At 44.7% G+C, this 72,089-nt stretch overlaps 1 protein-coding gene across 1 annotated transcript; it reads right to left on the minus strand.

The window, feature by feature from the left end:
- Positions 1-2,541: 2,541 nt before the first annotated feature.
- PPIG (peptidylprolyl isomerase G) lies at positions 2,542-54,590 on the minus strand. Its single transcript, XM_073633954.1, has 13 exons — positions 54,361-54,590; positions 50,588-50,656; positions 47,792-47,866; positions 43,528-43,635; positions 42,670-42,714; positions 21,560-21,647; positions 18,582-18,611; positions 18,358-18,503; positions 17,849-18,038; positions 16,111-16,269; positions 15,893-15,962; positions 7,112-7,248; positions 2,542-5,271 (listed from the first exon to the last, which is right to left on the minus strand). The coding sequence occupies exons 2-13, from the start codon at positions 50,646-50,648 to the stop codon at positions 3,750-3,752; spliced, it is 2,631 nt and encodes an 876-aa protein (XP_073490055.1). The 5' UTR covers positions 50,649-50,656; positions 54,361-54,590; the 3' UTR covers positions 2,542-3,749.
- Positions 54,591-72,089: the final 17,499 nt, after the last annotated feature.

Raw genomic sequence — 72,089 nt, forward strand, 5'->3', positions numbered from 1 at the left:
GCAATGAGGACGGGCCTTAATGCCCACACAGCGCACATACGTATCCATGGTGACTGATGTTTCTGTGCAGAGCTGGCCATACACTATACAATGTGATTGTACAATCTTCTTTAGATTTACCAGAACTATGTAATAGGAGGACACATGTAAACCGCCCATTCAACTGTATGAGATTAGGCAGGCCCATACAACACATTGTATCAACTATCTGCAGAAAATGGTACAACCAGTTTGTATAGTGTATGGTCACCTTAGGAGAGAAGCGAGGACCCGAATGCGCTGCGTGGGTTGAGAAGTGTTTGCAGCAACTAAATAAAGGTGATCAGACTCTTTATTATAAGGAAATCTGTAATCACTGTCACAAAACTCCCCCCCTCCGTTCTCTGCATTGTACCAGGATAATAGAGATCACAGGCCCTGTTATTGAGGAGATCCGAGATTTCACCGAATGCCAAAAATCAGCGGACATATTCAATCTCCACAGCAACATGGCCACCGAAGTCTCCGATCTCCTCAGTAGTACGGGCGGTTACATTTCTTCTCCCCCTCCCCCACACCTCATACGTGTTCCTGTATATGGTCTCCCAACATTTATGTACACGGCACCCCAACATAGGATTGCAGTACAACAATACAGTGAGGTCCGACGCCGCGTGGGGCAGAACGGTCCATGTACTATTACTTGGCAACACACTTCACTGCATTGCAACATATTACACCCCAAATATGTCTGCTGGAAGGTACATTGGGGGCCAAGAAAGCCCCCCCCCTTCATCACATCCACCAATGTATGGGGCATCGATGTGCATTAGAGCTGCACGATTCTGGCTAAAATGAGAATCGCAATTTTTTTGCTTAGAAGATAGATCACGATTCTCACAGCGTAACATTATCTTTCACATTAAACAAAATAATTGTAACTTTACTATTTCGTTTTTTTTTTTTTTTTGTTTTTTTTATTCATTCATTGAAGTGTATTTTTCCCAAAAAATTGCATTTGAAAGACCACTGTGCAAATACAGTGTGACATAAAATATTGCAACAATCGCCATTTAATTCCCTAGGTCCTCTGCTAAATTTTATATATATGTATGTGTATGTATATATGTACACACACACACACACAAATATGTTTGGGGGTTCCAAGTAATTTTCTAGCAAAAAAATCTGATTTTAACTGTAAGAAACAAGTGTCAGAAAAAGGTTTAGACTTTAAATGGTTAAACTTCCTGCATATTCACACAGAAGTTTTATCCCTTTGATCTAAGACAGAAGAGTTGCAATGTTGTTAAAAACTTGGCAGACTGCTAGAGGGAGCAGAGAACTCTCTATACTTGTTACATGAAAGATATGGGAAACACTGCAATACAGATAGTCACAATCGAGACCGCGATCTTTTAACAATTAATTGTGCAGCTCTAGTTCATACTATTAGCATCCAATTCCATTCACATGTCAGGAAACTGTGACCGGCTCTCGATGGAGCCGGTTCACACAGCTCCAGGATGGCTGCGGAGCGAATTGCACAGGGGTCCTGTGCGTCTTCTGGTCCGTTTCAGGTCTGAATTCAGCCAAAAATTCAGCCCTGAAATGGTGAACAGGAAACACACCAGACCCCTGCTGTGAGCCGCTCCGCACGGCAGTGTGAACCCAGCACAAAGCAACTGCACCTGCAGGAGGGCAACTGTACTTTGCAAAGTCTGCTTGCCTTTATTCAAATCAATCCTATGTGCGGTGACAGAAGGTTTTAGCTCAGTGAAAAACATGTCACCGCAGGGACAATCAGTAAACAATAGTTTACGGTGTCCCATGCGCACTGCAACGTAGCATAGCGCTGCAGAGATTTAATGCAGATATGATGCGCACCAGCCAAATAGCACTGCAGTGTCAGGCGGCGCAGTACACCACTGAAGTGTACATTTTTCACACTTCACATGAAGTTGGTTAAAAAAAAAGGGGGGGGGGGGGGGAGGAGGTGCATTGTGCTGAACGGTGCACCACACTGCCCCCTAGCAAACAGCAATGCAGAGCTCTGCGATTTGACTGAGGGCCAGTGTGTATTGGCCCTGAAGCATGATCCAATTCACTCCAGGACAGAAATACAATTCCTTCTTTACTCCCTAGTAGGCAAACTGAATTTCCATGGATCAAATACCCTTGGCGTTATTACCTCAAATAATTAGTATCCAGATAGATTTTATGTATTTAGAGGGCTGGAAAAATTGGTAATGTAGAATGGATGTCTTGAGAGGAAGATGAGAATGTTTGTGAATTCACATGAAGTTATAAAGGGCATTGCATTACTTGCAGTCATTTTCTGTACCTGCTGAAAATATTCTTGAAGTTAAAAAAAAAAAAAGGGTTTAGATCTGCTTTAAAAATATTGGATAGGACAGTTTGGATAGAACATTTAAAGCTACATTGCCATGAGATTTTAGCGATTTACAAAAATGGATGCGGGGGGGGGGGGTGGTTACACTCTTTTTTGAAATATATTTAAAATATCTAAAGCAAGAATAACAGACGAAGACAAGCGTCATGGCCATTTCAAAATCTGTACAAGCTAAAAAGATGTATTATCCACAACTTTGAAAAAGATTTAGCTACTAATACATACATTTTACTCAGATGAACAGGATAGAAGAAGAATCACAGCCATAGTTCTTTGAGTAACCAAAAAAAGTTTCAATATCCAAATTTAATTCAAAAGTTAAAGTGGTTCGATTATATGCATGATTAAAAGGGTTTCCACATCTAAAAGAAAATTAGAGTTCTGCTTTAGACCCCTCTGTTTCTCCTCCATCTCCTTTTTGTATAGACTGAAAGTCAGAGATCAGCAGTAAAACTGCTCTAGGTGAACCTTCATACCGATCAATACAGTATAACAGCTTCTTGCAAGGATAAGGCCAACTATTGCTTTCAAGCTGAGTGTTTGCGGGTAGGATCAATGCAGGGTTGTAAAGCAAAGGTCTCCTCTTAAAAAGGGACTTTGCACTGTATGAAAAGTTTTTGCTTAATTCAGCCTCCACCATACAGCAAACCTTTACCTATATAATCAAGAGGCATACAGAGATCATGTGCTGGAGAAAAAAAATGCTCATGTTTTGACTGGGGTGCTATACCAGATTTCACCTGGTGCATCTCCCCGCTGAAATATAAAATACATCAACGATCCAGAAAAAAAAAAAAAAAAAGTGGAGTGGGGGCTGTATCAAGAGCGTTCAGTTTTATATTAACAGGAAAACCCCATTAAGGGCAGCGAACAAACCACACTTTAAATGTATATAGCAGAAAACATTTAGTATACGTTTCATACTATACATATATTAACCAAGCCTTTAAAAAAATACTTGTAAACATACTTCAAAAGTTTCTAAGATGTTGCGTATAGTCTTTTACAGGTATGGTGTAGATGCCATTAGAAACGTGCCATAACATCAGGAACCAAAGCACAGTATTTTATCAAAGCATAAACGCCATGCGTTTTCTGAAGAGCTAAGGGAAAACCAAAACTTTCCAGCCAAGAAAAAACTAGAGAAAAAAAAAGAAAAACTCCCAACCATTTAAAAACACAAAATGTTGACAATGTTGTACACCTAAAATTCTTTCATGGAACATTTATTAAAACATGAGCAATACAAATGATCCAGGCTGGGGATTATACAGTACAAGAAAAAAAAAAAAAAAGCGGACAAGTGAAAGTCTATAAAAAAACAAAAATAAAAACTCCAAAAATATGTCTAAATGTATTACTCATTTTTAGTGTCAACACTGTTGGGACTGGACTGACTATTTATTCTTTGTTCCTTTGAGCGGGAAGTACGTCTTTCACGACTGCGGGACCTTTTGCCGTTTTCTTTATCATGCGAATAACTTCTATTTTTTTCCCGTTCTCCACTTTTCTCATTGGACGATTGGTCCTCTCTGCAAGTGCTATGCACTGTGTTGGAGTCTGGACTCGTATGATTTCGGCTAGATTTTCTGGTTCGTTTACTGTCTGGACTGCTGCTGCGGGATAACTTCCTTTTGTGGCTTTCACGCTCTGGGGACTTTTTCGGAGAGCCTTTTTTTCCTTCTTTTTTTGCAGAGTCTTCGTTTTTGCTGTGACTGGCCTCGCGATCAGAAGATTTGGAGTCATCCCGGCTCCTACTTCGCTTGCTTCTGCACCTTTCTGGGGTTCTTTTTCGATCTCTGCTTCTGGACCGACCCCTTGCCTTGGATTCTTTGTCTTTGCTTTTAGCGCAATCTCGACTTCTGGTTCGGTCACTGTCCCGGCTTCTTGATGGAGCTCTTTTAGTGTTTTCTTTGCTTTTGCTTCTCTCTTTAGCTGTGCTGTTGGACCTACGTTTTGCTTTCGCAGATTCGCGTTCCTTACTCCTTGCTTTTTCATGCCTATCTTTGGTCTTGTCTTGTTCCTTGCCTTTACTTCTACCCCGTTCTTTACTTTTCACTCGCTCCTTGCTTTTACTTCTACCCCGTTCTTTACTTTTCACTCTCTCCTTGCTTTTACTTCTACCCCGTTCTTTACTTTTCACTCTCTCCTTGCTTTTACTTCTACCCCGTTCTTTACTTTTCACTCTCTCTTTGCTTTTACTTCTACTCCGTTCTTTACTTTTGCCTCGCTCCTTGCTTTTACTTCTACCCCGATCTTTACTTTTCCTTCTTTCCTTGCTTTTACTTCTACCTCGTTCCTTACTTTTCCTTCTTACCTTGCTTTTACTGCTACCTCGTTCCTTACTTTTCCTTCTTTCCTTGCTTTTACTTCTATCCCGTTCTTTACTTTTTCTTTTTTCCTTACTTTTACTTCTTGCTCTCTCTTTGCTTCTCGCTCTGTCCTTGCTTTTACTTTTTACAGGTTCATTTTTTGACTTGCTTTGTTTTGCTCTCTCCTTGCTTCTGCTTCTCTCTTTGTCTTTTGTTTTGTTGTCCGATTGTTTTCCTTTTTCCCGTTCATGTCCTTTTTCCTTACTTCTTGATCTGGTCTTATCACGCTTGCTGTGCTTCGCCTCTCTGTTGCTTTTAGCATTCTCCTTACTTTCACTCCGGCTATCGGACTTTGTCCTTTTTGTGCTCCAGGATTTATCCTCCTTTTCCTCATTTTTGCCATGTTTCTTAGACTCCCTTTCCCTGCTGCATGATTTGCGATCTCTGCTTTTCTTCCCATGATCGTTTTTTTTGCTTGGACTCTCAGATGGAGCTCTTTGGTCAGACTGTTTCCTCTCCCTTCCCCTTACTGGACTTTTTTGATTGTCTTTTTCATTCATTTCACTCCTGCAAAAATTAACAATTTGTAGTGCAATTAGCAGTGAAAGGATAATACAGTCTAATATAACATTTTTCAGAGAAGTCTTCACATTTACAGACTTTTACCCTTGCTGAAGATCATCTGAGTAGACTACAGATATGCCCTTGCCTGCCTCTGAGATTTATCAAAAACTAATGTGTAAATTTCTCTGGCATCTCCACCCAAAAAGTTAAACTTGATACTACAAATCAGCCAAACTCAGCCATGCTCTGCAATTCCTAAAGGCTAAGCAACAATGTCAGTTCTAGACATTGTTTTAAATAAATTTTAACTGCGCAAAAACAATCGATTTACAACAAATTCAAATAAATATGCTGCTGATGCTGAGATTGCTAACAAGAGGCTCAATCATTCAGTAGCAAGTTAAAACTGCCTGTGTGCCTTTGCCCTAAGCAATGGTAAATTTTAGCTCAGCCAAGATAATAATCTTAAAAAAAAAAAAAAAAAAAAGGAAAATTATGGTCCACGAAACCTTTCTAGGGGAAACCTGTAATTAATAATTCATGAAGACTAAAACGTTGCTGAACTCTACAGAGATTAGGCATGTCTTCTTTCTAAAGTCTTAAAAAGATGATGTGTTTTTAGATTACACATCAATTTGGACCAATTAAAAAATAACAGACTTGTTGTACGAACATTTTACTTGTTTTATGGTCATATCCATTTAAAGTGTTTCTAAAGCCTAAGCCTCCTCACCCCCTTATACTTACCCAAGCCTGATCTGAATCCAAAGCTGTGCAAGACAGCAACGGCTTTCTCTGCTCTCTCCTTCCTCACCAAGAAGATTGATAGCAGCCATTAGCTCCAGCTGTGTCAATCAAATTCTGTGACCTGAGAGCAGGGGCTGGGGTGTGGGGTTGAGGCAGACTCATGCTCTGTGTCAATAAAAGTAAAAAGGTCACCTCGGAAGCGCGCCTGCACAAGTGTCTCAGAAAGCAGCTTTTTGGGGGGGAACTCGCTGAAAAGAAGTAGCTAGGAGTGATGGCAGGGATCCCAGAACAGGAGGATTGGGGCTGCTTTGTGCAAAACCATAGCGCAGAACAGCACACATGACAGGTTTGTTATTTTATTAAAAATAAAATGAAAGCTTTACAATCACTAACAAGAATAGTATGCTGAACCTAAAACAGAATAACAAAACAAAAAAAGCTTTCCATCTCCAGTAGAAACTACTGCATAGACATAGAACTAACTGCTCTAGCCAGAAGAATTTGCTATTTAACTCCAATAAATCCAAGAGTCAGTCTATCCAAAGCGAATATATTAGTAGTTGATTTCATATTATTTGCATTTTAGTTTGCAAATAGTGTATCTATGAAAGATTATCTTCTAAGTGGTCAGATATTCACAATGCAGTTCCCAGGACTGCACACCAGCTTTGGCAACCCACCTTCCTAAGAGATGCAAGTATCCAAAGGTGATCCAGCCCACTAGATTTCACCAATACTGGAAAATCATACTTGGGTGGGCCGACTATTAAAATTCTGCCCCCTACCCCAGCGTAATTCACCACTTATGAGCCCAAGTTGTCAATGGAACTCCCTAGGGGTACTTCATAACACAGACTGGGCTCACAGTGAAATACTGCATAGAACAGCACTCGTATTACAATGTTAGCGCCGCTCTTTGCAGCAGTAAAGATTGCCCACCACCCTGCTTGTCACGCAACTGTCTGAAAAATACCTATATCTGTGATATGTAGCCTGGATTTTTTTTTTAACTTACTGTGGAGAAGGGACTAAATTGGAGGCGTGTTTTCAGAACCCTAAAAGGACACTTGAAAGCAAAAACAAAAATGACACATACTTATCTCCTTTGATCCAGCGTTCTCCACTAGAATATCTCATCCTCTGTGTTCTCTGCATCTCTTGCCTCCAGTGTGGGGGAGTCTCACTTCTTCTAAATCGATCTCTAGATCTAGATCTTGATGGTGTACGGTAGCGCTATAAAAAAAAAATAAAAATAAAAAAACAGTTAAAGTAAAGTCATTTTGATTTTCAAGACTTAAGGGACCAATCTAAATATGCATATTCCACACATGGCTGATCCTTGTGGAAGTGGAGAATCAATGTGGTAGTCACTGCTACTACAGTGACCCTCACTAGTTTCCTGGCCACATGCTGGGTGGCTGCCTGCTGCATTGCAGCGATTACAGGGAGTTGCTTGCTCACAAAAGGCACCATTCAGAGATCTCTGCATGACTTTTGTAACAAAGCTGAGTAGATGCCCACTGGGAAAGTTGGAGGTCACAATCGTTTTGGCACTGGTGTATGTTTAGGACTTCACATATTGCACAAGCATATTAGAAGATTTAACTTATGGACACTGTCACTTGTTTGCAATATATTGCCTTCAAGTTTAGATTTTCTATGTTCACATTGAGATTTGTTATTGTGGCTTCATTTTTATACTAATGTGATACACAATTTATTGATTTCATTCATGTCGCTATGCATTATTCCAATTGATAATCTATAGTAAGTGTATTGAGCATATGATTTGAATCTATATATTACACACACACACACACTGCTGTGAAAAAGTATTTGCCCCTTCCTGATTTTTTTGCATATTTCTCACACTTAAATGGTTCACATCAAGCAAATTTTAATATTACACAAAGATAACCTGAGTAAATCCAAGATACTGTTTTTAAATTAGTATTTCCCTTATTTCATGAAGGAAAAAAAGAAGTTTAAACCTGCCCGGCCCTGTGTGAAAAAGTAATTGCCCCCTCCCATGCCAAATCATGAATGAACTGTGATTAACCACTTTTTTAGTAAGCCGAGTTAAATTTCACTTGCCACACCCAGGCCTGATTACTGCCAGACCTGTTGAATCAAGAAATCACATAAACAGAAGCTGTCTGACAAAGTGATGCACGCTAACAGATCACAAAAAGCCACACATCATGCCACAATCTAAAAAAATTCAAGAACAGATTAGAAAGTAATGTACATGTATCAGTCTAGGAAGGGTTTCAAAGTCAGTGAACCACGAGGAGAGCCATTATCCACAAATGAAGATAACTTGGAACAGTGGTGAATCTTCCCAGGAGTGGCTGGCCTACAAAAATTACACGACACGATGACGACTCATCCAGGTGGTCATAAAAGAACCCAGAAAATCTAAAGAACTTCAGGCCTCACTTGCCTCAGGGTAAGATCAGTGTTCATGATTCAACAATAAGAAAAAGACTGGGCAAAAATGGCATCCATGGGAGAGTTCCAAGGCCAAAGCCACTGCTAATCAAAAAGAACACAAAGGCTCATCTGACATTTACCAAAAAACATCTTGATTATCCCCAAGACTTTTAGGCAAATATTCTGTGGACTGAGACAAAAATTTTACTTTTTGGAAGGTGTGCGTCCCGTTATCTCTGGCATAAAACGAATACAGCATTTCATAAGATCATCATACCAACAGTCCGAAATGGAGGTGGTAGGGTGATGGTCTGGGGCTGCTTTGCAGCTTCAGGACCTTGACGACTTACCATAATTGATGGAACCATGAATTCTGAGCTCTAATAGAAAATCCTAAATGAGAATGTCTGGCCATCAGTTTGTGACCTCAAGCTCAAGTGCATTAGGGTTATGCAGCAGGACAACGATCCAAAACACAACAGCAAGTCCACTTCCAAATGGTTCAAACAAAAATTTAGGTTTTGGAGTGGCCTAGTCAAAGCCCGGACTTAAATTCAATTGGGATGCTGCCTCATGACCTTACACAGGCCGTTCATGCTGGAAATGTGGCTGAATTAAAACAATTTGGCAAAGAAAAGTGGGCCAAAATTGCTCCACAGCAATGTGAAAGACTCATTGTCAGTTATCGCAAATGCTTGATTGCAGTTGTTGCCGCCAAGGGTGGCACATTCAGTTATTAGGTTTAGGGGGCAATTGCTTTTTCACATAAAGCCAGGCAGGTTTGGACACCTTTTTTGCCTTAATAAATAAAACCATCATTAAAAAAAAAACCCTGCATTTTGTATTTACTCAGGTGATCTTTGTGTTTTAATAAAATTTGTTTGATGATCCGAGTCATTTAAGTGTGACAACTATGCAACCGAAATGGGGCAACTACTTTTTCACAGAGATTATATAATATAATATTATAATAATAGAATATAGATAGATAGAATCTATATATCTATATATATCTATATATATATCTATATATATCTATATATATATATATATCATTCTCTGAATGGCACTAGGTGCCAAGCAAGCAACTACCTGTGTTATTCTGCTTTAACTTATTAGCTGCTCTAGGTAACTTGCTTTCATATATGGAGCGACTAACAGTAACATGCTTTTCATATATACAGTGCCTTGGATATATACAGTGCCTTGGAGGGGGGGCGTGTCCGGACGCACACTGGAGGAGGACGTGTGGAAGCTGGGCTCCGAACAGGCAATCTCAATCCACTGCCATCCCAGCCCTATTACACTCTGGCGATTCCCCATCTCGCTGCATCTGCCTCCTGGTCCCTCCTGCCTTCCCCCTGGAGGGGTCTTTTTTAAGCCGGAGCGCCCGCTCCTTTCCAGGCCTACAGGCCGCGCCGCAGTACGGGCGCCGGACGCCATCTTGGGCCCTGCTGTCCGATCCGAGCCTCCTGCCTATCGCCCCAATACAGGAGATATCAGGACGCTTCCAGGAGGCCAGCTGTCTGCTGGGTGGCTGGGGTCACGACATTGGCCGGTCATCCGGAGAACACCGCCCGGGATCCCTGTGTTTATAGGCCGGAGCGCCGCGGCCCGCCACCATCCTGAGGCCTGCCGGCCTGGCCTGGCCTCCCTCATCTCGGGCTCACAGTGAGTACTTAGCCTCCCCTGCACATCCACACTCTGCAGTGCATTTCATCCACTGTAAACTCAGAACTTTGTGCTTTAAAAGCCTGTGCAGAGGTCTGTGTACCCTGCAGGGAGTGGGTGCTGCCCAGCCTGCTGTCCCTGTTAGGAAAGACCGCGGCTTCGGCCTGTGCCTGGAGGTAAGCGGCCATCTTGCTACTCCTGCTGCACCAGACTCCAGATCTCAGTTCCCTACTTCACTCCTCCAGCATCACATCCCCTTCCCCTTCAGAGTTTATTCAATTGATAGACTTATAACCTCACAGTGATTAAAGGGATCCTATTTGCACTTGCCTATTTTATCCAGCAGTGGATTTGCAGCCTCTTTTTGTGAATGTAAACTGATGTGTCCGTGAAGAGCCCCGTCCAACTGCCGGCCCTACAGTTCCAGCAATGCCCGCCAAGACACCTAAAACTCGCTTTACAATAGGCAAGAGATCCGGAAAAGGGGTGAAACCTCACTCCGCTGTCTCTGGCTCTATTCAGCAATATTTAGCTGGAGCACGTAACAGTCAAGCCAGAACCTCCCGTCAGAGTATTTCCCCTTCCTCACACGCTGCCTCTATAAGGGAAAGTTCTCCTGCTTCATCCTACTGCTCAGACCTCATAGAGGACCCAGAATCCCCCATTGGCTCAGAAATGACATCGCTGATGAGTGGTCTTATAAAAGAGCTGGCGGGAATGTTTTACAGTTTGGAAAAAAATCAATTAAGAAAGAAATTACCGCCGTAAGATCTGACATGTCCCACCTCTTAGCCAGAGTGGAGGAGTCGGAGCAGCGTCAGGTCTCCCAAGCAATTGCCATAAAGGAGTTACAAGAGACTGTTACCCAGCTAGCCTTTGCTCATCGTGCCTCTCTATATAAACTTGAAGATCTTGAAAACCGCAACCGTAGGAACAACCTACGTATCAGAGGCCTACCGGAAGCAACTAGAGACAATGATCTAGAGGCATCGATCCGTGGAATTCTCAACACAATTCTGGGTAATCCTGTCACTGACCCACTGCGATTTGATCGTGTCCATCGTGCACTGCGCCCTCGTAATGCTAACTCAGACCAACCCAGAGATGTCATTTGCCGTCTGCACTATTTTGAGGATAAAAACGCCATCATGACAAAACTTCGCAACACCCCTAACATTGACTTTAATGGCGCAGTCATTAACATCTTCCCTGATTTGTCCAAAGAAACTCTTGACCGCCGCAGAGCCCTGAAACCACTCCTTGAGCATTTACGCACGGATGGAATCAACTACAGATGGGGGTTCCCAGCTTGCTTGATAGCCACCAAAAATGGCCGATCCCACACCCTACGCTTCCCGGAGGAACTCCCTACCTTTCTTCAAGATCTTAATCTTCCTCCAGTTGAGCTCTCGAGCTGGCAAGACCATGTTCCGAAGTTTTCAAACCCCTTTGACCCTCCATGGCGGAAAACTCCGTCTAAGAAAAAGCACACCTCAATCCCCGGATCCGCACAGAAGCATGGCTGAGATATGCCTCTTTCTATTTGTTTTGGCCTCTCCTTCCACCCTTTTGTTGCTCTCTCCTCTCTGTGTATACTGATGCCCATTCTTCAATAATTGTTTGACTCTGGTCAGACCCTTTGAACTCGTTTTTAGCCCTTTTTGGCTTAAGGGACCTAGACCCGACAGTTTTCCTCTTTTGGGTATTTTTTGTTCCAATTATAGTTTGCACTTTTAATGTTTTTGGTTATAAATGGTTAAATTACAAGGAGAGGAGGAGGGATGGGAGAAAAGTGAGAAGAAAGAGAAGGAATATTATTGTTTTGCATTTTTTTTTTTTCTTTCCTTCTCTAAAATTCTTTACTGGAACTCATGTTATGTTACTTTATGTACTTATAATGTACTTTCTCAACAGGCCGAATGTTGGCGGGGCATATTATTGCTCCTTCGCTCTTTCACCTCGGGGCGCCCTCCGCCCCCCCTTCCTTTTGGGGTTGGTGAGACCGAGTGGCCTATAGGATCTTTTACCTGGACTCTTCGCGGAGTTCCAGATGGCCGCTTGTTCTTTCTCTCCCCTCGGGGACCACTGCAGATTTCTGCGTGTTTTTCTCGTAACTCCCACATTTGTTTTGATCTATTTGTATGCTTCTTCTGTATGTTATTTCCCCTTTTTCCTACTACCTCAAACCTTTTTTCTTTACCCCTCTCTCTCCTTCCCCCCATTCATGTTGGCATGCATGGAATCTTAGAGCAAGATATACCTCTCTGCTGCACCAATGGCAACTCTGACAATTACATCATATAATGTTCGAGGCCTTAATGTCGCTGCTAAACGACACCAAGTGATGCGTGAGCTAAAGCGCAATAATTGCTCAATTGCCTTCCTTCAGGAAACATATTTAACCCACACCACATCGGTCAGATTGACCTCACCCCACTTTCCGCAGTGGTACTACGGTCTTTCTGACACTAACAAAGCAAAGGGTGTTGCCATTGGTTTCAGTAGCAGGGTATCTTTTCGTCTAACGGAAATGCTTACAGACAACCATGGTCGTTTTCTCTTCCTCAAGGGCTTTATAGGTAACACCCTTTGCACATTTGCAAACATATACTCCCCAAACCAGAATCAACCAGCCTTTCTCTCGCAAACCCTCACTAAACTTTCACAATTTGCTAAAGGCATCATTGTCCTCGCTGGTGACATAAATATGCCCCTTGATCCTATAATGGATACGTCCCAGGGCCTCTCTAACATTTCATTTAAACGTTTAGCTTTTGTTAAAAAAAGGCTCTCAGATCATCAACTAATAGATGTATGGCGTCTGCTCCACCCTAAGGATAAAGACTATTCACATTTCTCTGCAACACATTATCTTACTCAAGAATAGATAATATATTCCTTGATCACTTCCATCTTCCTCTCCTCAAATCTGCCCATATAGGTACAGCAACCCTATCCGATCACGCACCTGTGACGGTGTGTATGACCATGCCCACCTTATCTCGTACCACAAATAACTGGAAACTTAACGAAGCTCTCCTTTCTAACCAAACTGAAGTCTCCATGTTAGCCTCTCATCTGAAGCATTATTTTAAAGAGAATACATCCTCTATGACCTCCCCATCTGTTGTTTGGGAAGCGCATAAGGCAACTATAAGGGGACGTTTAATTGAGCTCGGTGCTAGGAGGAAGAGGGAGCATGGTCATCAAATAGCTGACCTTGATAAACAACATAAACTATCACTCCATAGCGCACATCTTAAAGCCCTCATGCTTAAACGCGAAGAACTACAAACCCTCCTAGACTTAGACACTAAAAAGAGATTTCACCGCATATCACAAAAAATTTATGAATGGGGTAATAAGCCAAGCAGATTACTAGCTAGGTCCCTTAAAGCGAAACAAACACAATCATTTATCCCTAAAATTAAACTTCCATCGGGTGAATTAGTGCATACAACCCCACACATAGCTAAAGCCTTTAGAGAATTCTATGCGGATCTTTATAATGTTACGAACGGTTTAGCCCCTCTACCCCCATCTGAGAGGCGCTCCCGAATCCTCTTATTTGAGGGCGGCGAACCTCCCTAAATTATCTAGGACAGCCCTTAAGGAATTGGAAGAGGACTTTTCAATTGAAGAATTCCAATCCGCCTTAAAATCCTCCCCATCGGGTAAAGCCCCCGGCCCCGATGGTTTCACTATCTTTTATTATAAGACATTTCAAGATATCCTACTCCCTCGTCTCACAGCATATGCTAATTCTATTTCCCAAACCTCAGGCTTACGACCAGAATCCCTTTCAGCACATATCACTGTTATACCTAAACCCGGTAAGGATCCCACCCTTTGCAGCAGCTTTAGACCAATTTCTTTGATAAATACGGACATTAAATTATTTGCCAAAGTGATGGCCAACCGCATTCTCCCTTTCATACCTAGTTGGATCTCGGCAGACCAGACCGGTTTCATACCGCATAGAGAGGCTAAAGATAATTCTTTACGGACAATTTCCCTAATCCAATATGTTCAAAGGTGTGCCCAGCCCACCCTACTCCTTTCTACTGATGCTGAAAAAGCATTTGATAGGGTGGACTGGGACTATCTTAAGTTGACCTTACGACATTTTGGTTTGGGCCCGAAGATGTTCCATCGCATTTCTTCACTGTACTCCGCCCCATCTGCGCAAATTCGCATAAACGGCTCACTGAGTGATCCCTTCACCCTACACAACGGCACTAGGCAGGGATGTCCTCTCTCCCCCCTCCTCTTTGCTATCACTTTAGAACGGTTCCTAGCCACAATTAGACACAATATTAATATACATGGTATCCAGGTAGGAAGTAGAACTCACAAATACGCTGCTTATGCCGACGATATACTCTTCTTTATCCAACAACCACGTATCTCCCTGCCCAACTTAATGTCAGCATTTTCTACCTTCCAGATGATATCAAATTTTAAAATAAACCTCTCCAAATCGGAAATCCTCAATATTAACCTCCCTAGGGCAGAAGCGACCTCTTTGAAGCCCCTCTTCCCATTCAGATGGGAACAGACCCATATGAAGTATCTGGGCATATACCTCACACCTAGACTACGCTCTCTTTTTAAATATAATTACATTCCATTATTAAACAGCATCAGAGCAGATCTGAGAAAGTGGTCCAATCTATCCCACTCTTGGTTAGGGAAAATCAACATAATTAAAATGAATATTCTTCCCCGCGTATTATTTATTTTTCAAATGATTCCACTAGGCGTCCCGGTGGGGTTCTTCACTATACTACAAGCAATGATTTCCCGATTTGTTTGGGGGAACAGTCGCCCCAGAATATCCAGAGACGTCCTCTTCCGCTCCAAATGCTCTGGGGGACTGGCACTCCCAAACTTTAAGACCTATTATCATGCTGTCATATTATCCAGAATCGCAGACTGGAAATACGCGATTAATTCAAAATTATGGGTGCAACTAGAATACTCTCTGAGTGGAGCCGATCTCTCTGTTATCCCCTGGATACCCAGAACCCATAGGCACACTTCCCACACTGTCTCCACACTCACCACGTCTTCACTAGATATATGGGATGCCATATGCAGGAAATTTTCCTGGACTTATGACTGCCCCCTGATGCCTCTCCTCAATCACCATTATTTCCTACCAGGTTTACTGGATCCGGGATTTAAATCCTGGTCCCCAGAAGAACCTCTTCTGCTACATCACGTTATACACGCCAACACAATTAAACCTCTTTCTGAGATTCTCAGAACCACACAACTTACATTTTTGGACAAGTGGAGATATCATCTATTACAACGCTTTTTACATTCCCTCCCTCACCCGTTACGAGGTTTACAAGATTTAAATGGCATAGAAGAAGTATTTTACCCAAAAGACCCCCCTTTGCACGGAATCTCTCTGTTTTATAAGGCTCTTACCGACCTCTCTAACCCTGGGTATCCGCATTTCTTGGCAAAAATGGGAATCAGACTTAGACTCCCCCCTAACAAACACTCTGAAAGATAAAATCCTAACACTCACACATGTCTCCTCACCCGCTTCCAAGATGGCAGAAGTCAATTATAAACTTCTTTCCAGATGGCATTACACCCCATTTAAAATGCATCCAATGTTCCCCGATAGCTCCCCGTTGTGTTGGAGGAGCTGCGGGAACGAAGCTACACACACACATATTTGGTGGCACTGCCCGCTCATCCTCAGATTGACTGGTTTGGAAAACAATGATATGTGTTAAAATAAATAAAAGCTTACTCTGGGGCCTCTTCCTTTAATTTTTCTTCCAGACCTCGTTACTAAAAGTCTTCTCTGGTAAAGGGAATTGCTAAAACACAAAAAAATACAAAATCAAAAACGAATGCAGGCAAGCAACCATGGAGCTACAGTTTAGACAGTAAACACCATCAGTCTAAAGCTCTTCATATGCAGAGCCATTATTCTTGGACAAGGAACAAATAACTAAAACCACTTGCTTTTCCCTTTCTCGTTCTCTGTCAATGCCTCTTGCTTCTTGCTCATCAACTCTCTGTGGACTCCTCCTCATTAAGAACTTGTTCTCTGGCACAGTGGGAATCTCTTCTGGACGTACAGTGGATGTGACTTGAACCTCATCTTCATGTTCACTCTCAGAACTAAGGGGCATTTGAAGTTTTGAGACAAAAAAAAAAAACCATAAGAAAGGAAAAACCAAGCATGCCTAAGAACCATCTACATTTATTTAAAAGAAAATCGTGAAGAGCAACAATCATACACAAAAGTGCAGTAATGTACGGCAACTGGTTATCAAAATACTGCATATTGCTTGCTAAAGACTACTCTGTTCTCCTATTCTTATGAAGCCCTGTATTAAAAATAATAAAAAATAAATAAATAAAAGTTAAGTTTCTGAAATTTTCATTTGGCTAACACCAATACCAAGCTAAAGAACAACTTTGCTTGATTTATAAAATAGGATATTATTTCAAACCTGATGCTGATGAAATGACAAACACAACCAACATGGACCTGTACTCAAATACTGCCCAATCTCTTGCACAACTAAATTAAAACATGGTAAATGGGTAGCATAAAAAACCCTCAACTTAAAGTGATCGTAAAGGTTTGATTTTTTTAATTAAAATATTAAACCTGTTTATACTTGCCTCCTCTGCACAGTGGTATTGCACAGAGCACCCCCGAGCCTCCTCTCAGGTCCCTCTGCCAATGCTCCTGGCTTCTCTTTAGTGACCATAGAAAGCCGCTGTCTACAGGGGCACTCATGAGTGCTCGCTCCTGAGTTGCCCTGTCTGCATCTATAGACACAAACACTCCCTTGTAAGAGAATTTGATTCACAGCAGTGGGAGCCAATCTACCCAGTGAGAAGGGAAAGAGACACTGCTCTCGTGCACATTGCTGGATCGAGATCGGTATAAAAAAAAAAAATAATAAGGAAAAAACCTTAAGTCTTTAGAATGTGACAAATGTTAGGCACTGGTCAAATGACAACCACAGAAGAGAGCCTCGAGCAGTTTGCTAAAAGGTAAGAGAACAAATGATACCAATTTATGAGCTTAAAGCGATTGTTATTTTTAAACAGAAAAAAAGACTTACATGTTATACTTACCTGCTCTGTGTAGTTGGTTTTGCACTGAGCAGCCCAGATCCTCCTCTTCTCGGGTCCCTCTTCGGTGCTTCTGTCCCCCCCTCCCTCCTGTTGACTTGCTATGGGGGCACCCGAGTTTAGCTGCAGCTCCGTGTCCCCATTCAGACCCCTCTTTCCCCTCATTGGCTCACTGACTTTGATTGACTGAAGTGGAAGCCAGTGGCGCTTTGTTGCTGTCTTAGCCAATGAGGAGGGAGAGCCCCAGACAGCAGAGTCTCTCGTGCAACATTGCTGGATCAAGATGGGGCTTAGGTAAGTATTAGGGGGGCTGCTGCATACAGAAGGCTTTTTATCATAAAGCATAATTATAAAAAAACTTCTGCCTTTACAACCACTTTAATTGAGCAGATATGTCATTCTAAGGTTTAACACCTTTAAACTATGCTTTTAATAGAAGAGAAGCTAGTATGCTGGTCAGTACCAGATTTCCTCAGCAGCAGGAACACATCATAAACATAAGTCATTTTTAAGGACAAGACATTTCTGAAATACTACAATAAGGTTAAGTAATGTGAAATTACTACATACAAAATAGTTCTTAGCAGATGTTTTCCCTTAAGAAATGTACCTTTTCTTGTTCTTTTTTCGCTTCTTCTTCTCCTTCTTCTGCTTCTTGGAAGTCTTCTTGTGCTTTTTTTTCTTTTTTTTAGATTTTCCCTCCTCTTCTGAGTCTGATGATGAATCAGAGGAATCAGACCCACTTGAATCGTCTGTGTCACTGGAAGAGGAAGATTTGTGCCTCTTCTTCTCTTTCTTAGCTAAAACCAATGATAAACACCAAACATTAGATTTGGGCAGCACACAATACATCAGTTACAATAAACCATCTGTTATAGCCATTACCTACAAAGCCAAAAGTCCCCAACCAATGCTGAAGCTTGCCCAACTTCTAGAAGCAGTGTATGCTTTAGAGAGAGCATGTCACACTGTGAAAGATACAGGAAGTATCCACTCTGCATTGAAGCTAGCAAGGCTTTCTGCAGTTAGACATACTCCTCCAGTACTGGATGGGGGTCTCAGATGTGACAGGTAAAAGCCACCATAACATGATTTATGTCGGAATGTCACAACACTCACATTTAGATTTCTGAACCTGAACAAGCTCTCCACAATTCTGTATTCTGACTTCTGCACTCGGTCTGCTAGAAGCATCAGTTTTTTGATTTTCAATCTCCCTTACAAATTCTTGACCAGACACGACTTGACCAAAAACAACATGGAGCCTGTAAAATTGTGGATGAGGGGGTAACAATCAGTAAAATGAAAACACATTTGTTACAACTAAAAAAAATAATATTTACCCATCCAAGTGAGGTGTTGGCTTTGTTGTTCTGTGAATGCGAAAAAAAAAAAAAATCTTATAGAAAAAGCAATGGAAGAATGCAACTTCTAACAACTATATTTACAAATATTTATATGCTGGAAAGTTCTCTCTGGGTCAACGGTCACTACCAACCTTTTTCCCCAACAGGGTCAATTGCTACCAATATTCATACAAATGGCATACCTATAACTAAGACAATTAAATGAAATCTTTAGTGTATGTTTGAGGTTCACTGATTTAAAGGATTGAAGCGTATCTAATCCCAAAAACAAAGCATGAAATATATGGCATCTTACTAGTCCTGTTAAGGAAGTGACGAAGAAATTTAGTTTCCTTGTCACTTCCTTAACACTTGATCGAAAGCAGAAAGATCTTATTTTTAGTCTAGCCTGGGTGGCTACCATGGCTCCCACCACAGATAAAATGGGGGAGTAAACATAGCCACAAAGGGACAGGAAGTGTGTTTTGTACAGGATTACCAGGTGGAAAAAAAATAAAAAAAATACAGTCACCTCCTCTAAGGACTGATAAGCTGCAATATATAACATTTTTATTTTTGGGTTTAGATATTCATTAAGCAATTTAGATGGTGAAGTTAACTTTACCCACAGGGTGCTATGAATCTCTCTGTAAACCTATGTGATATGCAAGATCTATTTATTACAACGGGTGACCTTCTGAAACTGACCAACCTGGCGGTATATAAAATGAAGATAAAACAGAGGAGTGCGTCACTTTCAACAAAAACGCAAAATCCTCACTTACATAATTGGTAAAGTTAAATACAGACACCGGAGAGAGTTAGGGAAGGCTAGGGTGAGGGCAGGGTGGGGAGTAAAAGGGAGTCTGGGAACACAAAAGATAGAGAGAGCAGTGCAACCTAAATGCAGTATGACCGCAATTTAATGTATAAAAAGGTAAGAACACTCAGAAGGTTAAAAAAAAAAAAAAAAAAAACACATCAGCATAAATGATGAATGTGGTATTCATCCTTTCTACTTTTGGGTGGTGGCTGCTGGTGTCCGTGGCCAGAGGTCTGGGGGTGCTGGTGGCTCCCAGCGCTTCCTGGTTTACTCGGGAGACACTTGGGGGCATTACCGGAAGGCAAGCTGGCAAGAGGGGAATCCCACGGACAGATAAAATGTCATTGGTTGTTAAATGATGTGGCGGCCCCGCACCTTAACCAATAATTGCTGGCATTCTTTTCTTTACATTTCAGCTGTTAGCGGAGAAATCCTGCTGACAGCTGAAAGAACCGAGTCAAAAGGTATCGGTGCATTTGCACAAGTACTGATACCTGTGCAAATGCACCGATGCAACATTAAGAAAATACCCTTTTCAATGCTTGATCACTGTCTGCTAACCTTGTTGCTGCAGCTTGGCATTGCATGCTCTCGCTCAGTCTGATCCTTAGAGACCCCCATATCCTTTTCCCTCCTTAATTCCCCCAGAGGTTCTCCCCCTAGCAAGTAACTTGTTTGCATATACTTAGCTCCCAAGTGCATTATTTTACTTTTTCAAAATTAAAGTGGTTGTAAAGTCAGAAGGTTTTTCATCTTAATGCACTCTATGCATTAAGATAAAAAAAAGCTTCTTTGTGCAGCAGCTGCCCCAGCACCCCCTAATACTTACCTGAGCCCCATGTCTCTCCAGCAATGTCCATGAGTTCCTCGGTCACCCGGGACTCTCCTCCTGACTGGCTGAGACACAGCAGCGGTGCTATTGACTCCCACTGCTGTCTGTGTTGCTATGGCCATTTGTATAGTGACTTTATTGCAATAATATGGAGTTAGATATATTATTTTGGAGCATGTTTGCAGAAGCTTTTCCCCCTTCACTGATATATAAACCAGTTGTATATGTTTTGGAGCTGAGCAGAGGAAGTTGGTAGGCAGGAAGTTGGTGGGAGGGGCTTGGGGAGTTTTTAAAAGAAATACGTGTTCGGAAAAGAGATGGGTTTGGAAGGACAAAGAGGAAAAACATGACTACCAGGAGCTGGAGAGTTTTGGAAACGCTTTTGAGTTGGACTGAGCAAGGAACCATGAAGGACATTACATCTTAAACCCTAAGTTGAGTAACTGTTTTTATATTTGTAGGCAAATTTTTGTAAGCTATGAGTTGTGTTGTATTGTGTATTCTACAGTTGTATGAGCAGCTTTCCTGTTTAGTAAAGCATTGATACACTACAGAAGTCTAAGCTTCCTTGGTTTTACCGAAAGAACCGCAATAGATAAACGTGAAGCAAAACACTGTCAAAGTCAGTTAGCCAATCAGGAGAGAGAGTAGGCAGGGTCAAACCAGGGCTCCATGTCTGAATGGACACAGGGCGCTGCGACTCGACTCAGGTGCCCCCATAGCAAGCTGCGTGCTGTTGGGGCGCACTTGACAGGAGGGTGGGGCCAGGAGAGCCGAAGAGGGACCAAAGAAGAGTAGGATCCGGGCTGCTCTGTGCAAAACTACTACACAGTAGCAGGCAAGTATAACATGCTTGTTATTTTTAGAGAAAAAAAAAATTAAATTAAAAACAGACTTTACAATCACTTTATATTTTTTCTGCCACGTAGCTGCACACCCCTCTATTTTATTAAGGTCTTCTTGTAAAGTTGCTATATCCTAGTGTGAAGTTATTGCCCTGTTTAGCTTTTTATCATCAGCAAACTTCTTTTGGAAAACTGAAAGCAGAACATACAATTTTTTTTTTTACAACATTTAACTATTTACTTGGCAACCTTCAACAAAAGGAAAAAAAAATGTTTTGGTACATGTTTAAATTGCATTTTTTTGCTTTAGTATTACGGAGCTATTAATCTCATCTTGCTCAATAGGTAGACTAAAAAACATTTAATCTCTTTGGTGTAAAGCTTATTGAAAATAAAAAGGTAACATGCATATTAGAGAACAGCTTGTAATTTTGGCCAATTTCAATTATATTAACTCAGGTTCACCAATACGTACATAAAAAACTGTGAGCCATTGGTGTCCTTGCCCCGGTTGGCCATGGACAGGAGGAATTCCTTGGTGTGTTGAACAGAGAAGTTCTCATCTGAAAGGTTAGAGAATCCATTTTAACATACGTTGTCAGAAACTGAACAGATGATAAACCTACATAAATTAGGCCAACCACAGTACAACTCAAAATGTTTACCCTGTAGATGTCCTTTATCCACCTCCTGCAAATGGACGTACCCATATGTCCTCAGGATATGGTGGTTCTACCAGGGCCATGGCTGCAGTCATCATCTTGGTGCCTTTTAAATTTTTTTTTTTTCCCCTTTAAGAGCTGGCGATGCTCTAAAATGTAAAAGCGATCCGAGTGATTATACAGTCAACTGATCACTTTTACCGGGGAGCCCTGAACTGAAACCAGCAGTTGGGGTTCCCCAATCATCTCAATGGTCTATGAAACTGAAAGAGACAAGGGTTTTGTCACTTCTGGTTTCAGGTTTGTTGTGTACAATCAGTTAGCGGCTTGTAAAAGCATCTGATCAAACCAATCTCGGTTCGATCAGATGCTTTTGAAGGCAGGATAGATCTGGGGTCTAATAGAGCTCTCAGTAAAAAGTTCACACAGAAACAAGAAGAGGAGAGCTGTTTTTCCACTTATTGCACAGAAGTATCTATATAATCAGCCTCACAGAACAATGACAGATTTATGTCTTCTCCCCACATTAGTTGATCCGCAGCTCTCCCTGGGATTGTGTACAAGGGGATGGACCAGCTTCAAAACATACGGGAACAAAGGAAAGCGCAACTAGCGCAGTAAAACACGTTGTTAAACTAAAAAAATGAAATAAATCAAATGCACTCACATTAACCACATCAGGTGTGCACCTTTAACCGCTTGCCGACCAGCTCACGCCGATATACGTCGGCAGAAGGGCACGTACAGGCATATTAACATACCTGTACGTTGCCCTTTAAAAGCAGTTTGCGGGCGTGCTCCGTGAGTGTGATCGCGGGTCCTGCGGACTCGATGTCCGTGGGAATACCTGCGATCGTCTCACGGAGAGGAAGAACAGATAAAATGCTGATGTAAACAAGCATTTCCCGTTCTGCCTAGTGACACTGACACAGCTCCCTGTAATCGGGAGCGGTGATAAGTGTCGTGTCACACATGGCCCCTCCCCCCACAGTTAGAATCACTCCCTAGGACACACTTAACCCCTTCACTGCCAGTCACATTTACACAGTAATCAATGCATTTTTAATCGCACTGATCGCTGTATAAATGTGAATGATCCCAAAATAGCACCAAAAGTGTCAGATCTGTCCACCATAATGTCGCAGTCATGATAAAAATCGCTGAAAAAAAAAAAATTATTAATAAAAAATGCCATAAAACTATCCCCTATTTTGTAGACGCTATAACTTTTGCGCAAACCAAACGCTTATTGCGATTTCTTTTTTTTTACCAAAAATATGTAGAAGAATACGTATTGGCCTAAACTGAGGAAAAAAAATGTTTTATATATTTTTTGGGAATATTTATTATAGCAAAAAGTAAAAAATGTGTTTTTTTCAAAATTGTCGCTTTTTTTGTTGTTTATAGCGCAAAAAATAAAAACCGCAGAGGTGATTAAATACCACCACAAAAAAAAAAAGCTCTATTTGTGGGGTAAAAAAGACGTCAATTTTGTTTGGAAGCCACATCGCACGACCGAGCAATTGTCATTGGATGCATTAAGGTGAAAAAATTCAAGTTAGACTTACCGGTAACTTGTTTTCCAAGAGTCTTTCAGGACAGCACATGAGAGAGAGAGGCTCCACCCACTAGGAAACAGGAAACACAAACTCCACCACATTTTAAAAGGAGGCTCCTCTCCACAGCTCGTCAGTTGTAGTAGAGTACCTCCGGCCCAAGCTGGAACACATAAGCATAATACGGTTAATTCACAGCATATATATATACACACACACACTTCCATATACGTATAAATATGTATATATAACCATGAAGGGCGGGTAGTTTGCTGTCCTGAAAGACTCTTGGAAAACAAGTTACCGGTAAGTCTAACTTGAATTTTCCCTTATCGTCTTTCAGGACAGCACATGAGAGGATAATCGAGACTTACCAACTAGGGAGGGACAACAGCCTGCAGGACCTTTCTGCCAAATGCCTGATCATCAGCTGACAGAAGATCCAATCTGTAGTGACGGACAAACGTAAGATAACTTGACCACGTAGCCGCCTTACAAATTTGGTATGGGGTGGCACCAGCTTTTTCTGCCCATGTAGTGGCTAGAGCTCTGGTAGAATGTGCTCGTACTCCCTGAGGAGGAGACAACCCCGACTGGACATAAGCTTCTGAAATGGCCATTCTTAACCATCTGGCAATTGATCCCTTTGAAGCTTGCCTTCCTTTTCTGTTGCCAGAAAACAAAACAAATAAAGAGTCCGAAGACCTGAAGTCCCTTGTTTTCTCTAAGTAATGTAATAAAGTTCTTCTTACATCTAACTTATGAAATAATTCTTCCTTACTTCCTGAAGGATCTGAACAAAAAGTTGGCAGGATGATTTCCTGCGACCTATTATGGGCTGATGCCACTTTTGGTAAAAACGCAGGATCTGTTCTGAGCACAATCCTGTCTGGGTAAATTGACATAAAGGGCTCTTTAACTGAAAGAGCATGAAGTTCTCCAATTCTTCTCGCAGTCGTAACTGCCACTAAGAATATCGTCTTTAGAGTTAAATTCTTTAACGAGATTGACTGTAATGGTTCAAAAGGATCTTTTGTGAGAACTTGTAAGACCACTGTCAAGTCCCATTTTGGAAAGTGTCTATTGGGAACTGGTCTGGATCTAGTAAGTGACCTAAAGAACCTCTTGACCAACGGAACTGAGGAAATAGGTTGATCCAGGTATACTCCTAGGGCAGCCACTTGCACTTTAAGAGTGCTAATTGCCAGCCCTTTGTCCACCCCCGTCTGCAGAAATTCCAGAACCGACACAATGTCTTCTGAATTTTGGTTTGCCGAGCGACACCAGGAGTTGTAGACTTTCCAAACCTTCGCGTAGATATCTCTAGTCACCTTCTTCCTACTAGCCAGTAAAGTAGATACTAGAGGCTCTGACAAACCCTTGTTTTTTAACAGCTGTTCCTCAGATACCAAGCTGTGAGACTTAGTCTTGCTATATCCGGATGATACACTGGACCTTGAAGTAATAAGTCCTGTCTGAGGGGAAGCTGCCAGAATGGTTTGACTGACATTAGTAGAATGGAGGAAAACCAGGCCCTTTTTGGCCAGTACGGGGTGATCAAGATTACCGACACCTTCTCCTTCTGTATCTTCCTCAATACTAAAGGAATCAGCTGAAAAGGGGGGAAGGCATAACCCAGCTGGAAATTCCAAGGATGTGCCAGGGCATCTATCCCTATCGATCCGTTGTCTCGGTGCAGGGAGAAGAACTGAGGGAGCTGAGCATTTTCTCTTGATGCGAATAGATCCACCTGCGGGCATCCCCACTTCTGGGTTATTAGAGTGAATATTTCTGGATTCAAACTCCACTCTGCCTCCTGAATCCTTTGTCTGCTCAAGAAGTCTGCTACTCCATTCAGCGTGCCCTTGAGATGTACTGCTGACAGGGAAAGTAGATGACTCTCTGCCCATCCTAGGATCTCTGAAGATAGCAATAGAAGAGTCCCGCTCCTTGTGCCCCCTTGTTTGTTCAGGTATGCCACTGTGGTGGCGTTGTCTGACAATATCTGCACATGGGACCCCTGAAGGCTTGGAGAGAAGGCAACCAAGGCTAAGGCGACTGCCTTTAACTCCCTCCAATTTGATGACCTTCCTGCTTCCACTGGGGACCAAACTCCCTGAGCTATGTCTTGACCCAAGTGTGCTCCCCATCCCCAACTGCTGGCGTCTGTGGTCATCCTTCTCTCTGTTGGGAAGGACCAGAGTAAACCCCTTGACAGCACTGCCTGATTTCTCCACCACCAAAGGGTCTTTTTTACCCTGGTGGGAAGCTTTACCTTTGAGTCTAAAGCTTCTGGACTGTGATCCCAGATCTTTAAGAGAAAACTCTGAAGGGGTCTGAAATGGAGTCTGGCCCATTGAATGGCCGGCATGGTTGAGGTCAAGGTTCCCAGTACTGACATAATCCTTCTGACTGATACCTCCAGGTTCGTCTGAAGGCTGGATACTGCCTGCAAAACCTTCACTTTCTTCTCTTCTGGAAGAAAGATCTTTTGATCCACTGAGTCTATCAGATACCCCAGAAATTGGACTCTTTGTGCTGGATTGAAATTTGATTTTTGGATGTTTATAATCCAACCTAAGGTCTCCAGATGACTGCGAGCCTTGATCAGATCCTCCTGTAATCTTTCCCTGGAAGGGGCAAAGAAAAGGAGGTCGTCCAGGTAAGGGATAACCGCAATCCCTTGTAGCCGGAGGGGAGCTAGGGCTTCCGCCATAATTTTGGTAAATATCCGAGGGGCGGAAGATAGACCAAACGGGAGGGCCCTGAATTGAAGGTGCAGAACCTCCCTCCCCATATTCACTGCCAGCCTCAGATATCTCTGGGACTGAACAGCTATAGGTACATGCAGGTACGCATCCCTTAAGTCGATTGATGCCATAAAGCATCCTCTGACTAAGAGATTTCTTACCGAAAAGATGGAGTCCATGCGGAATCGCTTGTATTGGACTGACCTGTTTAACGGTTTTAAATTGAGGATGAGCCGAAAGCTTCCTGATGGTTTCTTTATCAGAAAGATATGGGAGTAGAACCCTTGGCAATCTTCCTCCGGAGGCACCGGAACCACAACACCCTGTTTTATCAGATCCCCTAACAGGTTCTTCATGGCTAGGGCTTTTGTTGTGTCCTTTGGCAGATTTGTTATGCAGTACCTCTCTGGAGGAAGGTTCAACAGCTCTATCCTGTAACCCTGGGCTATTAAATCCAAAACAAAAGGGTTTTTTGTTATGTTTGCCCAGAGAGGAAGGAATTTTTGAAGCCTTCCTCCCACAGGCACCACCAAGTCATTGTGTTTTATTGGCCTGCGTAGGAGGATTGAAAAGGACATTCCCTTTGCCTTTTCCTCTCTGCGCCGCCCAATTCCTTCTTTTTTCTTGGGGCCTGTTACTCTTTTCCTGATTTTTTTGAGGTCGAAAAAACCGCCTAACTGGCTGCTTTTTCTTTTTAACAGGAAAGGATTTCTTCTTATCAGCTGTTCTATCCAAAATAGATTCTAGATCGGGACCAAAAAGCTGATCTCCCAAAAATGGCATCTCCGCATAACTTATTTTTGGAAGCTGCGTCCCCAGGCCATGTCTTCAACCATAACGCTCTCCTGGCTGCAATGGTCAGGGCCCCTGACCTAGCTGACATTCTTATAGAATCTGCAGAGGCATCAGAGATATATGCTACAGCTGCTATAAGGGTTGGGAAGGAATCTAGAATCTCCTGTTTGGGTGAATCAGCTATAATATGTGCTTTTAGCTGATTCAGCCAGAACTCCATATTTCTGGAGACACAGGTCATAGCCATAGCAGGCTTGAGATTCCCTACAATGGACTGCCAGGCTTTCTTAAGCTGTTGGTCCGCCCTCTTATCCATAGGATCCTTCAAAGTACCCATGTCCTCGAATGCCAGATCCGTTGATCTAGATACTTGGGAAAAAGCTGCATCCAACTTCGGGACTTTATTCCAAAGTGACTCAGGATTATCATTAAATGGGAAACGCCTCTTGTGAGCTCTTGGGAAAAAGGGTTTTCTCTCTGGGTCAGCCCATTCTTTCTTAATGGTCTCCGAGATTACCGAATGTACAGGGAAAGTGCGACCTGTTGCTTCACCAAGCCCTTCATACATTCTATCGTGCAGCGATAATTCTCTTTTTTCTTCCTCCATTCCCAATGTTGCATAAATTGCTTTCAACAGACTGTCTACTTGTTCCAAGGACAGTTTGTATCTAGAAGGTGCATCTGCCTCTTCCTCTTCCTCCTCCTCCTCTTCCCCAGAGTATGAGGGGGAATGCCCCTTTTGGGTAGTCGGGCCAGCCTCAGCCTCTACCGTTGGGGTTAAGTGTGAGTCCTGAGAGGGGTCTGAGGTAGTTGCCTGACTTAATGCTGGTGTTACAAGAGAAGAGCGAAAAGCCTGTATAGTAGCATCTAGCTCTTTCTTAACTGATGCGATTATGTCGCTGCACGCAGAAGAAGCCTCTTCCTTGACTAAGGAGTCAATGCAAATTTGGCATAAAGTCTTCTTCCAACCCTCCAGTAACTTTGCTTTACATGAGGGGCATCTCTTTTTAATGGCTGGTTCAGAGCTCTTAGCCTGCCAGAAAAAAATGACAAAAGAGAAAAAACACCAGCATTCATTAAGCCAAAGCTTCCTCCTAACGGACTCACCACAGGTGCACAGGAGGAACAACAGTTAACCCCATGTGCCCAGACAGGCCCCAGCCACCAAGGGGGAAAAAACATTTGTGAGAGGGGCACCAAAGTAATCAGGATATTCACTATAGCCTCTTACCTGGGCCTTGCTGGTGCCTGTGCCTGTCCCACATGCAGCTGCCACAGAATCCATAGTGGTGCTGCACCGATCGGTGGCTCTTACGAACGTCGGTTCCGGAGTCAAAAAACGCCGTTGCGCCCGACCGGAACCGGAATATAGGCACCAGGACCGCTCCTCCCTTCTTCCTCTGCGCCACTTCCGATCGGAAATGATGCGCCCGTTCCTAGTGCCTTCCCCTCGTCGGATACCTCACTTCCGACCGGTCGAGTCTGTACTCTTCCAATATGGCGGCGGCCAGTAACGCCGACATGCGGTTTAAAAAAAAAGGCCCGCGAACGGCTGCCGCCGCCTAAGGAGCGGCTCCAGGAACGGTTCAGCTCATTATGAGCAAAGAAAGAGAAAAAAGGAGCCCACTTACCAGCAACCCTGTGGCGCGGTGTGGGAGGATCGGACTCTCTTGGAGGAAAAAATAGGTATGGTGGGGTAGGCAGCCTGGCCTCTCAGGATAGCACCATAAGAGACCCTGGCCCCTACTAGGTGTTCCCTTGCCGGAGGAAACACAAAAACTGACGAGCTGTGGAGAGGAGCCTCCTTTTAAAATGTGGTGGAGTTTGTGTTTCCTGTTTCCTAGTGGGTGGAGCCTCTCTCTCTCATGTGCTGTCCTGAAAGACGATAAGGGAAAACATGAGGGTTTACAACACCTTTAACCACTTGCTGGCTGCCTAACGCAGATATACTGCGGCAGAATGGCACAGGCAGGCAAAATCACGTATCTGGTACATGATCTGCCTACCGCAGGCGGGGGGCGCATTGCGCGCCCCTCCCCCCGTGCCCGAGGCGGTCGGCTTCATTATGGGAGCGATCCAGGCTGAGGGGGAGGCCACTCATTCGTGGCCACCCCCTCACGATCGCTTCCAACGAATGACAATCTTCCTCTGCTGTTGTAATGTAAACAGCGGCAGAGGAAGTGATGTCATCTCTCCTCGAGCCGGTCTTTTCATTCCGGCGCCGAGGAGAGAAGACATCAATGTGAGTTGCACAACACTACACTAACAGTAGAACACACTAGGCACACTTTTCACCCCCCGATCACCCCCCTGTACCCCCTGTCACAGTGACACCAATAGCAGTTTTTTTTTTTTTTTTTTTGCATTGGTGTCAGTTTGTGACAGTGGTAGGGCAGTTAGTGGTAGCCCCCTTTAGGGCCCTTTCACACTGGGGCGTTGCCGGTAAAGCGCCGCTTTACCGTCGGTATTCGGCCACTAGCGGGGCGGTTTTACCCCCCGAGAAAGGGTTAAAAACCACCGCAAAGCGCCTCTGCTGATGGGCAGGAGCGGTATACACTCCTCTCCTTCACCGCTCTGAAGATGCTGCTAGCAGGACTTTTTTTCCCGTCCTGCTAGCGCACCACTCCAGTGTGAAAGCCCTCGGGGCTTTCACACTGGAATCAAAAGCAGAGGCACTTTCGGGTCGGTTTGCAGGTGCTATTAGCACAATAGCGCCTGCAAACCGCCCCAGTGTGAAAGGGCCCTTAGGTCTAGGATACCCCCCTAATAAAGTTTTAACCCCTTGATCACCCCCCGTCGCCAGTGTCACTAAGCGATCGTTTTTCTGATCGCTGTATTAGTGTCACAGGTGACGCTAGTTAGGGAGGTAAGTATATAGGTTCGCCGTCAGTGTTTTATAGCGACAGGGACCCCCATATACTACCTAATAAAGGTTTTAACCCCTGATTGCCCCCTAGTTAACCCTTTCACCAGTGATCACCATATAACTGTTACGGGTGACGCTGGTTAGTTTGTTTTTTATAGTTTCAGGGCACCCGCCGTTTATTACCTAATAAAGATTTAACCGCCTGATCTCCCGGCGGTGATATAAGTTAAGTTTTAGGGTCAGATAAGGTCTGCGTCGCCCCAGGCAGCGTCAGGTTAGCGCCAGTACCGCTAACACCCACGCACGCAGCATACACCTCCCTTAGTGGTATAGTATCTGAACGGATCAATATCTGATCCGATCAGATCTATACTAGCGTCCCCAGCTGTTTAGGGTTCCCAAAAACGCAGTGTTAGCGGGATCAGCCCAGATACCTGCTAGCACCCACGTTTTGCCCCTCGGCCCAGCCCACCCAAGTGCAGTATCGATCGATCACTGTCACTTACAAAACACACATAACTGCAGAGTTCGCAGAGTCAGGCCTGATCCTACAGTTTTTTTGGTAGCGTTTTGATACAGTCGCTAACAGTCAGGAGCTTTTTTACCTGCGAGTCTCACTAGTGTACCACTAAATTTAGAGCCCAAAATGGCAAATCAAAAGGTACACTAGTGAAGAGGCCTACACGTTTCGGAGCATGACAGATAGTGAAGAGGAAGTCACTCATCTGTCAGATTCAGGCTCAGAATACGATCCTGTAGACAGCAGCGGCTCCATGACAGATAGCTCTGACGATGGAGTTGTGGTCCCTGCCAAGGTCTGGAGTACCAGACTCCGTACTTCTTCTTCTGTCGTTGATGTGCAAGAACCGCAGGTCCCTCGTATGGAGCAGAGCAGTACTAGCGCTGCTATTCCTTTTGGTGAACTGGCAAGCACCAGCGGCCTAGTACACCCTGGTCGTACATCCAGCACTGCAGTAGCACGTGGTGAGTCCCATAAGTGCAGTTCAAGCTGGCGAGGTGGCAAGCACAAGTAGTGTCCCGCTGCCACCAAGAAGAAGACGAACACAGGCCCGTCGTGCCCATAGTGCCCTTCCTGCTGCATTCGCCAATCCTAGTTTGGAACCCACCACTTCTGCAGCACCCGTACTTCCCCCATTTACTGGCCAACCCGGCATTCAGGTGGAAATACTCGATTTTACGTCACTTGATTTTTATTCGCTGTTTTTCACCGAAGATCTCTATAGATCTATTGTGGACCAAAGCAATTTGTACGCTGGTCAACACATCGCCACTATTCCGCAGTCCTCCCTTGCCAGAGATTGGAGACCAATTACGGTCTCCGAATTTAAGCTCTTTCTGGGCCTTTCCCTCAACATGGGCAAAACCAATAAGAGCGAGTTGCGGTCATATTGGTCCACTGACCCAATTCACCATATGCCCTTGTTCTCTGCCTCCATGGCCAGGGAACGATACGAGCAGATTTTGTGGTTCATGCACTTCAATGACAATGAACTCTGTCGTCCTCGTGGAGACCCTGGATACGATCGGCTCTACAAAACTCGGCCCCTCGTAAACCACTTCAACCAACGTTTTGCAGACTTGTTTACTTCCCATCAAGTTGTCTGTGTTGATGAGTCCCTGATTAAGTTTTCTGGCCGCTTGTCATTCAAACAGTACCTTCTCAGCAAGCGTGCTAGATACGGGGTCAAGATGTATAAGCTCTGTGACAGGGCCATAGGCTATACTTGTAGTTTTATGGTTTACGAGGGAAAAGATAGCCAGGTAGAGCAGACAAATTGCCCTGACTACATAGGAAGCGTTGGCAAGATTGTGTGGGACTTGGTGTCACCCTTATTCGGAAAGGGGTACCACTTATATGTGGACAATTATTACACGAGCGTGACACTTTTTAGTCACCTTTTTGATCATCAGATTGGAGCATGTGGCACCGTGCGACCTAATCGCCGGGGATTTCCCCAGCGGCTTGTAGAGAGAGCCTGCTTGCAGTGTAATAATTTGCTCGCTATGAAGTGGAGGGATAATAAGAATAGTTTTCCTTCTTACCTCCCTTCATGCAGACACGACGGTCCAAATTACTACGGTGACGGGTGTTGTGGAGAAACCCCTCTGTGTCCACGAATATAACCAAAATATGGGAGGGGTGGACCTCAATGACCAGTTGTTGCTGCCGTACCTAGTTGCCCGTAAGGCCAGACGCTGATACAAAAAAAGTGTCTGTTTATTTATTTCAATTGGCTTTGCTGAACGCTTATGTGCTATACAGAGCTTCAGGACGGATTGGATCCTTCCTTAAATTCCAGGAAGAGAGATTGTCAGAGCCGTGCTCCACCTCACCTTCCCCAACCAAATGCAGTAAGCCGGCTGCATGAGAGACATTTTCTTTATGTCCTCCCGAGTACCCCTACCCAACGAGCCCCCCAAAAAAGATGTTGTGTCTGCAGCAAGCGCGGATATAGGCGTGACACCCACTAATGTCCTTCCTGTCCTGACAATCCTGGTCTTTGCATTGGTGAATGTTTTGAACGCTACCATACACTAGTTGAGTATTAGCGTAGGGTACAGCACTGCACAGACTAGGACACACTTTCACAGGGTCTCCCAAGATGCCATCACATTTTGAGAGACCCGAACCTGGAAACGGTTACAGTTACAAAAAAAAAAAAAAAAAGTGAAAAAAAAAAAAAAAAAAAAAACACAAAAAAACAAAAATAGTTGTCGTTTTATTGTTCTCTCTATTGTTCTGCTCTTTTTTACTGTATTCTATTCTGCAATGTTTTATTTTTATTATGTTTTATCATGTTTGCTTTATAGGTATGCAATTTTTTTATACTTTACTGTTTACTATGTTTTATGGTTAACCATTTTTTTGTTTTCAGGTACGCCATTCAGCTGCAGAGCGGATTTATTTATCTTGACAGCAACAGCTTTTGCTCCCACGATACATAAAGTCATGACTCCAGCGCTGTCGGAGGTGATTTCACCACCACAGCTGCATACTTCAGCATATATGCCGAAGCATGGGGGCAGCAGGGGCGGACGAACGATTTGCTCCTACCTTTTGCGGGAGGATGCCCCCATGCTTCAGCATATATATATTTTAGGCACAGGTTGCGTTAAATGTTTTATTTTTTACTATGTTTTTTTTGTATTTGCTTTGCAGGTATGGTAAGTGTTACTGTTATACTGTAATGTTGCTTTGTTTTATTGTTATCCATCATTTGTTTAGCAGGTATGCCATTCAGTTGCAGCGCGGATTTATTTATCTTGACAGCAACACAGCATTTGCTCCCACGATACATAAAGCCATGACTCCAGCACTGTAGGAGGCGCTTTCAGCACCACAGTTAAAAAAAAAAAAAAAAAAGAAGAAGAAGAGCATATATGCCAAAGCATGGGGGCAGCAGGGGCAGAGGAGCGATTTGCTCCTACCTTTTGGGGCGGATGCCCCCATGCTTCGGCATATATAAACAGTGCATGTATGCCCATCATTAGAAGTGGGTGGATGAAGGGAGGTATTCTAATGGTGGGCATACCCACCGATCAATCTCTTTTTTTCGTTTAGCCCACAGGCTGCATAAAAAAAAGATTACAATATATGCCCAACAAGGACCAGCAACGTACTGGTATGTTGCTGGACTTTGAGTGGTTATACCAGAATGATGCCTGCGGGTTTAGGTATCATCTTGGTATCATTCTTTTCAGCCAGCAGTCGGCTTTCATGTAAAAGTAATCCTAGCGGCTAATTAGCCTCTAGACTGCTTTTACAAGCAGTGGGAGGGAATGCCCTCCCCCACCGTCTTCCATGTTTTTCTCTGGCTCTCCTGTCCCAACAGGAAAACCAGTCAGTGATTCAGCCAGCTGACCATAGAGCTGATCAGAGACCAGAATGGCTCCAAACATCTCTATGGCCTAAGAAACCGGAAGCGACTAGCATTTCATGACTGAGATTTCGCCGGATGTAAACAGCGCCATTGGGAAATTGGGAAAGCATTTTATCACACCGATCTTGGTGTGGTCAGATGCTTTGAGGGCAGAGGAGAGATCTAGGGTCTAATAGACCCCAATTTTTTCAAAAAAAAGTACCTGTCACTACCTATTGCTATCATAGGGGATATTTACATTCCCTGAGATAACAATAAAAATGATTAAGAAAAAAAAAAATAAAAAAAAATAAAAAAATAAAAAAAATAAAAAAATAAAAAAAATAAAAAAAAAAAAAGGAACAGTTTAAAAAATAAGAAAAAAAAAAAAAAAGCAAAGCACCCCTGTCCCCCCCCCCCCCCGCTCTCGTGCAAAGGCGAACGCAAGCGTCGGTCTGGCATCAAATGTAAACAGCAATTGCACCATGCATGTGAGGTATCACCGCGAAGGTCAGATCGAGGGCAGTAATTTTAGCAGTAGACCTCCTCGGTAAATCTAAAGTGGTAACCTGTAAAGGCTTTTAAAAATGCATTTAGTTTGTCGCCACTGCACGTTTGTGCGCAATTTTAAAGCATGTTGCGTTTGGTATCCATGTACTCGGCTAAGATCATCTTTTTTATTTCATCAAACATTTGGGCAATATAGTGTTTTAGTGCAATAAAATTTAAAAAAAGTGTGTTTTTTCCCCAAAAAATGCGTTTGAAAAATCGCTGCGCAATTACTGTGTGAAAAAAAAAAAAAAATAAATAAACACCCACCATTTTAATCTGTAGGGCATTTGCTTTAAAAGAATATACAAATGTTTGGGGGTTCAAAGTAATTTTCTTGCAAAAAAAAAAAATTTTTTTCATGTAAACCAAAAAGGGTCAGAAAGGGCTTTGTCTTCAAGTGGTTAGAAGAGTGGGTGATGTGTGACATAAGCTTCCCACCCTATTTGCTGAGAAGCATGTTGCGTCCATGGAATATTTTATATTGTGACACAAGTTGCGGGAAAAAGACAATTTTTTTTTTTTTTTTTTGCACAAAGTTGTCACTAAATGATATATTGCTCAAATATGCCATGGGAATATGTGAAATTACACCCCAAAATACATTCTGTTGCTTCTCCTGAGTACGGGGATACCACATGTGTGAGACTTTTTGGGAGCCTAGCCGCGTACGGGACCCCGAAAACCAAGCACCGCCTTCAGGCTTTCTAAGGGCTTAAATTTTTGATTTCACTCTTCACTGCCTATCATAGTTTCGGAGGCCATGGAATGCCCAGGTGGCACAAACCACCCCCAAATGACCCTATTTTGGAAAGTAGACACCCCAAGCTACTATTTGCTGAGAGGTATAGTGAGTATTTTGCAGACCTCACTTTTTGTCACAAAGTTTTGAAAATTGAAAAAAGAAAAAAAAAATAATATGTTTTTGCAAAAACAAATGAGAGCTGCAAAATACTGACCATGCCTCTCAGCAAATAGCTTGGGGTGTCTACTTTCCAAAATGGGGTCATTTGGGGGGGGGGGGGGGGGGGGGGTTGTGCTATCTTGGCATTTTATGGCCTTCGAAACTGATAGGTAGTGAGCAGTGAAATCAAAAATTTACGCCCTTAGAAATCCTGAAGGCGGTGATTGGTCTTCGGAGCCCCGTATGCAGCTAGGCTCCCAAAAAAGTCCCACACATGTGGTATCCCCGTACTCAGGAGAAGCAGCTAAATGTATTTTGGGGTGCAATTCAACATATGCCCATGGCCTGTGTGAGCAATATATCATTTAGTGACTACTTTTTGTAATTTCTTTTTTTTTGTCATTATTCAAAACAAAAAAAAATAATATTCAATGGGCTCAACATGCCTCTCAGCAATTTCCTTGGGGGGGGGGGGGGGGGAATTGTACTGCCCTGCCATTTTAGCACCTCCAGAAATGACATAGGAGATCAAACTAAAAGCTGTGTAAATCCCAGAAAATGTACCCTAGTTTGTAGATGCTATAACCTTTGCGCAAACCAATAAATATACCCTTATTGACATTTTTTTTACCAAAGACATGTGGCTAAATAAATTTTGGCCTAAATGTATGACTAAAATTAAGTTTATTGGATTTTTTTTTATAACAAAAAGTAGAAAATATATATTTTTTTAATTTTCGGTCTTTTTCCGTTTATAGCGCAAAAAATAAAAAACGCAGAGGTGATCAAATACCATCAAAAGAAAGCTCTATTTGTGGAAGAAAAGGACGCAAATTTCGTTTGGGTACAGCATTGCATGACCGCACAATTAGCAGTTAAAGCGACGCAGTGCCAAATTGTAAAAAGTGCTCTGGTCAGGAAGGGGGTAAATCCTTCCGGGGCTGAAGTGGTTAATGCCCTTTTAAATCACACTAAAGAAAAATAAAAGTTACAAATTATAGTAAATATTTTCTTGACTAACCAAATGAAAATAAATGTTCCAATGATTTGAAACGGAGTCTCTTGGAGAGGTTTACTATTAGAATTTTGAGAGAAAATATTCCATTATTTCCTTCACTGCAACCAACCGTGTTGCTGTAAAAAAGGTCAAGGCATAGTTGGCTTTGTCTCATGTGTGCATGCAAAAGAATTTTCTTACAAAAATCTTAACTAAGAATTGTGTACCATTAGCGGGCTGCAGCAACAGCAAATTTTTGTGCAGCCGTCAAATTTGAGTGATCTGGCATGTTGGAAATTTTTGGAAAAACAAATTAATTTCTAATCAATGATGGGAGAATCATGCAAGAAATAATTGAAAAAGAAATGCGCATGAGCGAAAGAAAAGAAAATTTCCAAAAAGGAGATTTACAGCCAATCTTTTCTGTAGCAGCAGGAGTTGAAATTGAAGGCTTGACTGGTTGAATTTCGAAATCAACGATGGCACCATCGGATCACAAAATGCACAAATTTACCATACAGCTATACAGAAAAGTAATGGGAGGTCGATGACACATATAGGACTGGGTAATGATAAAAAAAAAAATCATTATCACAGTCAGAGGCATTCCATCCATGGAGAGATACGCATGAGCAAAGACTAATTCAACAGGGACAGTAATAAGGAGAGCTGGCAAAACTCTAATCCTTGAAGTGTCGTTTATTGGTACATCAGAGTGACAATAAAACAATAAAGCTAAATTCAACAGGGAGGCCAAGAAGCTGGAGATAAACCTCATTCAATAAAAAGGGTAAAAATAGGATTAGTACATCACGGGACACGGAGCCATAGTAGTTACTACGTGGGTTATGGGCCACCTTCAGGTGATGGACACTGGCACGCCCCAAGACAAAAAGTGCCCTCATACTGCAGCCTGCAGTACACTGTGCCCAAAGGCAATATCCTCATGACCTTTTACATCGATTTGATAGAATCTGGTAAATGTATAGACTGAAGACCAAGTTGCAGCCTTGCAGATCTGAGCCATGGAGGCCTTGTAATGCACTGCCCAGGAAGCACTAACAGCCCTGGTGGAGTGCGCTTTAACATGAAAAGGAGGAATTTTCCTCTTTAGACCATAAGCTTGAACAATCACTTGACAAATCCATTTGTAAATAGTAGATTTTGATTGCTGCCTGTCCTCTTTTAGGACCTTCTGGCAATACAAACAAAACATTTGTTTTGCGAATCTGAGCGGTCACCTTTAAATAGACCTTGACCGCTCTCACTACATCAAGAGAATGTAGTGACCTCTCTTCCACAGAGCGAGGTTCTGGAAAAAAAAGAAGGCAGGATATCCTGGTTTAAATGAAAACCTGTCAATACCTTCGGTAGGAATTTAGGATGAGGCCGCAATACCACCTTATCCTTATGAATAATCAAATATGGCTCATTACAATAAAGAGCCCCCAATTCCGATACTCTTCTGGCAGAGGATATGGCAACCAAAAAAAATTATCTTCCTCGTTAACCACTTCAGCCCCGGAAGAATTTACCCCCTTCCTGATCAGAGCACTTTTTGTGATTCGGCACTGTGTCGCTTTAACTGACAATTGCGTGGTCGTGTGACGTGGCTCCATGTCCTTTTTTTCCCACAAATAGAGCTTTCTTTTGGTGGTATCTGATCACCTCTGCGATTTTTATTTTTTGCGCTATAAACAAAATAAGAGCGGCAATTTTGAAAAAAAACGCATTATTTTGTACTTTTTGCTATAATAAATATCCCCCAAAAAACATATAAAAAAACATTTTTTTTTCCTCAGTTTAGTTTCTTCTACATTTTTTTTTTTTTACCAAAAAAAAAAAAAAATATTCGCAATAAGCGTTTGATTGGTTTGTGCAAAAGCTATACAAAATAGGGGATAGTTTTATGGCATTTTTATTATTCATTTTTTTTTTTTTTTTTTTTTACTAGTAATGGCGGCGATCAGCGATTTTTATTGTGACTGCGACGTTATGGCGGACATGTCGGACATTTTTGGGACCATTGTCATTTATACAGCAATCAGCGCTATAAAAATGCACTGAATCCTGTGTAAATGACACTGGCAGTGAAGGGGTTAACCACTATGGGGCGGGGAGGGGTTAAATATGTCCTAGGGGAGTGATTCTAACTGTAGGGGGATGGGCTGTGTATGTGACGTCACTGATCTCTGCTCCGATGACAGGGAGCAGAGATCCAGTGACACTGTCACTAGGCAGAACGGGGAGATGCCGTTTACAGCAGCATCTCCCCTTTCGTCCTCTCCGTGAGGCGATCGCGGGTATGCCCGCAGCGATCGAGTCTGCGGGACCCACGACCTGACTCACGGAGATCGCGTACAGGTACGTTACTTTGCGCAGCCGTGCCATTCTGCCGACGTATATCTACAGGAGCCGGTCGGGAAATGGTTAAAAAGAATGAAGGGAATATCCCTTATAGGTTCAAAAGGCCGTTTCTGTGAAGCCGACAAGACTAAATTCAAATCCCAAGGGTTCAGGGGTGTCCTGACAGGAGGATTAATCCGCGTTACCCCCTGAATAAAGTTACGAACCAGAGAGTGAGAAACAAGAGGCCGTTGAAACAATACTGATAAGGCTTGAGACCTGGCCCTTGATAGTACTCATGGCCAGCTTCATTTCCAATCCCATCTGCAGGAATTCAAGGATCCTACCCATGACATACTTTCTGGGGTGCCAACCCCTGGATTCACACTAGGAGACCTATGCCTTCCTAACTCTATAATATATGACTCTGGAGGCCGGATTCCTAGCATTAACCAAAGTAGACACTACTGAAGGAGACAACCCACGGTCCTTTAGAAAGTGGGTTTCAATAGCTAAACCATTAAATTTAGCGTTTGTAAGGTAGGATGGAATACCGGACCTTGTGCGAGAAGGTCTGGCCACAGCGGCAGGGTCCAAGGGTCCCCTACCGCCATATTTATGATCTCGGCAAACCAAGATCTTCTGGGCCACCAAAATCACCTCCTTCCCTTCCTGCTTGATCCTGCGAAGAAGGCGCGGAAACAGCAGAACCGGAGGAAACGCATAGTGAAAACTGATCCAACGAAAAGACCAAGGCGTCTGTTCCGCATGCCAGCGGATCCCTTGTCCTTAACACAAAGTTGTCGACCTTGTTGTTGAATCTGGACACGAACAGATCCATGTCCGGAACACCCCATCTTTGACATATCGACAGAAAGATGTCAGGGTGAAGGGACCATTCTTCCGGAAACAATTGTTGGCGACTCAAGTAGTCCCCCTTCCAAAAATTGGCACATGGAGATAGGCATCTTTGATGTCGATCGATGCCAAAAATTCTCCTCCTTGTAGAATGCAGACAACCGATCAGATTGTCTCCATGCAAAAGGAACGGATATTCGAGTGCCGGTTTAGATCCTTGAGATCTAAAATGGGTTTTACCTCCCCGTTTGGTTTTGGTACCGTGAAGAGGTTTGAATAAAACCCTGATCCCTGCTCTTCTGTGGGAACCTCTAATATCACTTTCTGAGACAAAAGATGATCCAGAGCCAGAAAGAGAGACTTCCTTATCTCTGGGAACGTTTGATCTTAAAAAACGGGGAGACGGGAATTCTAGTTTGTAACCTAGAGAAATTGAGGAAGCCACCCATCTGTCCTGACAATGCTCCTGCCAGATCTTTGAAAAGTGTAGAAGCCTTCCCCCCACCCGAGCAAGCAGGGGCGCCCCTTCATAAGGAGGCTTTAGTATTTTGCTTTGCGGGTTTCCTGCCCCATGTCATCTTTTGGCCCTGGGACTGCCCTTGAGGTCTTCCTCTTGAACCCGACGGTGGAGGCCGTCGAGACTGCCTGGAGGCAGATGCTCCTTGCACTGGAGAAGATGCATGTTTAAAAGGAAAAACGTTTAAACTTCTGCTTTACTGGTAAAAAAACTTTTTCCCCATTAGAAATTCTTTGGATATACTTATCCAGATAGTCTCCAAACAACCGTTCACCATGAAATGGGAAACTGGCCAAGAGCTATTTAAATGGCGCTTTGGCTAAACAATTTTTCAACCATAGGACTCTGTGCATATGTACCAGCCCTAGCATAAGCCGTGAGGCTTGAATAATAGAATCTTTCATAGCATCCACTGTGAAACACAGTGCCTCCGATATGCCAGCCATCTGCTGGGCCTGCTGATCAGGAATAATTTTGAGTACCTCTACGAACTGGTCCTTTATGGACTGAGATACTCCAATTGCCGCAAGAGCCACCTGAACCTGCAAGAGCAATGTTGTTCTTAAAAAGAAATTCCAACCTTTTATCTGTTGGATCCTTCAACATTTGCGCATTGTCTACAGGACAAGTCAGGTTTTTGTTTACTGAGGATATAGCAGCATCAATTGCTAGAATCCCCCATTTCTTATAGAATTCCTCCTCCATAGGATAAAGTATAGAAAACGTTTTTGGAGCAAAAAACTGTTTATCTGGGTGCTCCCACTCAGAATCCATCAACTTTTTTAGCCATGAATGGATAGGAAAGGTATCAGATTGGGGAGGCTTTAGTGATCCCAAACCAGAGGTGGGCTCATCAATAGACTGCGTTACAGGCAGTAAAAAGGTTGAGCGGAGCAACTTGCTGATCCTTCCATATTAGGATCTTCGGAAGTGGAGTCATCAGCCTCTTCCTGATCCTTTGAGAGAATTTTTTTTTTTATTTTAGAAAATTATTCTCATTATACATATCATTCGTGCATTTTGTTCAATAAAACATTACACATAGAATATACATGCCTATTCCTGCACTATTCTATGTCGTTCTTGTGTATTTACTTCTATATCATATCACTCTATCTTCTTTTCCCTCCCTCTAATCTCATGGCTACATCCATCACCTGTGTCTCCTAATATTTATTCACCGCATTCGTTTTTCCCTTTCTTCCCCCCTTTGAGAGAACTTCATGATCTCTCGCCCCTTGTTCCTTAGCATGAGAGTCTTGAGCAATGGACGGGGATCTGCTACGCTTGGGCCCACTGTGGGAAGCGAATAAAGCATCAATCTTCTGTTCCAAACCTTAAATGGTAGAAGAAAAAACCTCCAGATAGATAAGGGCTGAAGTGTCCAGAGCTGCTGGACCGGCCGCATCACTCTCAGGAGGATGCCATCTTTTTAGACATGGATTTAGGTTGTCATGAAACAATCTATCCTCTAGAACCCTTTGGGGTGTTCCTTGTCCCCCTTCCGCTCATAGCCTGATACACAAAGCAGAGGCACTACCAGAAGGAATGCATAACACTGCTAAGTCTATAGTCCAGCCCAATTGCTGCTATTAATGCCCAGCCTGATGCAGCAGTAAAAAATGTGTCAAAGGAAATGCCTGTGTCACCAAACCTGTTAATGCCACCTCTTTGCTCTTGTGTCCCTCCACAGCCTGCAGTAACACACAGTGTGCTTCTAAAAACTTGCCTCGTGTTTGGGCGTCGAAGAACGCAGACGCCGCTAAGCCCCGCCATGCCTACGGCTCCTCCCACTTTTTTGAAAATGTAAGGGATTTCCTGCGTGAGCGGCGGGCTACAGGTCCTCTCGGACCTACCAAGAGACAGCATTGCGCATGGGGGGGTTTGCAAGCCGCTGAACGGCGTTCTGATCGCGCTAGTTACTGTCTTTTTTTTTTTTTTTAAAAGACTGAGCACTCCTTCCCCACGAGGGGGAGACTGTCGGCACAGGGGGGTGATAAGCGGGGAGAAACCCCCCCCCTCAAGCTTACCGGAGGTCCTGCTGTCCGACTGAAGGAGGAGGAAGCATTTCAGCTCTCTGACATAGCGCTGTTTCCAGCATGAGGCGGTGAGTGCTGAATACAGCCCCCAGTGGTGACACAGGCATGACAACATTTTACTGATTTTAAAAGAGACATTCATAAGAAAATTCTAAAAATTTATTAGAAAACTCCACTTACCTTTCCCACCGCAGGGTTTTCTGTGGTAAACCAACAGACCCAATCTTCACCCTTCACGGTGGGTTCCGTTAAACCTTCAGGAGCTGGGGATCCTTGAGGAAACCCACAATCCTGGACCTGCAACAGCACCCCGCCAGTAAAACTTTATGGCCTTACTACCAAGTACTGGATCCCAGGGTCCAGCTCTCTAAAAAGAGAAGCATTCAGAGGCAAAAACCTCGTTTCTTCGGAGACGAGGCCCGGGCACCATTCAATTTGGCCAGAAGAGACACTTTGAATGGATCCGGTCAGCATGGCTAGCCCCAGCAAGGATTGCTCCAGTGGAGCTCAGCACAGCACATCTTTACTCATGACCAACACCTTAGACACTGGCGACAAAACGGAGGTACTCCCAGTAGTGGGAGGGGTTATATAGGGAGGGCACTTTTTGTCTTAGGGCGTGCCAGTGTCCATCACCCGAAGGTGGCCTATAACCCACATAGTAACTAATATGGCTCTGTGTCCCGTGATGTACAATAAGAAATGGTCACAATGACAGCAAATACAGTATACCTATGGCAAAAGGCAGGAACTGCCAGAGCTTATGTATGGGGGAAAGGAATAAAGAGACAGATGAGTGAAGCAAAGAAGAGAAATGGGGTGGGGGTTGCTGTCATAATTTAAACATCAATCTGAAACTTATTACCTTCAAAAAATCCTCCATATATTGATTCTCCTCCTCTTCCATTGCCTAATAAAAATAAGAAATTAACTCTTCAAAAAGAGCAAACAAGTGGAACACTAACAAGAACACATGTGTAAGCAATTACTACACTATGAAAGCAACGCCAGGATAGTGACAATAACAACCCCCCAAACGTAATGTATTAATGTCATAGTATGTTCTGAAGAGCCTTATTGCCTATGGCTCTATTACCAACTTTAGAGCGGCATTTAGAAGGGCAAGTTCACCTTTACATAAAAATCTGTTAGGTGAACTTACACAGGACCCCTTCCTCAAGAAGAAGAGAGAAAGCTGTGGGGGATTTCTAAGCGCCGAAGCAGTCAGGCAGTTATACCGGGGCTCAGAACGGGTGATCGCTGCGCTGCAGGTTAGCGGAGGGGGGGTGGGGGTGGGATGGGGTGTCAATGAGGAGTGGGTCCTGTGTAAATTCACCTTACAGATTTCTTTGTAAAAGTTTGTTATGAACATCGCTAACCCAGCGGTGAAGATGGAAGCACCAGGAGCGGTGACAGCTCAGTGCTGAAGGGCTTCATTTCACAGGCAAGTCTGTCCTAACGTGTGAATATGCAGTGTATACTAGCAAATTATGCAATAAACCACCTGGGGCCCATTTTTTAAAAGAAAGAGTTTAGGAATTTAATACCGCTTTAACGTGTATAGAACCCATTTTGTATAACGTACAGTTCAAACATTGGCAAAAAAAAAAAAAACCCTTAACTTGGAAAAATGTATTGCTAGTAGCAACCACCTTAGTGTGACAAGGTTTTTGTATGTTAGATATTTGCCTAGTGGATTAAATCAAGGAACACGTGTCATTACCTTCACTAAAATCTCCTCCCTGAACCATGAAATCCTTTACCACTCGATGGAACAAGCAGTTTTTGTAATGCAATGGCTTCTGTGTGCTTTTCCCAATACCCTTTTCACCTAAAAAAAAAAAAAGAAAACAGAAAAAAAAAGATGTCAAGTACATTTAACACGCCAGAATTATGAACCATGTAATGACTATTGAAATGGAAATGTCAACGCACAAATCTTTCCCTCCAGCTGTCGATTAATACATTTGACACAAAATTATCTCTAGACATTTATGATATCACTAATAACTGCCATACAGTACAAGAAATCTGTACTGCAAGAAATACAGGGCATGCCAGTGGTTAGCTGCCTGACTACTATGGATTTTCATTCTCCCGCCCCCCAAAAGTCACTGACCTGAACCAAGCATCCAGGTTAGAATGTTAGAGTGTAGGTCACACCTTCGGATCTGCACATGTGCTTTAGGACTGAAGTCAAAGGATTAGCATGGCGGCCAAACATCAGTATGTCAGCAGCAACAGTAGCTTCTGTATTTAAGGACCACTTCTTTTTAAGAGCAATGCTAAGCAACAGTTACCATAATCCGTAGTGATGAGCTTGGGTTTACTTTGAACCTGGAAGTTAGACTTCGTTGCTGGGCCAATGAGTAGGGAGCAGAGATTTTGTGCCCCACAGCTTGACATACACAAAGGGAAAATCTCCTGCCTATAGCTCATTGGCCCAGAAACAACCGCTAACTTCATCCCTAGTAAATCAGTAAACTACTAATCCTATTTAGGTAACACTGCAACCTACCAGTTTTGTGCAATTCACACAGACCAGAATTCTGAGAGTAACTTAAAAGGTCACCTGGACTTCATTTTCTGAAGTCTGTGGTGTGCAGATTCCTTTCTGCAGGCTCCTAGTATCACTACTCTCAAACATACAAAGCAGGCTTGAAACTGATAACTGAAAACATATTAGCACTGACATTTTGTTGAAATCACGTTTTCTGAACACTAGATACAGAAGAGGCGTATAGGCTTATCACAGGACTCGACAAACCCCAAGCACCAGGTTGCTGTGGTGAGTAGAAATTGTGTCCTGGTGCCTGGGCTTTTGTCAACTTCAGTGGCCATAGCACGGGGGTGGGGGTGGGGGGGTTGGGGTGAAGAGCAAGTTAGGAGTGATGCATGGCTGTATGGAAGTAGGAGGAGCAGGTCGGGGGAGAAGCAGAGTGGCGCCCCTGGCAGGAAGTGTCCCCTGTCACACCGGCGATGTAGACTCGAGCTTCCCGCCCCGGCCCCTACTACAGGATCACTCTGTGTGGGTCCAAGCCGAGCGGTCTCATCCTTACCTCGGAGCATGAGCCGGCGGAGCTGAACTGGCTCCGAGCAGACAACTCGGAAGCGGTGCAGCCACCTATTAGTGCCTTCTCATCAGTGCCCATCAATGCAGCCTCATCAGTGCCCATCAGTGAAGAAGAAAAAATTGCTTATTTGCAAAATTCTATAGCAGAAGCGAAGAAAACTTTGGTCTTTTTTCAAGTATTTAGCAAAAAAATAAATAAATAAAATACCACCAAAAAAAGCTGTGTGATTAAAAAAATTGATAGAAATTTCGCATGGGTACATTGTTGCATGACCGCGCAATTGTCAGAGTGCGCCAGCGCTGAAAAGTTGTAAAAAAAAAAAAAACTGGCTCCTAGATTCAAAATTAAATTTATCGAGCCCTGTATTATCAATCCTGCATCTCAGGGATTGTCAGACTATAAAACAGAACAGTACACTACAGCAAGGCCTGGACGAAAAACCAAAAGGACTATTTATGTAGGCTGTGCTTCATATATGCATCTTCAAGCCGGAAAGAGTTTCTACACTCTTCTACTACAACAATCACATCTTATATGTTTTCTTAAATGAAAACCTGTAGTAAAGTAGTATGGAGCCTGCCACAGTTTACCTATGCCCGCTGCAAGTGTTGTGTAAACTGTATGTAGAAAGGAGTGGTGTGGGAGAGCACGCAAGGAGAGTACCAGTAAGCCTTGAAACAGATCAAGTTACCATTAGTGAGCAAGGCAACAGTGCCTCTTAAAGCGGTGTTCCAGGCCTTTTTAGTTTATTAACCGCTTACGGATCATCCTCCGTCTTTTTACGTCGCTACTTTGAAGAGGACTATCGTTATAGCAGCAGCTAGCTGCCATAACCCCAGTATCCTCTTCTTCAGCGGGCGGTCCGCTTTCAGATAAAAGTGGTCTCTGCAGCGGATTTGCCACAAAATCACCTTTATCGGCGGCGGCAGGAGAGGCCCCCATCTCCCACCATGCTCCGGTGGCCTAGGTAGCGCCGGAGGCGATCTAGTCTGCTCCCTGGCTTGGTATGGTGACGAGTAAGGGGAAGATGGCCCCCACCCGTCTCTATATCATTGCAGGGCTGAAGCAACGTCAAATTGTCACTTCCGCCCATAGCTCTTAAAGGACCTTTTTGCTTTTTTTTTTCAAATGACTTTTTTTTTTGTGTGTGTGTGTGTGTGTGTAAATATGAGATCTGAGGTCTTTTTGACAGCAGATCTCAAATTTAAGAGGTCCTGACATGCTTTTTTCTATTACAAGGGATGTTTACATTCCTTGTAATAGGAATAAAAGTGACTTTTTTTTTTTTTAAAAGAACAGTGTAAAAATAAAAAGGTAAAATAAATAAGAAAAAAAAAAAAAAGTTTTAAACGCACCCCGTCCCGCCGAGCTCGCGTGCAGAAGCAAACGCATACATGAGTAGTGCCCGCATATGGAAACGGTGTTCAAACCACACATGTGAGGTATCGATCCTTAGAGCGAGAGCAATAATTCTAGCCCTAGACCTCCTCTAACTCAAAACATGCAACCTGGAGAATTTTTTTAAATGTCGCCTATGGATATTTTGAAGGGTAAAAGTTTGTCGCCATTCCACGAGCGGGCGCAATTTTGAAGAGTGACATGTTGGGTATCAATTTACTCGGCATAACATTATCTTTCACAATATAAAAAAAAAAAATTGGGCTAACTTTATTGTCTTATTTCTTAATTAAAAAAAAGTGTATTTTTAAAAAAAACAAAAAAACAAAAAGTGCGCTTGTAAGACCGCTGCGCAAATACGGTGTGACAAAGTATTGCAACGACCGCCAATTTATTCTCTAGGGCGTTAGAGAGAAAAAACGGTTTTCAACTTGTGAACACCAAATCTCAGAAAGAGGCTTGGTCCTTAGGTGGTTAAAAGTCAGCAGCTACAAAAAGTGTAGCTCCTGACTTAACAGACACTCACCTGTTCCACGGTTCAGCAATGCAGCCACACGGAGCATCGCTCCTCTCCCCCGCCTCCAATGAAACTGTGGGCACCCGGTCGTGATAACTTGCGGCTTCACGGCCGGGTGCGCACTGTGCGAGTTGTGCTCCGCTCTCTCCGAGTGGACAGGCAACTTCTGGGACCTGTGACGTGTCCCAGAAGATTGCCGAGAGGGAGGGGCAGCCTAGGGGAGAGGAGTCGCCACCTAGGCGGCCCCTAGTCGGAAGTGGGACAGGAAGTCCCACTCAAAACTAGTCACCCACTCCCCCTCCAAAAAAATGACATGCCAAATGTGGCATGTAAGGGGGCGAGGAGTGCTTAAAGCAGAAGTTCCACATTTGGGCGGAACTCGGCTTTAAAGAAGTTGTAAGGTTTTATTTTTTTTAACTAAAATAAAGGTTATAAAAGCAGTATTTGTATCTTTACTGTGCTGCTGCCCTGTTTTACAATTTTCATTTTGCTTTAGTGCAGCGAGAGGGTTTCTTTTATTGTTTTTCAAAAAAAGGTTATACTTGCCTGCCCTGGGCAAGGGTATTGCACAGAGTGGCCCTGGACTTCCTTTTCTGGGGTTCCCTGCTGGCTCTGTGCACTTTGCCTCTTCTCTGTGTGCCACCATAGCAAGCTACTTGCTATGAGGGAACACTCCCAAGCGGGCTGCGGGCATATATAAACACACAGAACAAATAGGACAGAGCAGAGCTCTGACTGACAGCGGAGGCTAAGAGAGAAGACCTGCAGATGAGCACAGCATTGGATCAATGTAAGACTCAGATAAGTACTTTGGGAAGGGGAGGAGGAACAGCAACTGGACAGTTTATTACCTTGATGTATAGAACGCACTTTAAAGTAGTCAAATCATTCAGCGCTTGTATGCATTTAAAGCAGAACTCCAGCTTAAAGTGACTTTCAAACAGGAACATAGTAAACAATGGAAAATTTAGGTTACATTGAGATTTGTATTAACTAACCTGTGCAGAGGCATCGGAAATTTTCACATGTTTTCGGACAAATATCTGTAAACAGCTCAAAGACAACTCTTCCAACTGCAAGTGAACCATGAACAAATAAACATCTTCATTATTTAACTAGGCTAAAATTAGAACATCAGGAACAAAGTGAACACAAGCCATTCTTTCTGCCACCGCATTAAAACTCTACATTATGACATAAAAAAAATAAATAAATAAAAAATTTCAGGTTTACATCCACTTTAAATACCAGTCAGGCAATTTTCTCTCTCACAAGTCCATAAATATACCCACTCTTGCAGCCATATTTTGTTTATTATGAAATATTCTCAGGGGAGTGAGGTTTGTGAGATAGGGAGGGAGGGGGAGTATTGATACCCAATCATAAAACACCCTAAGCAATTAAACCACCTCCCTATCACCATATTAAAAAATGAATAAAAATAAAATTAAAAAAAAAAAAAAAAAAAGGTGAAAATCTGACCTTGATGTCAGATGGAGCCCGCTCTGCTCAGCGGGGGAATGCTCCGTCGATCCCCGCTGAGCAGGCAGATGACAGGTCTATCTCAGCACACTGTGCAGGGACGGACCTGTCAGAGCGCCGCTCTCCCCTACGGGGGAATCGGATGATGACGGAACGTAGAGTCCGTCGTCACCCGATCCGAAAATGGATGGAAAAGTAGGTTTTTCCCCCGTTACACTTTTTCGGATCGGAGCGGGTCGGAAGTCAGCGGACATGTCATCGCTGACATCCGACGCTCCATAGAGGTCTATGGAAAGTCCGTTCAGGTCCGCCTAAAATAAAACTGACAGGCGGACCTGAACGGATCGTTCGTGTGAAAGAGCCCTAAGGGAAAAGGCTTTTTTTTTCCCCACATTAGACCACAAAAAAAGTTCCACTGGTCCAAGAAAAGAAAATAATACAGTAAGCTCTCTACATACCAACCTTCAAGTTGCGAACATGTGTTTGTAAAGTTTTTTTTTTCCCTCATTCAACCCAGCAGGCTGAATGAAAACAATAAAAATAAAAAATAAATAAAACAGATCGCTGTACTAACATTGCTTGTGTTTACAGCGATCTTCTCAGCTGTGCTATTGTGTTCTGACAGGGGGACTCCCCCCGCTAGAACACACTGACCAGTGCTCGCAGACTTTGTCTGCAAGCACTGATCTTTGTTGAACTTACAAACAAGTTGAACGCACGAATGAGCTACCGGAACGGAACTCATTTGTAAGTAGAGAACTTGCTGTAAAAGTTGTTAGGGCCCAGTGCTGCATGAGTCAACACTGAGTAATTGACAAAGTATTACAGCGCAGAAAACAGCGCTACTAAGAGAATAGTAAGTAATTTGAAAGTGAACTCTGGTAATGACACAAAACACATCCTTGCAGTATGGAAGGGGGGGGGGGGGGGGGGGGCTGGGTAATATTTAACTTATTCCTCTCTTTGACAGACTTCTAGTGTTCACTTCTTCTCCCCAATGCCCTGGGTAGGCCCTTGTCGTTCTCACATACAATGCAGGGATACTGGTGTGACCACTGGTTGGAGCACTTTACAGAAGAGGCTCTGAGGGGGCTCCATCCTTTAGACTTAACAAGCTTTTAAAACACCCTGGTGTGTGGGTGGCCCACTGCAAGAGAATTTTATGTGCAATACCCCCAAGTTCAGCTTTAAACAAAAACTCAAACCTAAACTTTGTTTTTCCGTTAAGATGGGGATGGGTTGGATTCTTATGATGCGTACACATGATCGGAAATGCCACCAGCAAAACTCCAATGAGAGTTTTTTAATCGGAAAATGCGACCGTGTGTATGCTCCATCTGTCTTTTGCTGGCGGAATTCCAGCCAGCAAAAGATTGGGAGCATGCCCTCTATTTTTCGGTTGGGGAAAGTTCCGATCCAAAAATGGGTTCGTCTGTATGCAATTCGGACGTGCAAAAATCACGCATGCTCGGAAACAATTTGACGCATGCTTGGAAGCATTGAACTTCATTTTCTTGACTCGTCGTTGTGTTGTACGTCACCACGTTCTTGACGGTCGAAAGTTCAGAGAACTTTTGTGTGACCGTGTGTATGCAAGGCAAGCTTGAGCGGAATTCCGTCAGAAAAACCATCCAAGTTTTTTCTGATGGAAATTCCGCTCGTGTGTATGCGGCATTAGTCATTTTTTGATTGGGATGCATGTTCTCATAGGGACTTATTGCTTCACTTCCTTTCGCCAGTCCAGGAATTAAAGAAAGTACAGCCAAAGCTTGTTTGGCTGTACTTCTGTGGATCACAGTTCGTTCTGCACTCCCGTGACCGTTAGCCAACAGTGGGCTGAAGCCCACTGTCAAAGGACGTCACAGAGATGGTACATGCTGGGGAAAGATCTCAACCATATGGTCAAGAACCACCCAGGAGCCTGGACCGGCACCTGGCTCAACCTCTCAGCGAGTCACTGAGAGCCTGGGCCAGCCATTCCCTCCACAGATCTCTAGTGAGCACTGGAGGAGCAGAGCAGAGCAGAGAGCCAGTGACTAACAGCCATCGGCTCTCTGCTCACAGAGCACTGAAAGCTAAGTGATCAGCAGTGTTTTATCGCCCGGTTCTCACCCTTAGAGCCAGCGGGGGACAGATACAGCATCAGACTAATGCATCCACCTATTTATGACTCAAAAAAAAAAAATTTATATGGGGGGGGGGGGGGGTGCTTGATTTTTATTTTTTTTATTTTTTTAAAGGTGAACCTTCCCCCCGACAAAAACCTGAGAATTGATCAAACATCAAAACCTTATTTTCTAATTCAGTTTTACTTGTAACATTGTTGATTGATAGGTCAAAAAAACATCGCGGACGTTGAACTTTGATCCCCATGTTTTTTACTGTGAGAAAGAGAAAAGAAAAAAAAAAAAAAGAAAGTTACTGTGCTGTAAAATAGGCATTGTATTACAAACCATTAATGCAAAATATAACTAGCACAGAGCAGAACTACAGATATTCCTTTTCCAGAAACAACAAGTATTCAAAGTCACTGACATGCCAACCAAGAAACAGGACTCTCTATAGTAACATGAATGAACACTGAGGATTGACACTGCCATTCTTACAGAAAACCTGCACTGAGGAATAGTGGTGGTTGCCATTGTTGACCTGCACTGTTATTTTACAGTGGCTGAACACCAAGTGTAATCTAGATTACAAAGTTACATTCCAGCTTGGACCAATGTTAAGTAGGCATACCTCATACCTGAGCGACAGCAGTGGAAACAATCAATGTAGTCAGCACTACTACAGTGATCGCCACGATATTCCAGGTCATGTGCCAAGCGGCTGTCCCACTGAACAGGTCCCATTCACAGAACGCTTTGTCATCTTCTTCAAAACATACAAAAAGCGTCAATTAAAACATGCTGCCTAGAGTTCGACACCTTAGACCAGACCTGGGCAAACTGCGCCTCAGGACCACATCTGGCCTTTGGCTGTCTCTGTCCGCTTTCTGCGATGCCTCCACTGTCAACATGCCTCTTTGAGCCTCTCAGCTTCCTCACTGACTCAGAGGCTTACTGACAGATATTCATGTGGAGAGCAGCAAGAGCTGGCAGAAAAGAGCCAGAGGAGCTGATATGGAACAGCGGGAAGGCTCAGTTCTGGCATGAAAGCATTGCCTAGAAGACATCTTGATGCTCTCCTGACACTCTTCTACCCAGCCAAGTTCTTCCTCTGTTAGCACCTGTGCCTTGCATACCCTGGGAGCCATTCACCTGTTCTTCACTCCAGGTCAGGATGTGCAGAAATCCCCGCTGTACCAATCTCAGGCTCTCCCCTTCCAGTCACAGTGCTTTACAGAGGGCATTTGACTTACAGTTAGCAGGTTTTATATCACTGTATTATATCGCCTCCTCATAATCTGATTAAACTTTATCATCCTGCTCTACAATTGTGTACATTGCACATGGTTGCAGCAAGTGCCTACTGAACTCAATGGGCGAGTATGACGAGCAGCGCTGCCTGTCAAACGCAGCACTCCAAATTAAAAATGCCAAGGCTGCAAAGCATCTCAACCATAGCATGTGTACAGTCACGTTATAGTTCAGGCTGGTGGTTTTTACCACCCCATGACAGCCTTTCTGAGAGAGGCCTATTTCATTTGATTCCTTTCATTTATTTCATTTGATTCCTTTTTTTTTTTTTTTAATATATTATACTTACATGCTTTGTGTAATGGTTTTGCACAGAGAAGACCCAATTCTCCTCTTCTCTGGTCCGCTACCCATGCTCCTGGATCCTCCTGCCTTTTGAGTACCCCCTAGCAAGCGTACTTGTGCGGGCGTGATCCCAAGCAGCACTGTGTGCACTTACTGGAACATACAGTGTGACTCGGCTTGACATCAGCAAGAGCCAATGGCTCCCACTAAGTCCAGTGAAAAGGGAATGCTAGATCAAGATCAGGCTCAGGTAAATATTTAGGGAGGGAGCTGGGTCAGGGTCTGCACCTAAAAGGTGTTTCCTTTTCTTACCTTAAAGTGGTTGTAAACCCCATTTCTAACAAATAAACTCAAATTTCCTTAAAGTTTGTAGAATACACGACAAGCACATTATCTGTTCTTCAGTATTTTCATGTCTTTGCCCGCTTCAGCCCGCTGAATACCGGCTGATCCGTGGGCGTGTACACAGCACACACAGCTCAGGAGGCGGAGTTGTGATGTCATTACCAGCTGTACACGCTTGCGGAATTCTCCCTACCGAAGCTTAGCAGCGCGCAAAGCGCTCCCGTCACCTTCAATGCTCAGTCAGGCTGTGGGAGACACGCCCCCTTCACTCATGCTTGTGCAGGAGTTTCCTCATTAAGTCTGTCACTCATAGGAGAGGTGAGAGGAGAGGCGTGGTGACACAAAGTGGGGAGGATTGCAGAGGACAGGATGCTCGATGCTAGACTTTAGACAGTAGAGTTTTGCTGCTTTGCTGAGTTAGATACAACATTCAGCTTAATTTTACATTTTTGGGTTTACAACTACTTGCCTACTAGGTAAATTTACAACCAAATCCCCCCCCCCCAGGCCAATTTTCAGCTTTCAGCGCTCTCACACTTTGAATTTTATCATTTTTGTTTGAGACAGAGCTTTCTTTTGGTGGCATTTAATCACGGAGTTTTTATTTTTTGCTAAACAAAGGTAAAAAAAAAAAAAAGACAAAAAAGTTTCTTATAAAATTTTGCTAACATAAGTGATTTTTTTTTTCTTCACCGATGTGCACTGAATGGAAATTTTGGTACCGAAATTGCAGTATGCAATTGGCCCGAAAATTATATATATATATATATATATATATATATATATATATATATATATATATATATATATATATATATATATATTATTTATTTTTTTTTTTCCCCCCTGACTATAAAATCATGAACTGATTTTGAATTTATTGTTGGTCATTATCGGCACCTTTAGCACAAGAAAATCTCTAGAAAAATGTATCCCTTTAAATTCTATGTATAGGTCTTCACACTGGTTCCTTGTGCTTCAGTTATGGTGTTAAAAAATCTTGCTTGCAGCATTTTTGGTCAGTTAAAAAAAACAAAAAACAAACAAAAACAAAAACAAACCACAGCTCCCCCCTGGAAAGCATTGAAAACACATCAATAACGCACCTGTGTTATGTTTGTGATGTGGTTTTCTAGTCACATGACCTATGAAAATCACACCATAAGTACAATAAAATTGTGGCAAAATCACATGTGTTTTTGGCACCTTTTTCTTTATAAGCAAAATGCTGAAAACACAATTTTCAGCCGATATGTTTCGGCGGACGAAATTTTGGGGTCTCTGTACTAATTATCAGTGACAACGACGTCCTGACAGGCTTGCCGGTTAACGGCTCTTTTTTCCTCCCACAGACACAGCCTCGGAGGAAAAGAATGCTGATAATGGCAAGTTTGTTTACACATGATCTGTTGTGATTGGCCCGTTACCCCGATCTGTGATCAGCTGTGTCCAACGCTCTCCTAGAACTGGATGACTGCGCCGTGGCCGTCTTTGAGCTAGAACGCGGTCGGCAAGTGGTAAATGCATAGAATTCAGGCAGCAAGCTACCATGGGACATGTAGTCCTTAGAAATTGAAAGTTAAAAGTAGAGAAGCTGCAAAGCATGCTGGGAATTCAGGACGTTGTTGAAAGAAACAGGCAGAACTCACAACATGAAAGGAGGTTATTCAAGTAAACTTATATTGGATTGTCAAATATAACTGTATTGTTATCACAGTGCTGATGTTATAAAGTGAATGCTGTGACCATAGAAGTGTAAGTCAGTGAGAGGTTCTCTTGAAGGAGAGCAGTGCTGGATGTGATCTCTATGGGGGGCCCCTTACACTTGGGACACCTAGTACAGATCCCGGGGACCCCCCTATACTTCTCTATAGGGGTCTCTGCAGTAAAGTAACAGACCTTGTGGTATACACAGAGCTCCTCCATACACATGTACATAACACACTGAGGAGGGGGTGTGTGTACAAGCCCTGAGAGACCCTCATATCCCCCCTCCCCACCCCAGGGAGGACTCCCAGCCCGCACACCGCACTCACCTCCTCCCCAGCAGCCTCCAGGCCTTACTTCCGCCCTTTCTAGCGCTCACTGTCCGAGCCTGGCGGTAACCGCGTTAGTGAAATGCAGAAACACAACTCCGCCACCATTTAGCTCGGTCCCGCCTCCCAGCTCACCAAACGATGGCCGATAACATCGCTGCGAAATACAGCCGTACACTCTACAGGAAATATGGCCTATCCTAGCAAAAAGTCATGTGACCAGTCACAGCGGAAATACGTAAAAGAGAACCTTCGACGAGCGACTTGTGCTGCCTGGAAATAATCCTCCCGTGGTTTTCTCGCGAGATTCGGGCTGAAGCGCACGCATGTTTCTCTGACCTTCAGGGTGAAAGGTTCTGCGCATGCGCAATAACGCCTGAAAGCTCATGGAAACCCAGATCATTGAATATTTGTCTAAAGCTTCCTAGTGGAGAGGCTTTTGTCTCTGATTTCTTAGCCAGTGTTCTGTTGTTTGTTTAACTGTAAGTGATGTAAATGCCTACTAAGGAGCATGGTGTCTGCGATAGGGTGAGCCACCTTTTCTTGAAGCCAAACCCACACCTACCAATTTTTTGAGATGGGATTGAGGGACACCTATCTGCAAAAGTATGCAGGCCTAGGACACACCCCTGCCACGCCCCCTTAAAGGAGAATTGTACACAAAAGATATATATATATTGGTTTAACACACAAGTGCTTTTTTACCACTACTATTCCTTTATATTGGCTTTTGGAATTTACGAATGCAGCAATTTAGAAATCAGATGAAAGGTTTAGCACTGGAAAATACTTTTTGATAGATAAAAAGTGCATTTTATATACATCTATATGGTTCAGATCAAAAAGAGGGACAAATGAGGAGGAAAGAGGGACAGAGGGACATTGCTCCAAATCATGGACAGTCCCTCGAAATCAGGGACAGTTGGGAGCTATGGCCAAACCCGAACACTTGTGGAGCACGGCAAATTATTATTTTGTTTTTAGCATACACTATGGGATTGTAAAAGACCTGGGACACCATTGGATTTTCCAAGGGGAGTAGTAATGTGGCACACATAGCGTGGTGAACAGTGGGTGTGGCCAAATTGCATTTACAGTGGGAGGGACTTAAAGGGGCATAATTAACCCCCTCAATACATGGCACTTACACTTTCTGGGCACTTCCTGCCCAGGCCATTTTTAAAGCGGAGTTCCACACAAAAATGGAACTTCCGCTTTTCGGACCCCCCCCCCCTCCGATGTCACATTTGGCACCTTTCAGGGGGGAGGGGGGTGCAGATACCTGTCTAAGACAGGTATTTGCACCCACTTCCGGCATAGACTCCCATGGGAGTCTATGCCTCTTCCTGTCCCTCCGCGCTGTCTCCTGGGAAACACACAGAGCAGGGACCAGTTACGCATGCGCAATAGGGAACCGGGAAGTGAAGCCGCAACACTTCACTTCCTGATTCCCTCACCTAGGATGGCGGAGGCAGCTGCCGAGAACCGAGCGGGTTCTCGGCGTCGCCTGCCGACATCGCTGGACCCTGGGACAGGTAAGTGGCCATTTATTAAAAGTCAGCAGCTGCAGTATTTGTAGCTGCTGGCTTTTAATATTTTTTTTTTTTGGCGGTATAGGTGGACCCCCGCTTTAAGGTTTCAGTGCTGTCACACTTTCAATGACAATTGCGCGGTCATGCAACACTGTAACCATGTGAAATTGTTATAATTTTCTTCACACAAATATAGCTTTCTTTTGGTGGTATTTAATCACTCCTGGGTTTTTTATTTTTTTCCTAAAAAAAAAAAATAAAAATAAAAAAATAAAGACCAAAAATTGTGAAGAAAAAAAAGTTTTTCTTAGTTTCTGTCAGTAAATTTTGTAAATAAGTAATTTTTCTCCTTCACTGATGGACACTGATGAAGCTGCACTGATGGGCACTGAAAGGCTGCACTGATGGGCACTGATGAGGTGGCACTTATGGGCACTGATGAGGCGGCACTTATGGGCATTGTTTAGGTGGCACTGATGAGGAGGCACGAATATGCCGCACTTATGGGCACTGATAGGTGGCACTGATGAGCACTGATAGGCAGCACTGATGGGCACTGGGCACAGATCGGCGGCACTGGTGGGCACAGATAGGCAGCACTGGTTGGCACAGATAGGCGGCATTGATGGGCAGCAGTGATGGGCATCACTGATAGCCAGCACTGACTGGCATCACTAATGGCCACTGATTGCTGGCACTTGTGCGCACTGATTCCTGGCACTTGTGGGCACAGATTGCAGGCAATTGTGGGCACTGGTTGGCACCGATTGCTGGCAGTGGTGGGCAATCATTGCTGGCTCTGGTGGGCACTTAATTGTAATCAGGGCAATGATGATCAGTTCCCTGATTACATATCTAGCTATCCCCTGTGAGGAGATGCCGCTGATCGTCTCTCCTCTCCACACACTCATAGTTGCCAATAGTCCCGAATTTCCCGGGACATTCCGGAATTTTGAAGCCTCATCCCGATCCTAACGTCTCCCGCTATTTGTCCCAAATTTTTCCACTTGTCCCGAGCATCGGAAATTTTTTGGCAATAAAGCGTTAATATCGCTGCATTACAACAGCTGCCTTGTATCCTCCCCCTACAACAGAGCGTCCCCCCTTGCCTCATTTTGTCCTCCTTGCCTTTATTTCTTTCTTTCTGTTCTTTCTTTCTGTCTTTTATTTCTTTCTTTCTGTTCTTTCTTTCTGTCCTTTATTTCTCTCTTTCTGTTCTTTCTTTCTTTCTTTCTTTCTTTCTTTCTTTCTTTCTTTCTTTCTTTCTTTCTTTCTTTCTGTCCTCCCTCTGTCTTTCCTTCCCTTTCTTTCTTTCTCTGTCCTTTATTTCTTTCTGTCCTCCCTCTTTCTTCTTTTCCTTCTTCTTCCTTCTTCTTTTCCTTCTTCTTTCTTTCTTTCTTTCTTTCTTTCTTTCTTTCTTTCTTTCTTTCTTTCTTTCTTTCTTTCTCTTTCTCTGTCCTTTATTTCTGCCCTCCCTCTTTCTTCTTCTTTTCCTTCTTCTTCCTTCTTCTTTCTTTTTTTCTCTTTCTCTGTTCTTTCTTTCTGTCCTCCCTCTTTCTTCTTCTTCTTTTCCTTCTTCTTTCTTCTTCCTTCTTCTTTCTTTCTCTGTTCTGTCCTTTCTTTCTTTCTTTCTTTCTTTCTTTCTTTCTTTCTTTCTTTCTTTTCCTATTTAACATTACCACATTCTCCACTATGAAAGCTATATCAATCCGACGAGCAGCAGAGCCAAGGCACTCTGTTGGGGACACCTGATGTAAGAAGGGATTCTGCTGGGGGCACCTGGTGGCATCTGGTGGCAAGTAAGACTCAGGGATCCCACTGATTCTGCATTATGGTGAGTTGAACTATTTCATTTTATATTGCAATGTAATAGAAATAATGCACTTCTATTATCACGGCACCATGGTTGGTATGGTGTCAGGATGACTGCATACTTGCCAACAGTCTCAATTTTTTATTTTTTATTTTTTCCTCCCGATCGGAGCTCGTCCTGATTAATTTCCCAGGATTTTGCCTTTGTTCCGGGAAAATCGGGATTTTTTTTAGGAAAAAACATTCCCCTTGTGTTCAGTGGAGAGGGGAGGGGCAGCCAATCGGCTGCTTCCCTCTCCACTGAACACACGAGAAAGCCGGGAACTGTAGCTGTCCCACTGCTGGGGGGACACAGATTGCTCTGTAAGGAGGTCTCAGCTGCTGCTGCCAGGGACACTGAAGTAAGGAGGGTTCTCTTGCTTGGGGGCACAGATCGTTCTGTAAGGAGGGCTGCCAGCTGCTGGTGACACTGAAGTAAGGAGGGCATTGTTGCTTGGGGACACAGATCTGTAAGGAGAGCTTCTCTGAGGGACAGCAGCCCCAGATCCTACACCATTGTCAATCGGCTTCAGGTGCAGGCGCCGGGGTTGTAAGTATGCATCAGTCGCGCTGCTCTTTCTGAATGGTCCTACCATCTTCTGTGTCCCAGAAGGCAGCGGGGGAGAAGGAGGAGGGGCCGGAAATATCTTGGATTGCCGATGGTGATCTTAAGTGGAAGTGGGAGTGCGTACCTGTCAAAACTAGGTATTCCCTCCCCCAATGGAGGGTGCAAACAAGTGTATCTTCCCCTTTTGGGTGGAGTTCCGCTTTAATAACCTGTTGCTATGGCTCTGGCATATTCAAAAATTCTAAAAGAATTGGTAGTTAAGACTAATTCCAAGCTGGCGTACAAAGAGACACCAGTGCTCAGGATGGGGCATTTTGTGGGCTGCCCTTTCAAAAAACTGGGCTGCCCTAACACCCAACGCCGGCCACGCTAATCGTGTCCCCCACTGTGCATCTCGCGCGCACCTGCTATGGCTCTTGATGGAGCGGACGTACAGGTATGGCGATTCACGGGAACGAGTCGACCTGCTGCCATATAATGACGGCGGCTGGTCTGCAAGCGGTTAACCAATCACCTTCCAGATTTTATTGTTAAAGCTTAGTTGAACAGGCTGAAGTTAGAAGCTTATTGGTAACCATGCGCAGCTGCACCAGATTCTGAGTGCACCGGTTTTAGTAAATCTCCACCTTTGGGTTGGGAAGCTAGTACAGAGGATAAGAGCTGTTTTCTAGAACAAAGACATTCTCCACTTCAACTAAGTCTGGGCATTTAATTCCATGGAAACAGCCAGGTTATTGATATGATCTTAAAGGACTTTTACAAATTGATCTGCATAGCTGACTCGCTATGCCATCACTTCAGAACCTTCCCTTAGCAGCAGAATAATTCTCTTCATTACTAGGAAATGTGCTTTGTAGTCCCATGCTAAAGACACCTGATTATTGGTGCTGTGAAAGGTCTGTTTTTGGGAGATAATTTAGCTGAAAGCATACATTCCAGATTAAGCTTTTTTTTGCTTTAGTAGTTCAAGTGTTACAAAACCCAGGACCCTGCATTCACTATATCTGGTCTCCGACAGTACACAGAACATGGAAATGCAATTATTTTAGTAAATATAAATCAAATACCATTCCTCATCAGCAGTATATAACAATCTTATGACTTCTATCAGTGTCCGACTGAGCACTGGTTAAAGCTTGTAGGAGTAGTTTTCATTCTTCTCTGATTGTCCTATGGGGCTGCATGACCCCTGACCCTCTGTCTGAACAGTGATAATTGGCCCTGTGCTTATCACATGCACCCTCCCAAGAAAAAAAGAAGCCATACACACCAAACTGAGCATGTGCAGAGTGCCCCCAAGGCTCAGGAGTTGGATTGGAGACAGTAAAAAAAGGGGAGGATCAGAGAAGGATCAAACAGCCTTTTTACACAATGCAGAGGATTAATCCCTTAGGTTCCACAGTGAGTATAACAAGCATGCTTTACTTCATATACAGACTGATTTTAGTGTTGTGGGTTTAGTAACGCTTTAATGCCAAGTGTAAAGAAAGTCTAGTGGATTTTTTGCTGTAGTCTGTCATCAGGCCAATGTTTGTACGTTCTAGTAAGGGCTTGGGTTTCTTATTTGATTTGTGATCAAATTTGAATTAGTTTGCCCCAGGTGGTCGCCTTATGATTAGCCAATATCATAATAGGAGAGACAGTATTGTCAACATTGTTTTTTAAATATTCTAATATACTTAGAAAAAAATGTGTTCACTCAGATTTGGGCAAAGGTTGCCATCATTCTGGTCATTGTATCCGAAAAATTTTTGAAATTCCTCTTTTTGTAGGTGTAGCCAAGGGTTTGCTACTATAGTTATTATCCACTTTGCGCCCGTGGTATAGCCAAAAGACGGCTACAGCGCGGACGCTACCTGCCGGGTGGCCGTCCCTGGACGTCCTGCTGTTTACTTCCACGATGCGCGCTCCCACGGGCGCGCATCGGGGAAGTTCTGTGCTGGCCGTGTCCCTTGGACACAGCCAGTCACAGATCGCCGTAAATGGCCAATCACAGCGGCCATTTGCAGTGCGATCGGCGGTGCCAATGAGAGATGATCTCATATGTAAACATGTAAACATATGAGATCATCTCTCATCGCCGGCTCTCCCTCCTCACACAGAGACAGCGTGTGAGGAGGGAGAGCAAACCTCTGTAGCGGTGAGCCAGAAAAAAAAAAAATGGAAAAAAAAGTCAAGTCAGTGTCATCTGTCCCCCCTGCCATCCCTCCCCACTGTCATCTGTCCCCAGTGCCATCCCTCCCCACTGCCATCCCTCCCCACTGTCATCTGTCCCCAGTGCCATCCCTCCCCACTGCCATCCCTCCCCACTGCCATCCGTCCCCAGTGCCATCCCTCCCCAGTGCCATCCCTCCCCAGTGCCATCTGTCCCCAGTGCCACATAATAATGCCATCTGTCATCAGTGCCACATATTAGTGCCATCTGTCATCAGTGCCACCTGTCAGTGTCACGTGTCATCAGTGCCACGTATCAGTGGCATCTGTCATCAGTGTCACACGTCATCAGTGCCACGTATTAGTGCCATCTGTCATCAGTGCCACGTATTAGTGCCATCTGTCATCAGTGCCACGTATTAGTGCCATCTGTCATTAGTGCCACGTGTCATCAGTGCCACGTATTAGTGCCATCTGTCATCAGTGCCATCTGTCATCAGTGCCACGTGTCATTAGTGCCACATATTAGTGCCATCTGTCATCAGTGTCTCGTGTCATCAGTGCCACGTATTAGTGCCATCTGTCAGTGCCATGTATTAGTGCCAAATGTCATCAGTGCCACATATTAGTGCCATCTGTCATCAGTGCCACAAATTAGTGCCATCTGTCATCAGTGCCATGTCAGTGTCATCAGTGCCATGTATCAGTGCCATCTGTCATCAGTGCCACGTCAGTGTCATCAGTGTCACGTATCAGTGCCATCTGTCATCAGTGCCACGTCAGTGTCACGTGTCATTGTCCTGGTGCTCCAGGGCCTTCAAAAGTGTAATAGGTAGTCAACAAGTTAGATGTGTAATTTATGTCCATAGAACGCCTGACGGTGCTCCCTGCATGTTGGGCCTCTGTATGTGGCCAGGCTGTGAAAAAGTCCAACACATGTGGTATCCCCATACTCAGGAGGAGTAGCAGAATGTATTTTGGGTTGTTATTTGTGGTATACACATGCCATGTGAGAGAAATAACCTATTACAATGACAATTTTGTGGGGGGGGGGGGAAATCTTCATTTTTCAAAGAATTGTGGGAAAAAATGACAACATCAAAAACCTCACCATGCATCTTACTAAATACCTTGGAATGTCTACTTTCAAAAAAGGGGTCATTTGGGGGGTATTTGTACTTTCCTGGCTTGTTCGGGTCGCAAGAAATGAGTTAGGCCACCAGTGCATCAGGTGTGATCAATTTTTTATGATTTGCACCACAGCTTGTAGACTCTCTAACTTTCACAAAGACCAAATAATATCCACTAATTTGGGTTATTTTTACCAAAGGGATGTAGCAGTATAAATTGTGGCCAAAATTTATGAAGAAAAATTAATAATTTGCAAAATTTTATCATAGAAACTAAGAAAAATGCGTTTTTTTTCAAAATTTTCGGTCTTTTTTCATTTATAGCGCAAAAATAAAAAACCAGAGGTGATCAAATACCACCAAAAGAAAGCTCTATTTGTATGAAAAAAAGGACAAAATTTTCATTTGGGTACAGTATTACATGACTGAGTAATTGTCATTCAAAGTGTGAGAGCGCCGAAAGCTGAAAATTGGTCTGGGCAGGAGGGGGGTTTAAGTGCCCAGTAGGCAAGTGGTTATAGTTGAATAGTTTGTTGTTGTTTCAAATGAGTTTGGTTCCCTCTAATGGCTGCTGGGCTCTGTTAGGATGTTTTCCTATTCTTTGAGAAGGAATGCAGCAAAGTATTGTTGGAGATGTAGTTTGGAGGAGGAAGTGACTCTGTTAGCTGGATCAGCCCTGAACTACATGACAGACAATGCAAAGCACGCAGCACTGCCTGCTGGGAGGAGTGATAAAAGGAGAGGCGCGGCCTGTTTTCAGTCTCTCTGGACGCCATTCAACACTTGCCAGCAGGAGGTCTGTGTGTGACCAGGAGTAAGAGACTGCGGCCTATAGAGTGGAGAGCTGGATCGCCCGCCTCTGAGGTATATCGGAGTACAGTCTTGCCATCCTAGCAAGCGGACCGGCCTGCGCTTCAGAGCAACTGGAAGCCCTACACTTCAGCCCATTGGGAGTTGCTGCACAGTGCGGCGGCGCCATCTTCACCAGACACAGACACCATGTCAGGATTTAGTAGACCAGACCGTGTGGACTGCACAGAGGAAACCAGAAACGCATGTAAGTGAAATAATGGTGTTTATTAAACAAGTGACAAGTAAAAGGAATATAAACAGTGCAAAACCAACACAACAAACCCACTACAAACAACAATATATACAAGTAAAAGGAGATACCGGAATCGTAAACAAAGCCAGAAACCAGCAGGACAGGGAGAGGATGGTTGGTTAGGCTGCAGGACAGGGATAGGATGGATGGTTAGGCTGCAGGACAGGGATCCAAGGGAATCAGGAGGGACAAGAACAGGATGGGCTTTGGATAGGGATCGGATCAGAACAGAGCAGGACAAAAACAGGTTCACGATCAGGATACAGGCAGCAAGGTCAGGGCGCAGAGAGAAAGATACCAAGGCAAGCATATGAGGGCTTGCCGGGTATTTATAGGACTGACTATGATTGACTCAAGTCACACCTGAGCGCAGGGAGTGTTGTCTGCTCCATACTGCCAGGATCCATCCGCTGGTGGACATCAGTACTGCGGCCAAAAGATGAAATGACACCAGCAGGGAAATATTCTCCTGACAGTTCAACACTGCCAGGAGACACCTGCTGGTGGACCCCAGTACTGCACGCCAAACGATATATCTTACCAGCGGATGGACCCTTTCCTGACTGTACCCCTCCCTAAAGGAGCGGCCTCCGGACGCTCCAACTAGTCTTAATTGTCCATGGTCTATGGCGTCAGGCAGAATGGTGGAAGAAGGCATTTCAGGCTGGTCGTCAGGCACATCCGGGCAGACGGCTGGCATGTCAGAGTCATTGAGCTGGGCAGCAGACAGGAACAAGCCGAGCTGGGCAGCAGACAGGAACAAGCCGAGCTGGGCAGCAGACAGGAACAAGCCGAGCTGGGCAGCAGGCTCCGGGTCATCGAGCTGGGCAGCAGGCCTCGGGTCATCGAGCTGGGCAGCAGGCCTCGGGTCATCGAGCTGGGCAGCAGGCCTCGGGTCATCGAGCTGGGCAGCAGGCCTCAGGTCATCGAGCTGGGCAGCAGGCTCCGGGTCATCGAGCTGGGCAGCAGGTTCCGGGTCATCGAGCTGGGCAGCAGGCTCCGGGTCATCGAGCTGGGCAGCAGGCTCCGGGTCATCGAGCTGGGCAGCAGGCTCCGGGTCATCGAGATGGACAGCCGGCTCTGGAACCCTAGGCCGAACAGCGAGCACCGTAAGGGCAGGCCGGATTACAGGCACCGGCTCAGCAAGCTGGGTAACGGACCCCGGCCCAGTGGGCTGGCTAACAGGCCCCGACTCAGCGAGCTGGACACCGGGCACTGGTTCGGCAAGCCGGATAACGGATACTGGCTTGACAGGCAAAGTGACGGACTTTGGTTTAGCAGACTGGGTAACGGGCACCAGTTCAGCAGACCGGGTAACGGGCACCGATTCAGCAGGCTGAGACACGGGCACCGAAACTCCAGGCTGAAACACTGGCACCGAAACTTCAGGCTGAGACACTGGCACCGAAACCTCAGGCTGAGACACCAACATCACGACATCAGGCTGGAAGACAGGTACCAGGATATCAGGCTGGAGGATGGACACATCAGACCGGAAAGCAGGCTCATCAGGCTGAACAGGGGGCACATCAGGCTGGAAAGTGGGTACCGAGACATCAGACCGGGCAGCAGGTGCTGGAACTTCAGGCCGGACCGCAAAAACAGGCGCTGGCACATCAGGCAGAACAGCAGGTACTGGCACAACAGGCTGAACAGGTACATCGGACTGGTCAGTAGTCGCTGGAGCGTCAGACTGGAACATGGACACTGGGATTTCGGGCTGAGCAGCAGGCACTGGGACCTCAAACTGGGCAGCGGACACAGGCATTGGCACAACTGGCTGAGTAGCAGACACTGGCACATCAGGCTGGGAAGCGGACTGGAAAGCCGGCACGAGAAATCAGACCAGGCAGCGAGTACTGGAACTTTAGACTGGGCGGCAGACACAGGCTCTGGCACACCGGGCAGAACAGCAGGTGCTGGCATACCAGGCTGAACAATAGGTACATCGGACTGGACAGTAGTCACTGAAGCGTCAGACTGGAACATGGGCACTGAGATGTCAGGCTAAGCAGTAGGCACTGGGACCTCAAACTGGACAGCAGGCACAGGCATTGGCACAACAGGCTGAGTAGAAGACACTGGCGCATCAGGCTGGACAACAAAAAGAAGGTCATCAAACTGGGAAGCGGGCACATCAGACTGGAACACTGGTAGCAAAACTTTAGGCTGGAACATGGACATAAGGTCATTAGACCGGTCAGCAGACACTGGACCGTCAGGCTGGGTGGCAGGCACTGGAACGCCAGGCTGGGTGGCAGGCACTGGAACGCCAGGCTGGGTGGCAGGCACTGGAACGCCAGGCTGGGTGGCAGGCACTGGAACGCCAGGCTGGGTGGCAGGCACTGGAACGCCAGGCTGGGTGGCAGGCACTGGAACGTCAGGCTGGGTGGCAGGCATCAAGACATCCGGCTGGGTAGCAGGAGCAGGTTGGGTTACTGGCAAGATGGTGTGGGTCGGGAAGAATTTTTGTTTCTTTTTTGGTTTAGCCCATGCAGTTTTGTATGTAGGTGCAGGGCTGTAAGAAAAAAAGGTAGCTGGATCGAAGGAAGACCAAGGAACTGTAGCTAGAGAAGGGTTTTGTGGGACTGTTACAGGTAGAGGAGAAGAGACAGGTGGATTGAAGGCAGGATAGGTGCGACACTTGTAGATTGGGTGGTAGTATTTGGTAGGGGGCTGATTAAACTGGGCTGTAGCTGATGTTGCCATAGGTGACGGGGAGATAGGTTTTTGGGAAGGCAGATGATTAATGGCAGAGCTGGAATATTGTGGCTTAGCTAAAGACAGGAGATCTGACCATGCCTGCAGCACAGGTTGAACAAACGCTGATTCACACACAGCCTGACTAATCAAGGATTGCACCGACTGGATGCAATTGGACAACACTTGCTGTGAACAGGAGGAATAATGTTCCATAAAATAGGCTGAATCATCCTCTAACAACCAAACCAGGGATTCAACTTGGCCATAATTGAAGGGGGGCGAAAAATCATCACTTCCCTCGGGAATGCATGACAGGGTTGGTTTTGCACATAACTGGATCAGGGGCTGAACATCTTCAAAAGACATATACCCCTGATCCACTAGGGAATGAGCTGATCGGATAGTTTCCATCAGCTGGTCACTAGTCCACCCTTTTTAAATCTGGCGACAATATTCACCATCCTCTTCTGCTAGCAGAGAATAATAAATGATTTCATCGAAATCCATATTAGCAGACCCGACAAACCAGGATGGTTTCCTTAATGCAGCCACGTCTGGTCAGGGATGGCCTTGGTATACTGTCAGAGGATTTAGTAGACCAGACCATGTGGACTGCACAGAGGAAACCAGAAACGCATGTAAGTGAAATAATGGTGTTTATTAAACAAGTGACAAGTAAAAGGAATAAAAACAGTGCAAAACCAACACAACAAACCCACTACAAACAACAATATATACAAGTAAAAGGAGATACCGGAATCGTAAACAAAGCCAGAAACCAGCAGGACAGGGAGAGGATGGTTGGTTAGGCTGCAGGACAGGGATAGGATGGATGGTTAGGCTGCAGGACAGGGATCCAAGGGAATCAGGAGGGACAAGAACAGGATGGGCTTTGGATAGGGATCGGATCAGAACAGAGCAGGACAAAAACAGGTTCACGATCAGGATACAGGCAGCAAGGTCAGGGCGCAGAGAGAAAGATACCAAGGCAAGCATATGAGGGCTTGCCGGGTATTTATAGGACTGACTATGATTGACTCAAGTCACACCTGAGCGCAGGGAGTGTTGTCTGCTCCATACTGCCAGGATCCATCCGCTGGTGGACATCAGTACTGCGGCCAAAAGATGAAATGACACCAGCAGGGAAATATTCTCCTGACAGTTCAACACTGCCAGGAGACACCTGCTGGTGGACCCCAGTACTGCACGCCAAACGATATATCTTACCAGCGGATGGACCCTTTCCTGACTGTACCCCTCCCTAAAGGAGCGGCCTCCGGACGCTCCAACTAGTCTTAATTGTCCATGGTCTATGGCGTCAGGCAGAATGGTGGAAGAAGGCATTTCAGGCTGGTCGTCAGGCACATCCGGGCAGACGGCTGGCATGTCAGAGTCATTGAGCTGGGCAGCAGACAGGAACAAGCCGAGCTGGGCAGCAGACAGGAACAAGCCGAGCTGGGCAGCAGACAGGAACAAGCCGAGCTGGGCAGCAGGCTCCGGGTCATCGAGCTGGGCAGCAGGCCTCGGGTCATCGAGCTGGGCAGCAGGCCTCGGGTCATCGAGCTGGGCAGCAGGCCTCAGGTCATCGAGCTGGGCAGCAGGCTCCGGGTCATCGAGCTGGGCAGCAGGTTCCGGGTCATCGAGCTGGGCAGCAGGCTCCGGGTCATCGAGCTGGGCAGCAGGCTCCGGGTCATCGAGCTGGGCAGCAGGCTCCGGGTCATCGAGATGGACAGCCGGCTCTGGAACCCTAGGCCGAACAGCGAGCACCGTAAGGGCAGGCCGGATTACAGGCACCGGCTCAGCAAGCTGGGTAACGGACCCCGGCCCAGTGGGCTGGCTAACAGGCCCCGACTCAGCGAGCTGGACACCGGGCACTGGTTCGGCAAGCCGGATAACGGATACTGGCTTGACAGGCAAAGTGACGGACTTTGGTTTAGCAGACTGGGTAACGGGCACCAGTTCAGCAGACCGGGTAACGGGCACCGATTCAGCAGGCTGAGACACGGGCACCGAAACTCCAGGCTGAAACACTGGCACCGAAACTTCAGGCTGAGACACTGGCACCGAAACCTCAGGCTGAGACACCAACATCACGACATCAGGCTGGAAGACAGGTACCAGGATATCAGGCTGGAGGATGGACACATCAGACCGGAAAGCAGGCTCATCAGGCTGAACAGGGGGCACATCAGGCTGGAAAGTGGGTACCGAGACATCAGACCGGGCAGCAGGTGCTGGAACTTCAGGCCGGACCGCAAAAACAGGCGCTGGCACATCAGGCAGAACAGCAGGTACTGGCACAACAGGCTGAACAGGTACATCGGACTGGTCAGTAGTCGCTGGAGCGTCAGACTGGAACATGGACACTGGGATTTCGGGCTGAGCAGCAGGCACTGGGACCTCAAACTGGGCAGCGGACACAGGCATTGGCACAACTGGCTGAGTAGCAGACACTGGCACATCAGGCTGGGAAGCGGACTGGAAAGCCGGCACGAGAAATCAGACCAGGCAGCGAGTACTGGAACTTTAGACTGGGCGGCAGACACAGGCTCTGGCACACCGGGCAGAACAGCAGGTGCTGGCATACCAGGCTGAACAATAGGTACATCGGACTGGACAGTAGTCACTGAAGCGTCAGACTGGAACATGGGCACTGAGATGTCAGGCTAAGCAGTAGGCACTGGGACCTCAAACTGGACAGCAGGCACAGGCATTGGCACAACAGGCTGAGTAGAAGACACTGGCGCATCAGGCTGGACAACAAAAAGAAGGTCATCAAACTGGGAAGCGGGCACATCAGACTGGAACACTGGTAGCAAAACTTTAGGCTGGAACATGGACATAAGGTCATTAGACCGGTCAGCAGACACTGGACCGTCAGGCTGGGTGGCAGGCACTGGAACGCCAGGCTGGGTGGCAGGCACTGGAACGCCAGGCTGGGTGGCAGGCACTGGAACGCCAGGCTGGGTGGCAGGCACTGGAACGCCAGGCTGGGTGGCAGGCACTGGAACGCCAGGCTGGGTGGCAGGCACTGGAACGTCAGGCTGGGTGGCAGGCATCAAGACATCCGGCTGGGTAGCAGGAGCAGGTTGGGTTACTGGCAAGATGGTGTGGGTCGGGAAGAATTTTTGTTTCTTTTTTGGTTTAGCCCATGCAGTTTTGTATGTAGGTGCAGGGCTGTAAGAAAAAAAGGTAGCTGGATCGAAGGAAGACCAAGGAACTGTAGCTAGAGAAGGGTTTTGTGGGACTGTTACAGGTAGAGGAGAAGAGACAGGTGGATTGAAGGCAGGATAGGTGCGACACTTGTAGATTGGGTGGTAGTATTTGGTAGGGGGCTGATTAAACTGGGCTGTAGCTGATGTTGCCATAGGTGACGGGGAGATAGGTTTTTGGGAAGGCAGATGATTAATGGCAGAGCTGGAATATTGTGGCTTAGCTAAAGACAGGAGATCTGACCATGCCTGCAGCACAGGTTGAACAAACGCTGATTCACACACAGCCTGACTAATCAAGGATTGCACCGACTGGATGCAATTGGACAACACTTGCTGTGAACAGGAGGAATAATGTTCCATAAAATAGGCTGAATCATCCTCTAACAACCAAACCAGGGATTCAACTTGGCCATAATTGAAGGGGGGCGAAAAATCATCACTTCCCTCGGGAATGCATGACAGGGTTGGTTTTGCACATAACTGGATCAGGGGCTGAACATCTTCAAAAGACATATACCCCTGATCCACTAGGGAATGAGCTGATCGGATAGTTTCCATCAGCTGGTCACTAGTCCACCCTTTTTAAATCTGGCGACAATATTCACCATCCTCTTCTGCTAGCAGAGAATAATAAATGATTTCATCGAAATCCATATTAGCAGACCCGACAAACCAGGATGGTTTCCTTAATGCAGCCACGTCTGGTCAGGGATGGCCTTGGTATACTGTCAGAGGATTTAGTAGACCAGACCATGTGGACTGCACAGAGGAAACCAGAAACGCATGTAAGTGAAATAATGGTGTTTATTAAACAAGTGACAAGTAAAAGGAATAAAAACAGTGCAAAACCAACACAACAAACCCACTACAAACAACAATATATACAAGTAAAAGGAGATACCGGAATCGTAAACAAAGCCAGGCCAAGGTCATACACAGGGAGGTCAGCAGATGGGTCAGCAAGGATGGAAAACCAGCAGGACAGGGAGAGGATGGATGGTTAGGCTGCAGGACAGGGATAGGATGGATGGTTAGGCTGCAGGACAGGGATCCAAGGGAATCAGGAGGGACAAGAACAGGATGGGCTTGGGATAGGGATCGGATCAGAGCAGAGCAGGACAAAAACAGGTTCACGATCAGGATACAGGCAGCAAGGTCAGGGCGCAGGGAGAAAGATACCAAGGCAAGCATATGAGGGCTTGCCGGGTATTTATAGGACTGACTATGATTGACTCAAGTCACACCTGAGCGCAGGGAGTGTTGTCTGCTCCATACTGCCAGGATCCATCCGCTGGTGGACATCAGTACTGCGGCCAAAAGATGAAATGACACCAGCAGGGAAATATTCTCCTGACAGTTCAACACTGCCAGGAGACACCTGCTGGTGGACCCCAGTACTGCATGCCAAACGATATATCTTACCAGCGGATGGACCCTTTCCTGACACACCAGGAGGAGATTCCGGATGGAGCCTCACAGCCATTGGAGTCCATTGTGGTGAGAGGGCACCTGCCCATTCCAGTAGAGTGTACAGTATTGCTAAATGAGTTCTTTCTACAGACTGCTGGTGAAACCTGTAGTTCCATGGAGGTGAATCTACTTTTTCACAGGCATCATACAGCTGACTTCGGGGCCTTGTCTCTTTCCCCTGCGGTGTAAGGTCAGTACTGTACTTCACTCACATGTAAGGAGGAACCTACAGGTGGTGATATTTCTTCAGTCTAACAGCCATCAGCATATCTTTTGCTCTACAGTCATTTCTTTTCCTTTGTTCTTGTGGATTACAAATACTGCAGTTTAAACATCAGGCTAGCTGAAGATATCTGGAATTGAAAGAACTTTCATCATCTTCCTCTTTTACCAAGCATTGCTGCTACACTCATAAGTTGAACTCTGAATTACAACCTAGGGGGAGCCATAGAGTATATGCTAGATTTTTCACTGTGTTCTTGAATGTAAAGAATACTGTATTTATCGGCGTATGACACGCACTGGCGTATAACACCCACCTTAATTTTAAGAGGGAAATTTCAGGAAAAAAACAATTTTTAAATAAAAGAACTTTGAAGCAAAATAAGGGTAGCTCAGAACTTTTTTTTATTAATATTTATACAACTACTTTTATATAAAGGGTGAGTGCTGGTTCACACTTGTGCGATGTGGGAACCCTGTAAATCCATTGTGGGTTCCCGCATCGCACCCGGCTCGCACAGCAGTTCACACTGCCATATGCGATCTCCGGGGAGTGTCAATACATTGTTAATGACACCCCCATTTCAGCTCGCATATCGCACTGCGAACTGACAGTTCACACATGAATCAGATCGCATTGGGTGTGATCCAATTCTGGTGCGGACCACAAAAAGGGTCCTGTGCGAGTTTGGCCCGAATGCGATGCGATATCAGCCATACAATCTGTTTGGCTGAAATCGCATTGCACCGACATTGCATGTGATTTATATTGCAGTACGGTGCAAATCACAAGCAATATCGCAGAGCGCACAAGTGTGAACCAACACTGAGATAGAATGTCAAAAATCTTTCTCATTTCATCAATGACAGATTTTCCTATCCATTATTGGGAACTAACAATTCCCTTTTTCATTATTTAGGTGGAGTTTTTTATTTCCTGGAAGGGCTGGGACAAGGGGTGTCAGACAGTGTGTTTGCCTCTTTCCTCCCCCGTCAGACAGTGTGCTGCGTATCTTTACTCAATCCCTCCCCCCCAGACTCTTTCCCCGCTCTGCCATTTGAATCCATTTGTACCTGCTTGCTCGTGTCAAATTCCAGTCAGCTCAACTCTCGCGAGCCGTGCAGAGGGTTACCATGGTTATGCTCTGACGGCGCGAGAGTTAGACGGCAATGAGAGAGACTTTCTTCCTGTGTGTGTGTGCTGGATGTGGGGGGTGGCTGCCGGAGTTCTGCAATGCTAAATATCAGGGGCCCGGGGCTCCCAGGCTGTCTCCGATCATGTCCACTCGCTATGCGATCCATTTACAGTATGTACCAATGCTTTTATTTTTATATATCGGCGTATAACACGCGATTTTCACCCTATTTTCAGGGTGAAAAAGTGTGTGTTATACGCCGATAAATACGGTATATACTGCATTTTGGTCTGTGTGTTTGTCAGGGCTGGCTTAGCCCTTCCTTCTCTGAGCAGGCCGCTCAGCTGTCAGCTAATTGCCAGCTCTCATCTCTCTCCACAGTTAACCAGCTGTTGTGGATCTGCTCATCAGTCCTGGCTACTTAAAGATCTCCAGCTCACTTCATTCCTGCCTTCGCCTTTGTCACATCACAAGAAACCATCTCCTGCATTCCTGTTTAAAGACTGGCTTTGCTGACATCCCTTCTGGCTCCTTATCCTGCTTGCTGTTCCTCTACTTAGATCCCTGACTTCTGGCTTGGCTGATTACTCGATCTGGTTACTGAACCCTGGCTTGGCTGATTACCCGATCTGGTTACTGAACT

This window comes from Aquarana catesbeiana, linkage group LG06 (genome assembly GCF_042186555.1).
Source record: "Aquarana catesbeiana isolate 2022-GZ linkage group LG06, ASM4218655v1, whole genome shotgun sequence".
Lineage (NCBI taxonomy): Eukaryota > Metazoa > Chordata > Amphibia > Anura > Ranidae > Aquarana > Aquarana catesbeiana.

Coding starts and splice junctions, on each gene's coding strand:
- PPIG (XM_073633954.1), bottom strand. CDS start 50,648: ATGGGGATCAAAGTTCAACGTCCGCGATGTTTTTTTGACCTATCAATC. Junction 21,648..42,669: donor ATATGGAGGATTTTTTGAAG/GTAATAAGTTTC, acceptor CTAACCTTTCAG/ATGAGAACTTCTCTGTTCAA. Junction 18,612..21,559: donor AATGGCTCACAGTTTTTTAT/GTACGTATTGGT, acceptor TCGCATTCACAG/AACAACAAAGCCAACACCTC.